Below are 72,089 nucleotides of genomic sequence, written 5' to 3'. Positions count from 1 at the left end.
AGAGTGGCAAGAGACATATTAGTGAGATCTCTTGATTCTGCAATTGCTGTTACTTTTGGTTGCCATTGCCTGCTTAAACATCTCAACACTTTGTTAATAAGATCTTCATTAGGAAATATTTTTCCCAATGATGCAAGATGATTAACGATACGAGTAAATCTCTTCTGCATATCTTCTATGGTCTCATATTGAAGCATTTTGAACAGTTCATATTCATGTGTGAGAATGTTTATTCTAGATCTCTTGACATCAGTTGTGCCTTCATAGGTTACTTGCAATGTATCCCACATTTCTTTTGCATTTTTACAATTTGAGACTCTAAAAAATTCATCCATGCCTAATGCAGAAGTGATTATATTTTTGGCCTTTAAATTGTATTGAACCTTTCTTCTTTCATCATCATTCCATTCTTCTCTTGGTTTTTCTATAGTTGCATTTCCCACTACCTTTGTAGGAATAAAAGGACCAACTTCAATGGCTTCCCATATATTTAAATCTATGGCTTCAATAAGGATCTGCATTCGGGTTTTCCAATAGTAATAACCCTCGCCATTGAACATAAGAGGCCTATTAATAGAATTTCCCTCAAGAAATGGAAAGTTGGATGAGGCCATTTCTATTCTTGAAGTTTTTAAACTTTATACAAGAATCCTGCTCTGATACCACTTGTTAGACAAATGGCCTCAGTTATCTTAAGAAGGGGGGGTTGAATTAAGATAACAAGAACTATTCCCCAATTTAAAATTTCGCTCTCTCTTTTTAGATTAACAATGCACCCTTAACATGAATTACTCAAAAGACAATTCAGAATAAACTTCTTTAAAGGCAAGAGATAAATAGCAATAAATAAAAGAAGTTTAAGGGAAGAGAGAAATGCAAACTTGATTTATCTGAGGAAGCAGTTTGGAATATCTTAATTCAACCCCCCCCTTCTTAAGATATCTGAGGCCACTTGTCTAACAACTGATGCGGTATCAAGAATTTTCCATTCTTCTCTCACTCACATATGTCTTGTTTTTTACCTTGGCATCATGTTCATGGTTGATATTTTGCATTTTGGATTGGATAAAATACAATGATTTGGTGGATTGAATTGGCGGGATACTTATTTTTAAAGGGAAAAGCTGTAACTGTTTGAATATCCAAATAATAGATTGTGAAGGCCATAAATTTTCTTTACTTTGTGTTTGGTTTTAATCAATGACATCCGCAGTTTTAAAGCTTTGTGTTATGTCATAATAAGGATTTTAGAAACAATTGGAAGGTTAAATTCTCACTTTTTTAGCTAGGCAGCATGTCATACTTATAACTTAGGGTGTAGTTCCCTTGGTTCATAAACATGCTTCAATACAAGTGCCAAAAATAATAAAAGAACAAAGTTATGACAAATCAAAGCACACGGAGAACTTTTTTCTCCGAATCTGCAATACACGCCTTCTTGAAAGAAAAGGTAAAACAATTCACGATGTGATTTGGTGTAAAGTTTCAACAATGTTAAAGGACAAAATTGTTATCTGATATATAGCATGTTTGGATACCAGTACTACACAGTATTCTCTAGACCAGAAGTTCATATTAGCGAGTCTAAAATACTAAAAAGCTATTCAGTTTGATTTATTGTACAAAGCTGAGTGCATTGTGCTCGAAGGGTCATGCGATTGACTAGGGGGGGACAATTCATTGGAAAATACATGTTATTGCTCTCTATACAACATAATTGTAATTTCAGTTCTGCACCTCAGCACTTGCCTCAATTCGGGGGCCAGGAACCTTGTATCTTGCATATATGTCTCTCTATATCTTTGAAGCAAAGTGGGGCCCTTTTCTCTAATTTCATATTTTCATTTAGTTGTGCACTACATGGCCTAAGTTACTTTGTATCATGCTAATTACTAAATGAATCTATCTTATAATTGAATTTTACTTGGCTAAGGCTTTCTTCCACTTGTCAATGGATTGTGTTTTCATGTTTTGTAAGATTGCCCAGCAATGATGATCACTAATAATCAATTGAGAGACATATGGACCAAGGGACATTGACAATACAATAAAATTAGAGTAGGGATAGTTGACACTAAATGAGAATTTAGAAAAAAAAAAACATGTCTAGAAATGAGTTGAGTTTGCAGCTTGACTCTAATACAAACTTTTATTTTTGACTGGTATTCGACCCGAACCAAACTTATGAGTAGTTGTTAGCTCAGTTTGATTTAAAATTATAACTATTTTAGATATTTTTATTTATTCATTCATTTACTTTGTACATTAAAATTAATTATTTCAATTTAATAATCAAAACCTTGAACCAGACTCGCTACCCTTTCATTGCAGTCTCGCATCTTTAGTTCTCTGCTCGTCGTCACCTCCGTCGTCCGCTGCACCTCCGTCGCATTCCATTCCTCTCTCTTTCTTCGACCACTCACTATGTCTACGTAAGTAACCCTCACCCTTCTTTATTATTATTTCCACCAATTCGTTATCCCTTGCTACAATTCCTAATGCAGCAAATTGAATTTTGTTCCTTACTAAGGAAAATTACTTTATTCATGTAGATCTCTGCTAGGGTTCACATTTGTTTGGTATCTATCTCTGCAAGTGCCTCTCTCATCCTCATTGCGTTTCACATTCTCTGCCAGGTATCTATCTCTGCAATTTCAACTTTCAACATTATTACTCACTTGTTTCATTCAAATCATTGTTCCTAAGTTAGATTTTTATGTCCCTTTAGACTATACTGTAAGTAAAACAGTCACATATATAGATTTGTTACATATGGAGTTATGCTATTGGACCTCTCGATAGAGTAGAACATGAAATATGTGTGACCATGCATACCAATATGTGATATTTGACATATTTGTGTTTACTCTTTCACTCAAGTATAAAAGAATCAATGATCAGAACTTTACGAGAATAACACTCTTACTCTCGTGTTCAATTGAGAGACATATGGACCAAGGGACATTGACAATACAATAAAATATGATTACAAAGGTTAAAATCGGATAACCCAATATAGAATTATGGAGGCTAGCTTTTGAATTTGGGATTAAAAAAAAGTAAACAATTAGAGGAGGTATATTGATAATTGTTGATAAAAAAATATACACCAAACCTAAAAATGCATAAATTCGTGCGTGCACACACATTGCTATAGTATATTTAAAACAATAAATTAAATCTACAAAAGTATAGAACATTAAATATTAAAACATAATAAATAAAATTAGGGTAGGGATAGTTGACACTAAATGAGAATTCAGAAAAAAAAATGTCTAGAAATGAGTTGAGTTCGCAACTTGACTCTAATACAAACTTTCATGTTCTACTCTATCCTAAGCACATGAAGCTTGCTGCATGCTACCATTTTTGTTAACTTTGTTCAATTCCAGATTCTTAAGCTTTTGTTTAGACACCAGTTTACTAGTTTTACATAGCAGACATTGGTTTCTGAAGAAATTTTTTATCTCATGTAGTCATATTCTAGTTTAGGATAGGAAATTAATTTGTTTATGTAAAATAGGATAAACTTAGGGATATTTGTGTGTAAACTGTGAGTCGGAGAACACAACAGATGCTCGTTTATATAGACTGATAGTAATGATCACACATAATTAGAGGAGTTATGTTTCTCCTAAATGGGATATGTTTCCTACAAATGAGATCCTAATCAAATCTACACATTAAATGGGATATGTTTCCTACAAATCAGATCCTCATCATCTTCTTAGCATAACCCAATATCTCAGCTTTGGCTTCAATTTCTTCTTCTCTTCCCATCCATCAAAGGATGAATCATCATTTTAATCAGTATTGGGTGCAGCAAGTTTTTCAAAATTATCCCCTGCCTTGGATGGTTGAGGCTGAGGGTGAGTTACCACAGCTGGAGCTGTTGTTTTATTTTCTTTTACCTTTTTGGAAATGGATAGCTTCTCCTTAGGCTCATCTATATCCATTTCATCTTTACTCTAATCCTTCTTAAGTCTCCTTCCTCTGCAGCTTCAGCAAAGACATCCGGTGTAAACCACTTACTCATGATCTCCTCCTGGGTGAGGTCTGCCTAATCATTAAGTAGCACCAACAATGGATTTACGCCTTAATCACCCTAATCTTCATGTGAATCATACTTGGATTGAACAATATCATCATCCTCACCACCCTGAACAACCAAAAGGTGATAATATAAGTGTAACAAAATTATTTTGCACCCACTCAGCAAAAGAAAAAGAAAAATAAAACAATAATGGTGTTTCTTCCCTTCGAATGTTTAAATATTGAAATCTTTGCATTTTTCTATTCAAAGGTTTTGTAAGTTTCTTGCTATCTGTTATGTTGATCCTTTGAATTAGTCTAACAGGTGTTTGCATAGGTTTTGTATTTCATTTGTCATGACTTCCATTTTGTCTTCTGTTTTGCTTATTGGCAACTTCAATTCCTGATTCTTCTCCAAAACAAAATTTGTACCTCTTCTTGCAATGACATGAACTCCTTATGAACATAATCTGTTTGTGTCAAAATTGTTTCCGCCTTCTGCTGAATCAAGGGGCCAGTGTTATTGCCCAAAGTATCAGCTAAATCTCCAAGCACGACAATTGATGTCTTAGCAAACAACATCATCCCTCGAAGGACAAGAGGAACCAATAAATTAAAATAAAAAATTCAAAAATTTGAAGATGAAAAATTCCCAAATAGGCAGAATTAGAATTAAAGACAATTACATACAGCCCCAAAGAACACTCAATATATAATTTTATTTGTAATTTTTTATAACTAAAAAAAAGAAGAAAAAAACTACTTCAGCTCTACCTTCTACTAGAGGACACAACGTGTTTTAAATTAGCTTTTATATATACTTATTTTTCAAGCTCAATGCTTGGTAATAATTAGGAAAAAACTATGTTATGACTTTCAAATTATTACCAATTTTAATATGTAAAAGTATGTATTCTTTATAAGAGTAATTTGTTTGATTTTTTTTTTTTGGGGGAGGGGGGGGCAGTGGAATAAAAGGAGTAGAAAGAATAATGTTGAATCACATGTTCGTCGTTACATGGATGATATTGGACTAATTTAAAATGATGTATTATTGTATTGTAATGGATATAATTATAAATATTGATTTTTTCACACTTGTAGTAAAAAATCATTTTAAATATTGAAAATGATTATTATAGTTTTGGTTCCCATCAAATTCAATTTTTTTTTTAAAAAAGGCAAAAAAAAAGCCAATGCAATACCGAAAAAAATTTTAAAAAAGGAAAAAAAAAGCCAATACAATATCGAAAAATAATTAAAAAAAAGATTAAAAAAAAGGCAATACTACGACGGTTATTGTATAACCGTCTTAGTATATTATACTTACTATGCCGATTATTACACAACCGGCATAAAAAGTTAAAAAAAATGGCAATATTGTATAACCGTCTTAGTATATTGCACTTATTACGTCAGTTATTTCACAACCGGCGTAAAAAGCCATTTTCGCATGTCACATACAACGACATACAATGACGATTTTTTACACCCGTCGTAGAAAGTGTCGACATACAAAGACAATTTATCGCCAACTGTCATAAAAAGTCTTATTTACAACGACGGTTCATAAGGCCGTCTGTAAAATATTTGTGCTTTCTACGACGGCGGCTATTACGACAGTTCAAAACCGTCGTTAAAAGCACTATTTAACCGACTTAAAAAGTCGTATTTGCAGTAGTGATAACTTATTAAATTGGGATGACGTTATTTGAAATGTTTCATAACAATTTCTTAGATGACCATATAATGTTTCAACCACTCATTCATGCCCCTTCAATATTGATTTCCTTTGTGGTTGAGGTTTTGGCTTCAAGAAACTAGTATATTCAAACATAATATAAAGCTGCGTAACATTCTCAATCTATTCATCTAAATGGTCTGCTAAGCTTCTAATAATGCCTTCCATGATAATCGTCTTGCAAATTTACAATAATATACAAAAATATAAATATTTCACTTCACATTAAAAATTAACAAGACTAAAAACATTCATAAATCCAACAATCCATAACATAGGTTCGTAGAATGGAAAATAGAAAAAACCCAAGAATCCATAACATAGGGTCATGGAATCAAGCATACAAATGTTTTAATCAAATCATAAGCATATTAATAAATTCAAAGATTTAGGACTAGGTCTTTCTTCTGCATATTGCTAGAAACATATCTCTCTAAGTAGGGTAATCTTTCAATGCCTTGACTGCCTTTGTAAAAGGAGCAACACCAATTCCTTCAAGTTTTTCAAGGATGCTTAAACAAGTCAACAATTTGTTATTATCCTCATTGTTTTGTCCAACTACTTCCCCCACGGTAACATTAGAGGATGACCCTACATCCTAACTTGTGTTGATCTTTTCAAAAATATCAACTTTCCTTTTAGAAGTTTTACTCATAACTGTTAAAGCCTTAAAAAATGTCATTTGAAAGTTTTTTTTTCTTGATTTTCTTTTCTTCGTATCAGGACTAACAAATACCTTCTTTTTTTCTGAGAGCTATGTTCATCTTGATCATCATCATGTTCTTCACCATCATCATCATCACTTATTGAAGGACTCTTTGTAGAAGGATGTTGATTTGCACTAGAAGCAATTGTGTCCCCAAATATGGTAGACAATTTATCATAATGAAGACAACCTTTCTTCTTAAATTGCTTTGTTGTTTTATATTTCTGCAATATCAAAATTTCAATTATTAGTGTATTGGAAAAAAATAACATAATAATATATCATAAAGACATAAAATTGAATTAAAACATGCCTCAGACCACTTCATTCTCATCCGTCATACTAAAATAAAATTAACTTAATGCCAATAATTATACAAGTACTTCGGTACTAATAAACATGTGAATACAAAAAATGAAAGACAAGCCTTTACTATCCTACATACGAAATACTAATCTAGTATGAACCTACCAATCTAGTCCAGCCACGTTAACATCCAATCTAGTATGACAAACCTTGACATTTAAATATTTTTAATCTCAAGAGTTTTGAATTTCCTCTTAAGACCATTGTCATATTATGTTAAAATCAAATGTACAATAATGTTGAAGCATTAATAACGGTATTGCCATTCACAAATTTATAGGATTAATTGATTTCAATGAAAAGAGAAATATTGAAAACTCACTATTTCGTGTAGATTTCCTATATATGTTACCAAAGTAACATACTAATTAGATGAATGTAGCAAGAAATATTCATACCATAAAAAACTCATCGAGTAGAATTAATTGTGAGAAAAGTCAAAAGTAAAATTTATTTTATTTTTTAGATAGTAAAATTAATTCTAGGAATGAATAATAATTTTTTTATAAAAAAATGCCTATATTTACACTTCAAAAATGATTCTACTTTAACATACAAACAAAATCAATTTCTTTAGACTCATTTTTAAAAATTCATTCTCAAATTTTTTTAATATCATTTTCCCATCTTTCCTACCTTTTGTGCTGAAATTCCAACACAACTTAAATCTTTTATTTCATATTTTATAAAACAATAATACTAAAAAATATTTCTTCTCTACATTCTCAATTTTCTTGGCTTAACAAGGTAGTCTCACTAGTCTTCATGTATTTCTATCCATTAACAATATAAGATTACTATAAGGAAAAATATACATAACTTATAAACAGCTAAATCACTTTTGTTCAACATGAGGTTTCCAAAGAAAGTTTGGGTAGATGTCATTACTTTGATGTGTCATTTAATTAATCACACATTCATATGTCCTCTATTATTTTGATGGATAAAATTTCTTGCTAGATTTTGTTTCCCTCTCTTCCACACTTCCCTTACCCCTCACATATTCAATTTTACATTTGCACTTGTTTTGTCGAGGATGTTCACCCTCAAACTTCTAAACTAGATCTACATCCTTTATGTGTACATATATTGGCCAATCTCACTCCCAAAAAATGGTATTGTTGCTTCTCTCTTAATCTCAAGCCATACTTGGTTTGCTGCAATTGCCTTCTTTGAGTCCACTTGCTTCACTATAGTTCCTTCTAAATCTCCAATCAAGACTAATGTTTCTAAACCTGATTCCTCAATAACCATTAATACCATCATTTTTAAATCAAAGACCTAGACAAACTTTTGATACTCTAAAGCCAATCATTGGCCTTTTTCACTCCAACTTGATAACCACATGCCACTCTAGCAGCATTTGTTGTTATCCACAAGTTTATTGAACAAAAGTTACATAAACACTAGTAACAAAAATAAAGTCACCTAAAATCTCATAAACTAGCAAGGATAACACCATAAAAAATGCATCAGCCAATATGCATAACATAACTACCACAAAATTTTCAGCACAAAACATGTACCCATCTATTGAATCAAATGATTCCAATGAAATCCCACTATAGACATTCACACAAAAAAAAATGTAAACGAGAATAACGTTCGAACCTAGGGATATATTGCGAGCGGCAACAACACAACGCAACAGAGGTAGGCATAGATCGACAACGACGATGGCGTGGCGCAACAGAGGTAGGTGCAACAGTGTGGCATGACACACAAATGAAAAGGAGAGCAATAGGAAGGGAGCAACGAGCAATGACGAGCAATATACGAACGAGAGAGACACAGAAACGAAAAGGAGAGGCACGATAGTCATTCATAGATTCATTTTAATGTTGTATGCACTTTCATTTATAAAATAAAATTGTTTATCACATATGTACAAAGATGAATACATATATGATCCTCGTAATATTGCCACAATATTCTTGAGAATCACTTTTTAGTGATTACTTTTAAGATTAATAAGGGAGAAAAAGGGTGGGGGAGATCGGACAAGGATGAGATAAATTATTCTATTTGTATTGTAGACTTTTATTTTATCATGTTACAATTACATTAATGAAGGCATGTAACTTCATACATTATGGACATTGTTTGAATGGCTTCTTATGTTACAAAGATTACAAAGAGTAGTAGAGCACCAAGCTCCATTTTTTTTGTCATAGGTCAAAATTCGTAGGTATCTTCCACTCTACTGGATTATAGACTAATCTCACTCGTGATGTTTGAATGTCGTTGACCTATGTAAGTTTTGCACACAGAGAAAATTAAACACGAATTTTCTCGCTAAATATATCAAACACGACAAAGCAAGCTCCATTTGATAATAAGGAAATAATTAAGTGAAAATAGGGTAGATGAAGATGGAAAAGATGAATACAAATAAGCAAGAAATAAAGTAAAAATTAAAAAAATGATTTAAGAGAAATGGGAAAAAGATAAATAAGTGAATATAAAATGGTGAGAAATAAACTGAAATAACTAGATAATCCAACACCTTTTTCTGTCTCACGTTTTTCATTTTTTCTCTACAAAACACATTCACATTTTTATTTCCTAACTATTCATTCCCTCTCCACCCTATTTCTCCTTCACCAAACAAAGGGATAATGAAATCAAATTTCCAAAATTCACATGAAAGAAATGTCTACTTGAGATTGAACAGTGGTTTGGCTCAAAAGCTAGGTGTACCCTTCATAGAGTACACCATTCTCTCTCCCATACCCTAAAGCTAGAGCAAATCCCTTTTTGGGAATAATATGATGGAAGAAGATATCCCTATAAGCATTTTGTTGGTTGCGTCGGCAAGTGTACCGATTCGCACAAGTAGTATATAAAACAATAAGACCGAGTTTCAAATCCATAGGGAATTTGTTTCACCTAGACTATGCATATTCAGTATGTAAAGACTTTTAAAGCTTGAAATAAAATAAATATTGAGTGTGAATTGAGTTTCTGCACTATTGAACTATTTGAACAAAAACAAAATATTCAAAGCTATAAATTGTGACAACTATCAAGTTAAAAGCGTTGAGGAGTTTTCTACTGAAATTTCTCTTGTTGTATGAAATGTTTTTCTCTATTCAACGTTATCATAGTGTTCTTACACTGAGAAAATACTCAAACCATGATTCCTCACATGAATGAGCCTAATTCTCTTAGCATTTGTTCTTGATTCCTCAACAAACTTGTTCTAAAAGAGTTGCACTAAGCCTACAGTGTAAAATATACTAGATCACTGCACTCCATTCCTAGACATACAAATTTCTAGCTTACTCTATCAAATTCTAAGGTTTTAAATCATTTTCCAATTCTAAAAAGCCTAACTACACATACAAATGGGTGATCAAGTCACAAGCATGTAAAATAAGCATAGATAGAAGCAAAGAACACAAGAAAATAACAACAAATAGATAGTAAGAGCATTACATTAAGAGTTTCTGTAGTTACTCCCAAACAAAGAGGCTCTAGCCTTTCATTACAAGCAAAACTTCAAAATGCAAGAAAGAAACTATTTTTGGTGAAAGAAAATGGAGGAAAATGATGGAGAATGTCTTCTCTAGCCTCTTAAACCTAAATTTATCTGTTTTTCACGAAGCTAAGCTCTCCTTGTTGCTCTTCACCGCTTGTCTCTTGAGTTCCGCCAACTTCAGTGTTTTAAAGGCTCTTGGACTTCTTAGCACACGAAGGCTCGCTCAGCGAGAGAGTAAGTGGAATTTCAATTAGAGAGTGAGTGCGAGCTGAGTGCGAGAAGAGACAACGCCCTCGCTGGGTGGGCTGACTGTGCGCTGGGCATGCAAATCTTTGACTTATCTTCTTCTAGGGTTTCCCATCTGCTAAATGAGCTGGATGCCTTGCTAAGCAGATGAGTCTTGCTGAGCCAATCTGCCTTGCTAAGCGAGTCTTCAACAACTTTTACCTTCTCTTCGTTGGCCTGCATATTGAGTTGGATTCAACATTAGGTCACAAAAATGGAGTTTCTACTCTATAAAATCATACAATAAAGAAAATATGTACAATTTCTACAAAAAGAACCATAAATTGGGGGCACATTGCTATTTCCTTGCAAATTTTCAATACCAAACTAACTCATGAATAACAACTAACACACTTGAACCTCTTTTAGCCCAAAGTGTCGTATAAGGGAGTAAACAACATTTTTCTCTACTAATCCTTCTTATTAATACTTAAGAAGACTACTTTTCATCAATGTCTTAATCCCTACCTCCTTGGTCCATCAACACTTGGGTTAAAGTTAAGTTTTGATTCCTTACCATCTACACCACTAGCAAAGCCCAATCAAATACATAGGCAAGTTAGATGTAAATGTTACAAGGGCAAGATGAGGCACTTTATGACTTAATAACAAGAATCACCTAGGAGGTGAAGTAAACAAATGACATCCTTCTTGGGGTCAAGATACATCTGATTAAGGATAGCTTGCTACCCAGAAACCTTTTCCATACATCTTTGGATAAATGAAAGAAAATAATAATGGTAGATATCATAAAGTGCTCATAGAAATATATCAACATGAAGAACAAAATGAAGATCATTTAGATTAAGAGGCATGTGGATCCTAACAACAAACATGAAGGCCATAAGCTAGAAAAAAACTCAAGTTCGAGTGGAAATTGATCCCCTATAAGACAATATAAGGAATAATCCCCCCTCTGAAAACTACCTCATCTTCAATTTTGGTCGAAGTCTTGAACATCGAGTTTTGTAAATCGATGTCAAGCATATAAATCCCATCAAGCAATGTTTGAAGTGTGAAAATACCGCTTATGGGCAAGCATACCCTATGTAGTAGTAATAATGGACATAAAGTATGTATATCTTACCCTAGAGACTAGTGATAGTAGTCAAATAAATAAGTTTAACATAAGCTAAGGTATCGAATTTGAGTTTGGTTTTGACAAGTAATTGTAAATAGTAGACACGTTTGAACTAGCAAAAATTGATGAGCTTTAATAGATTAAGAGACATATTGTAGCACCCTAAAACTTTTTATGAATAAACATATGTTTTTAGTCTCCTTTATTAATTCATTTTAATAAATGTGTTTATTAATGTAATTACGGAAGCATTGTTATTTAAGAAATGTGATTAATTTCTTTTTCTTTTTAAACATTTAAGGTCGTGACATAATTTAAATCACTCGGTAAACACAAATTGCGCTTTTAAAATATTTTTGAATGTGGAATGGAAATTGAAATATAAACCATACACTTTTAGAATACAAGTAAAGAGAAATGAGATAAGCTTTAGATAGGTGATTACATGAAAGAGTGCATAATATATAATAAGCATTGAGTTTGAAATGCGATAGATATCAAAGTGTGAATACATCCTAAAATACATATAATGGAAATTGATGATTGAATGTTCAAGCAAAATGTCTAAAAACTAGGCCTACCCATACATATACGAAAGAAAGAGAACACACTAGTCTCAAAGCAGTCACCACTAAACCCAAACCCATGGCAAGGAACTACACAAACGTGTTGAGATAAGAGCTCAGCAATTAGAAGAGCCCCCATAATGGGACTCCTGGGAGGAAACATCACACATGACCTCATCAAGATCCTCTACAGGACCCTCATCATTGCTCTCCTTAATGAGCCATCTGTCTCTTCCCTGAGGAAACTCTCTACTAGATGTCGCCACTATTACCACGTCGTCCTCCATGACTTGGTCAAGAGGCTCCTGGTCCCCCTTAGTATGGACCTCCTCCATTGCCTTCGACTGGTCTTCCTCGAGCATCTAGGGATCCTTCTCAATATCCTTGTCCCCCAAGTAGGGTCCGGGAGCAAGAGAAGTAGTCAGAGTGTGCTAGGATTCCTCCCTATCATAAGGTGCTTGAGGCACATACTACGATGGGTTTGGCTTATCATACAGTGGTTAAGGCATGTACTCAAGTACCTCTTCCTTGTCATGCGATGGTTGTGGCACATACTCCGGTGTGTCTGATGAAGAAGACAAAGATGAAGAGATCTCCACAATCTCAACGAGAGTGACATGATGGTAGTGAGGCGGCGTGGCTTGAATCCACCACATGAAGTACTCCACATACTTTGATGCATTGTCAATGCCATCTAGGGACGTAGTAATAAAATCAAGGTACTCGATGAAGTGATCAATGCCTCTGATTGAGGATCCACTTTCCAAGGTAGCAATCTAGCTTAAGGAGAATATCCGGCTCCATTTGATCCTGAACAAAAATGTAAGGAAAGAGTCTTCCTACTTCGTCAACCAGACACAAAGACTTAAAACAAGTCTTACACACAAAACTAGCAACCACGATGTTGTGCTTATCTACCGAATCTCACACACATCCTAACCATTATTTTTCACTATCTTAAGATAAATATATGACATTGGTCAGATGCCACTAGAACTCTCAAATCTCAGTGGTCTTACAACATTTTAGTCGAATGATTGCTAGGGGTACACCCTCTGCCATGGTACTATGCCAAGGCTCTCATCATCCGACTATGTCTCGCATTTTTTTGGATTGCCTAGTCAACACTATGGAAACACGACCACAAGCTTAGTGCCATATGGCCAAGAAATAGCAAGTCAATAGGCGTACCCTAGATACCACACTGTAGGGCCATCCTAGACTTATAGGACTAACTCCTCAACACACTCCTCATCGAAGGTTTATTTTCTTGTCACCATGGGGTTCAACTGCACGGGTACTAAATGTTGACGAAAGGCAAACTAAGTCTGAGATCCAATCATGGCTTGAACAACATGAATATATGAGTGAGAACCCCATCCCCTCACACCTTGTGGTGTGAAAACTACCAATTGACCATCGTCTTGCAAGCTTTGACAAATTCCAGCATGATGTCTCCATGTGACTCTCTTCAACTTGCATCTCAGCGTTGCACCGTGTATTCGTGTTTGCATGTGCGTCTCTTAAGCGCCCTATTATTACTAGAATAAAATCTTAGTCACACTAGTACTCATATTTGTGTCCTTGTGAACTAACACACAATAATGCATGTCTTTCGAGACATACAGTGCCTATAAGAACATGGTTCTAGTCGATACCTTGACTTGTACCCAAGTCCATGTAACTACAAAACAACAACATCTAACTCATGTAATTACATATTACAGTTGAAAACAAAAATATCACACATAATAATCACATGCATTTTAGTGTCTGAGGCCACACCTCTCAATTTCCAATTAAAATAATGCACACGACAATAATAATTTCCCAATTCACATTTCTTGGGTCTTCCAAACATATCACAATTACACATAAGAACAATTAAATCTAGCAATCCAACACTTAATCAAAAATAGGCAATTTAACACAACAATGTAAGAAGCATCAAAACCCTAACCTTTGAACAATAAAAAATGTTTTGAATAGTGAAAAAGTGTTATTTAAAGGATTTTAAGGACGAAAATCAAAACCAACACATTTTACAAGGACTAAAATGAAAATTAAAAATTTGTTGGGACAAAAATATAAATAATACTAAATCACATGAATGAAAAAAATATTCGAACTTTTTTTATTTGTATTTGTAATACCCAAATAATTTTCAAAATTGACGGGATTTTATCCATTTAGTAAATATATTAATTATTAGTTAAAGTAACTTATTAGTATATTTAGTTATTTTAGAATCATCAATTTAAATATTTAATGCAATGAAAAATAAATATAATTGCTTATATGTTAATTTAAAAGTATTTTTAAACACTTGTATAAATGTTGGTGATATATATTCTTGTATGTTGCACGGTTGACTCACTAGTGACTTATATTGGAGGATGTTGTGGTAGAAAGGGAAGAATAATATGAACAGATGTTGTCGGAGGAGATGAAGAAAAATAAGGAGGGATAAAAAATCTTAATTAATCAAATTGGACAAACGGATAATGACTTGCTATTATAAATAAAAACTACTTGTTTGTCGATATCTCAGTTTTGAGATACTTCATCATAGTCAAAACCATAAAAAATTTAACATGAGTTTGTGTTGAATTTGATTAGTTCAATGAGTTGTTGTAAAAAAATGTGAAAAAGGTGTTACTTAATAGCAATACTTATTTTGTCTAAAAAGAAATAAAGTTACTTATAATATTCATATTTTACTTGGTCCCACAACGATACCAAATTTGATCATTGTTCGTATCTCATTCCACGATGTCTTTTATCAACGTGGGTGTACTTTTGACAAATAAAGTAAATTAAATAATTAATCCTTGGATGATATTTTGTTGAAAGTTTTAAGTTTTTTTTTTTCATTTGCACTTATCAGAGTAGAAATTGAATATAAATTTTTGAAGATTTATAATAATTTACATGCATTTTTCAATCAATTAATTTAGATCTCCTTCGTTTAGACCTAGCAAATCCTAATAATTTTACTAAGAATATAAAATTTATATGTACTTACAATATAAAATTTATATTTTCATTTAATTACATATTATCATATATACTAAATTATTAATTTCATAATAATTATTTAAAACATTTAACGTAATATGATTTTTACGCGAAACAACTCTGCTCAAGTCTTGTAAGATGATTAATAAAGACAAATTCTTTTTAAGTACATACTACAATTATATATTCAACACTAAAAATTGAAATAATTCTGAATTGATTAATCTACGCCCAATGGTTCAAGAAAATGAACTCTCGAATTATTACCTCTTATACAAAACGGTTGACGTACTCCCTAGATAGCCTACACCATCATAAAACACAAGTTTAATCAATTGCCAATTTTACTGGTCAAGATCAGCATGAGGGTGCACAGATATCTGAATCTTTTGTTCTGTCTAACACGACCAGCAACAAGAACAAGATATGCTGACCTTGTTTTGTACTTTTGTGAAACCCAGATAGGGTCCTATGCTATACGCAATTGTCGAAGGATGGAGTTCCATGCAAGCAAATAATTGAATGGAATTATTAAATGAAATAAAAACATTTTAAACTAATATTTTATCATATATCTTACACAATGTTAAAAATTTTCATGTGATTTTTAATTAAAAAAGAAAATTACATATAATTTATAACTAAATGCGCAATATGACTTATCAAATTTAATCTAATAATTATAATCAAATATTCATTTCTAATCAATAAGGTTAAAGTATTGATGTATGATTTCATTGTGTTCATATGTGAAAAAAATTATCTATACAGAGAAAGAATTCACGTTCGATTGCCTCCATGTATAGAATTTTCTTGGATAAGCCACAATCACACACCACAGATGGAATTAATTTATAATTCAATATAGATTGAAAGACATATTTAACCCAAGAAAAAAATATATTTCCATTTTAAATTTCTTGATAATATCCACGAAATCTCAACTAATACATTCCTTGTCTATACAGTAATGGACCATTACGGAATTCCGCTCTACATGTGAGTTTTGGTAGTGATAGAGACATTATTTTGTATATAACAGACAGGTTTACCAACTACAACTAAATATAAACAAGTAGCTTTTGCTATAAAGGATTAAAGGTCCATCTTCATTATTATATACATGCATTCTTTTCAAAGAACTCTTCGCCATTGCATCGGTGTAGCTTTGTTTTCTAACTAGCTCTTGTAGACTTTAATTGAATTATTGTACGTAGTTCCTGTAGTTCATTAATAATTAATTAACCCAAAAGGGACCATGAAAAGGTGACAAAATTAAATTATATTTGTTCATGTGGGGTAGAAATAATGTTTTTTAGTAGGCATAGACAACCAAATTAAACGGATAAGCATCCCAAAAATTCTTCTGATTTGATGGTTTCATCCGCTCATGTCTTTGTGTTTGATGGAATTTGCATATCTCCAAAAATGGTACTAATTAAATAGCACATGTGATAAAACATTGACATAACCCCAACATGTTCAAATCATTTTTCTTACCAAAGAATTAAAATTGCAATTATTCTTTTAAAAAGGGACTTATTACCGAATATGTTCTAGTTGAGCGGTATTCTTTTTCACCAATTTCAGTGACCATTATTTCTGCCAAATTAAGAGCTTGAGGAAAGTTCTCATGGAAGTGCTAATTAATTTTGTGTGCACTGGCCTTAAAAGGTAGGGAAAAGAAAGAATAGGGCAGCATTGTTGGTAGTGGAGTGAGGAATCGCATTCTCTTCTAGCCAGGATATCAATACAAAAATTGGTATAATTTAAGAAAAAAAGTAAAAACAATCACTGGGTCAGAGTATTTTACAGGAACATTGGATCATTATTATTCATTTGGGGGACAACTGCTTTATATGTCAACTAGTCGGTAACTCGTGCGCACATGTCGTTCGCCAATTGATTTTCAATGAATGAATTGAAAGAAAGATATAGTAAAAAAAAAGAGTAATATAGAGGATTACTGCATAGGCAAACTGATAAACAAATGGAACTTATCCAAAAACAAAGCAGTGAAAGAAAAAGAAAAACAAAAAGGAAGAAGGAAATACCTTAAGGTGAGTGTGTTGCGGTGGAGAAAGAGAAATGTGAATCCGAAAGAAGAAGAGGTAAATGTGGCGGTGGAGGCTAAGCTATATCCTAAAGGAACGGTGGCGAGAGAAACCATGACTACCTAACCCATCCTCAAACCCTAACCAAAATCGTAAAAAATAGAATGAAGATGAGAAGAGAGCCATATGAAGAACAGAAAATGCAACACGCACAACACAATGCCCACCACAACATTTTTGGAACCCTCCTACAGAGATGAAGAGAGAGGAAAAATCTCACTCTGCCGCTGCCACATGTCAACAACTCTGCCACGCGTCAGCAAATTATGCAAAGGCCAAAATGACCAAAAAACCAACAAATGTGCCACGTGTCAAACTACTAGGTATGGGCACAATAGGGTTTTCCAGGGGCTTTTTTTCCACCATTTTTTGTTGACTTTGCCACGTGTCACTATCTGATTGGCGGATTTCAATTCCCCATTTAATTTCACTTAGCAATCAGAGCTGCGCTCACCATGTGTCTCTTCCTGATTGGCGAATTTCAAATCCCAATTTAATTTCATTTGATAATCAAAACTGTCTTCTCTCTCCTGCATTTTCTTTGTTACTCTGTCTCTGCCTCAATCTTCTCTTTCTCCATCATTTTCTTCCTCAATCTGATCCTCTTTTCCTTTTATTCTTTCTATTTCTTCCTTCATGTAGGTTGCAGTAAAAATGGCGGTGCTGAAGGTGACGACGCTTTGCCCATGCAAGGGTTGCAACAATAGAATTCACATGCCGGTGTTGAAGAATAAAGGTGTCATTTTCATCTATTTATTGATTTGACATTTATTTTTTGTTTGTGTTTTTTTTATTGACATGTGTTGAAATGGTGTGGCGTAGGAGTTAATGACATGGGTATAGATAGAGGGAAGGGCATGGTGATAGTGAAGGGCACGATGGACGTTGCAGCTTTGGCAAAGAAGTTGTCGGAGAAGTTAAGAGGAAGATAGAGGTTCTTCTATTTTTGATTTAATTAAAACAGTGTTTATGTGTATTTTTTGGTATGATTTTTTGTGGTTTGATTTTTGGGACAGGCTAGAGTAACAACGGCGGTGCTGAAGGTGACGACGCTTTGTCCATGCAAGGGTTCCAACAATAGGATTTGCAGTTAAAATAAAAAGAAGAAAAAAAGATGGTCAGAAATTTATGTAATATAAAGCATTACTATATAGGCAAACTGGTAAACAAAGGGATTAGTGCATAGGCAAACTGGTACTTGCATGAATTTCACCCATGTAACTGCATGAAAGTTAATGCTTCCTACAAGGAAAATGGTTTTCTTTGTTATTACCACCTACACACACCAGGAATCTCAAAGAAAAATCTCAATGTTCACTCTCGACATTACGACATAAAAAAAAGCTTTCAACTAGAGAATAATAATAATAATAATAATAACAACAACAACAACAACAACAACAACAATGTAACCGAATGAAAGTTAATGCTTCCTAAAAGGAAAATAGTTTTCTTTGTTATTACCACCTACACACACCAGGAATCTCAAAGAAAAATCTCAATGTTCACTCCCGGCATTAGAACATAAAAAAGGACTTTCAGCTAGAGCATATATAATAATAATAATAATGATAATAATAATAATAATAATAATAATAATAATAATAATAATAATAATAATGATAATAATAATAATAATAATAATAATAATAATAATAATAATAACAACAACAACAACAACAACAACGATAATAATAAACATGGCAGAGAAACGGGGAGAGAGAGGACAGTTCCGATTATTAAGTGAAATTAAGTGGGGAGTTGAAATCCGCTAATTAGGGAGTGACATATCGAAACTTGATATGCAATGTGACTCTTGGGGGTGGCAACCAAACAAAACGGTGCAAAAAAAGAGGAGGGGTAAAATGACCAAAAAACCGAAAAAAGTCCCACGTGTCGCAGCCTTAGATTTTCCTCTCTCTTCATGTTGAGGGTTTCAAAACCCTTTGTAAGCTGCCGTGAAAGGAAAAGAAAAAGAAAAAGAAAGAAGGAAATACCTGAAGGTGAGTGTGTTGCTATATAAACTCATACTCAGTTTGAATTATAGGCTGCAACTTGCCTGCATGAAGTCGGAATCGCTAGTAATCGCCTGCATGAAGGAAGAAATAGAAAGAATAAAAGGAAAAAAAGGAGAAGATTCAGGAAGAGAAAGATGGAGAAAGAGAAGATTGAGGGAGAGAGAGAGTAAAGGAGAAAACGCAGGAAAGATAAGACAGTTCAAAGTATTAAGTGGAATTAAATGGGGAGTTGAAATTCACCAATCAGAAGGTTCCAGAAGCTTGTATGTATGCACAGGTCGTTACATTGCCTAGAAAAAGTATATATGAGACCCTATATTATGTCATTTTTCTTATAGTATGTTCCTTAAAGAAAGGTTAATTTTTTCTTTCTTAAATGTACTTCCATATTAATATCACACATGTATTTATAATTACTTATCCAGTTATCCTCTTATGACACAAATCCAATGTTTTGTGTAAAATACTAAAGAACACAAAGGGAAGGTGATGAGTTGAGGCTCAGGTCCCCTCTCCAACTAAAGTGATGAGGTATTTTACCATAAAAAATCTCACTTGTCGATCACCAGTCCTAATTCTTTTGATTATTTGGAAAAGTGGTAGGGGTCATGGGATTATTATTATTATTATTATTATTATTATTATTATTATTATTATTATTATTATTATTATTATTATTATTATTATTATTATTATTATTATTATTATTATTATTATTATTATTATTATTATTATTATTATTATTATTATTATTATTATTATTATTATGTAGGCTTTGTTCTTCTATAGTTTCTTCGTTTGTTTTCTAATTAGAAGCCGAGAAAATATTTCAAGATTCCACTTTGGTATTGTATGTTTGGTTTCTTTGGGTTCCTTAAAGATGCACTTTGGGACTTTATTCTTCAACACCACCCTGTGAATCCTATTATTGCAACCCTTGCATAGGCAAAGTGTTGTCACCTTCAGCACCGCCGTTGTTACTACAGTCTGCCCCAAAAATCAAACCACAAAAAAGCAGACAAAAAAAGAAAAAGAACCATAATCAAAATCGTAAAAAATAGAATGAAGATGAGAAGAGAACCGTATCAAAAACAGAAAATGCAACACACATAGTACATCCCAATTTTTTAAGCAAACTCACTCCTTTGATATTGTGATTCTCTTGCTCTATTGCGCCCACCGAAGATGCAACACACTAACAACCGCGCCTATATATTTATAAAAACAGAATTACAATATCAAAGTAACGAAAATAGAAGATGGATGAAAGTTGGAGAAAGAAAAGATTAACAAAGAGAGAGAATAATGAGGAAGAGAAAGAGATGAACGAAGGAAGAAAAGATTCAGGATTTGAGCCAGATTATTAAGCGAAATTAAATGAGAAGTTGAAATCCGCCAATTGGAGAATGACACACACTAGGAACCTCAAAGAAAAATCTCAATGTTCACTCCCGACATTACAATATAAAAAAGGGTCTTCGACTATAGCATAATAATAATAATAATAATAATAATAATAATAATAATAATGATGATGATGATGATGATAATAATAATAATAACAACAACAACAACAATAAAATTAAATAGAATCCTAATCCAGCTTCCTACAACAACAACAAACTTTATGATTTAAAATGTAAAATTGTAGTATGATATAATAAAGCATTTCAGGTATGGGCACAACACAACAGTGGTGAAATAACATTTCAGGTATGGTGAAAAGAACAAAATTAAATCTTACGATGTACACCAAATACTAAATTAGATGAGAATAAGATATAATATAAATTATTCTCAAATAACAAAATTACTCACAATATTACCAATTCCAAAAACTATAAATATTATAATTCTATAATTAAAATATAAAAATTATATCTTATTTATGCGATTAATTTTCTTAAAATGATATATAAATTGTATTTTTTATAAATTATAATAATAATTTAAATATTTTCTTTAAAATATTTAAATATTTTTAATATTTTAAATAATAATATAATTTAAATCACGTGTCAAAATTATTTTATACATAAAGTATAATATGTTGATTAAAAAATAATATATATTATATAAACCAATATATTATATAGTACGTGTAATGCATACACTAACATATATATATATATATATATATATATATATATATATATATATATATATATATATATATATATATATATATCATTTTAGAGTTAAAAAACAATACATGATGAGATATTATTAAAACTATGAGAGTTAGCGTAAAATTTTGAAGCCTTTTCACAAAATTCACCCTAGAGTTAGAAATAAATTGAAACTCCACTCTTCATCTATTCAAAATAAGATTGAATTCTGTAATTCCGTTAGAGCAGCTGTTGAATGAATCCACAACACTTATATAGTATGTTGGGATGATGGATCCAGCTAAAGTCCCTAAAGAGTGCCCAAACTTCAGCTTCCTTTGGGGATGACATACCTGATACGTGGAAGGTTATTGCTTTCATGAAATTTGCTTTGCTGTCACGTAAACAAACACCAGCACTGAATGATTTGTTATCCGAGAAAGTAGCAGCACCAAGATTCCATTTGAAGTAATTTTGTTGGGGAGGAGATCACGTTGTGATGTTGCTACTATTGACTCCATCAGCTGATTGTCCAATGTACTTAGTAGATTCATGGTCGCAGGGGGCAAAAATTCAGTGTTTTCCTCGTCGTGGTTGACCATCATCTTAAGGCTATACCTGACAATGTATATAAGAGTGATAAATGAAAGGCACACCAATTGAGCAGGAGTGCAATAATTGCTGCCAAGGTTAACATCATTTTTTTCTAGCATTGAATGCAACCTGGATAACATGATGAATGGTTATCCATAACAATTCTATTAATGGTGCCGATAGTAAGACAAACTATTTTATGGCCAAAAACATATGGCCAAAAACATAGGGATCCGATTTCGGGCCAACTGGTGGAGGAATTCAATAAACAACAACACTTTGATTAGAGTTAATAGAGTTTGGTTGCCACTACTTTGGATTGGACTTTCTATTGCACAAAACAAATAGGAAACATAAATAACAGGTTTAGCTCAGAAATGTAGTTAATCTCATAAATGATCTTGGACTCAACTCTTGAAAGAAATACATCCTTTGACAATAATTGACTTGAAAGAATTGCTAACTAATATAGGATTATTTTATGACTTAACAAAGTAGTAAAACACTTGCATGTCATCATCTTTTTCTCCTAAGCCAACATTTCCAAAACAACCTTTGTCATAGTGTAATTCAGATTCAGATTCAAATTGATTAATACAATCTGTATAGGAGTTCACACAGATTGGAATTAGCTGGTCAAATAAAAGGGTAACAATAATTAAATCCAAATCTAGTAATTGTTCTTATAGGAATTAACATAGAAAGTTTGTATATAAAAAAACACCTATTTGAAAGGTAAGACCTGAAAATGAAGAGGGGCAAAAGATTTATTATAGAAGACATAGTAAGGCTAATACATACCACATTGTATAGAAGACATAATATATGTTCACTAAATAGTGTAGGAGTAGAATGTCAACATATCCAAGGATATCAGAAGTACCTTGGAATATACCTGGAGTATTTGGGTATGCTAGCAACTTAAAAACTGAATGAGAAATCTGCTACTTTTAACTGAGGCAAAAAGTATAAGTTAGTCACATTTGTGTCCCAAATTTGCTATGGTTCCTCTCTTGGCCTGTTGTGTCCCAAATCTCAAACATTTTTCATGCATATCCCGAACCAAGAGAGGGTATTGTAGAGCTAGATAGCTAGAATGTAATTCATGGATCCTTTGTAATTTTCCATGTTGAGTTTCAACAATAATATCTCTTTTTGAATTTGCATCAAAATCGGCTGGTCTGAAGGAGTCACACACATATGTTGTTCCCCAACACAAATTTTAGAATTCACTGTCATATTGACGAGAAGCAAATAAGAAAATGATATCAGCTTTTCTAACACAACAAGTAATTTTATACCTTAGTTTTAGGGTACCACTTTGAGACCCTTCATGAAGAAAGTAATTCAAAAATAAGAAATCATAAACTTTTTTTTTTGGTAATAAGCATATCTCGGTATAAACTTTTTTTGTCAATAAGAAATCCCTATGGATTACATGTTTTCCATGGCAATATATAAGGGTCGGGCCAATGATGCAACATACTGCCTCAATCACAAAAGAAATATTAATTTGTCAGTCACTATGGAATTTTGTAAGCCACAAACAACAACATATGGGTAGAGGAAAAGAAGGAATGTTGTTGTATGATATATACTTACAATAGTTACACACTTATATGCCTTTAAGATGAAATATTTGCATTTTTGCAATTCCTTGTAAACATCACCTTTGGGTGCATACTCTAAAATCAAATAAACTGGTTCCTGCAATAGATAATTCAGAAATCATAAATAGGGAGGTAGCCCAAAATCAGGACACACATGGACTTTCAAGATTAAAAATCAAAACTTCATTTAGGCGTCTCACCAAACACATAACTTACAACCCATTTCACCAACAATGTAACTGCATGACCGTTAATGCTTCCAAAAAGGAGAATAATTTTCTTTGTTATCACCACTTACACACACCAGGAACCTCAAAGAAAAATCTCAATGTTCACTCTCGGCATTACAACATACAAAAAGGCCTTCAGCTAGAGCATACATAATAATAACAACAACAACAACAACAACACCAACAAAAATCAATTTTTATACGTGGTAGCATGAGAAATAATCAGAATCCAAACACAACTATTTTCCATGTTTGCTATGGTGGCATGATCTGCCAAAGACAGTTCACTCATGCCTTCCCCTGCATTGGTAAACAATTATCCAGGTAAATTCTCTAATTTTAAAAGTAACTCAAAGGGTTCAATAACAAATTAGCATGTTAGTTTTACCTACACAAATTAAGAGAGAGAAGAAAGAAGACTTGTGTCATCAAAACATACAAAAGGGCCTTCAGCTAGCACCTACATAATAATAATAATAACAATAATTAAACAAAACAAAAAAATAACACAAAAATCACTGCACAACAAAATTAAAATGGAATATTGAATTAGGAAAAAAAATCACATGCCTTAAAAATCATTGTACAACAAAATTAAAATGAAATATTGAATTAAGCAAAAAAAAAAAAACCTGACTCTCTAAGACCACAGGTTCTACCAACCAGATTGCTCAGACCTGACATTACAATCAATAAATAGCTAGATTGAATTTCTATGATAGCATGCTTTTATAAATTAAAAAGCAAGATCGGTGCCATTAATCATTGCATCAAAATAATCTTCAACACACCAAACGAAAGAAGATATCAGCAATGAGCATCCCATGTATTCCCACAATTAGTTTAAACTTTATCACAATTTAAAATGCAAAATTTAGATAAATTCAAAAGATCCTAGTAGCACAAAACATAATGTTTTCCTATCTTACAGGTTTTGGCTTAAAATTGATATAGTTCATAGTTACAATCTAGCAACCACACCGTCAAAAAGTTAGCACATGATGCCTATTATATAATCGACTGATCATGACAAAACCTTAACGAATAAAATAAGATGTGTTACTGTATCGGAGATTAAAGTATATAATACCTATTATATAATTATGTATACTAAAAAATTTAATTTAACAATTGACTAAAAGATATGCAGACATCCTGGAGATATATATTATGTTGACCAATAATGGATAACAAAATACCTCAATTTCAAAAACTCCATGTGTAGCATCCCTGACTCCATCTTGCTAAGGTATATATCCACCAACATTATATTGAGAAGTCAAATCATTGCGTTTTTTCTTCCCTGACAGCCTCGTGAAGAAGTCCTGGATCTTTTTAAAAGCATCAATAACAACTAGATGTAATGGATTTAAGCTCAGGTTTGACATTCTAGACCAAAATACCTATAAAATGTTTTGCAACAACAATAACAATGTTTGTTGGCTTTATAAAATAATTCTAACATGGTGAGGTCTCTTCTTCTATTATACCTAACTAACTTGTTTACATGTGTATTACAAGTTCCTCTGTCTGCCTCATCCCTTTCTTCCACATAAGCTACAGTTCCAAACAATTATTACATTATTGCAAAGCGATTTGATTAAACTTTTTTTCCTGAATTTAAATAAAACACACCAACATTGACATCAAGTGGAGGCCTTTGGTTCATCCAAGGAGAAGGAGGTTGTTGTAGAAGATTATAAAGACAATTTAAACAGAAGAGTTTGGCCACTGTAGAATAGTTATAGATTCAGATTAAATCAATTGCATAAACCAATAATGGCATTTGAGAAACTTAAACATAGTTATCAATAGCACACTATAGAGCAATCATGGGCCACTACAAAGTGTATGACATGAGAACGTAGTAATGTCCTGGAACATAATACCTACAGTAGCAAAAAATAAAATTAAAAACATTAGCTACCAAGTTTCATTGAAAATGTTTATATCCTTCTTATTGTCATGCTAGGAAAAAAACAACAGAAATGTTTTTGCCCTTGTACCGCTCAATGAACAAATTTGTTGTCTGTTGTGTCCTTAAATGCTTAGGATCAGGCAATAGAGTAGTAATGTCTTGGAACATAATACCTGTTGTAGCAATAAAATAAAATAAAAAACATTAGATACCAAGCTGTAGTGTAAATGAAATAAAAAATGAAAACTCCATAACTTTTTTTAAAAGAAATTACTTAGCCACACTTTAGAGTAGTGATGTCTTGGAACATAATACCTGTTGTAGCAAAAAATAAAATAAAAAATATTAGATGATGCAATCCTATACCCCAAGGGCATTGGATAGAAGACTCCAAGAAGATTGGGCCAGAGATACAAGACAAGACCCTAAGGTTCTCATGAACCTTAAGGTAGATTTTGGGTCCATGGGCTAAGTATGAGCCCCCTTATCTTTGTACATATTAGAATAGGATTTCATTATTTTTGGGCCTTGTATTTAGGGCTCCATAATGTAGGTAGCGTACCCTAGAAATGTAGGATTTTTCAGCCCTTGTATTTTAGGGCTCCTAGACTAGTTTTTGTATTAGGGGTAGTTTTGTAATTTCACATGCATTAAGTGAATATTTGATGTATGTGTTGAGAAATAAATTTAATTGAATTGGGAGAAGCCCAATCCAATTAAATTTTAGAGGGGGAGGTGAGCATTTGCTTACTACACCCCATTGCCACATCATATAGTCACACTTTGTGCATGTCATTCATACTTTACATGCCTCATGACATCTAAGCACACCTAGTGGAGAATATTGGACTTGATCTTGGATTAGTGGGCTAAACCATAGCTAAAATTCACTAATCATAATTAGTGAAATTTTGGCCCCACAAATTCAATTTCAAATTCAAGTGAAATTTGAATAGAAATTCAAATTTCCCTCCAATTTTGTGTGACACTTAGACTATAAATAGAGGTCATGTGTGTGCATTTTTTAAACTTTGATCATTTGAAAATTAAACTTCAGATTTCAGAGTTCTTTTAGAGCACAAAATTTCGTGCTCTTCTCTTCCTCTCCTTTCATTCATCTCCTTCTTCCTCCAAGCTCTTATCCATGGCCTCCTATGGTGGTGAGCTTCTTCTAGACTCATCTTCTCCTTGAAGTGGTGCCTCCTCTCTCTCTTCCTTCTCCATTCCGCTGCCATTCTCTTCCAAGAAACAAAGGAATTCATTGATGAAGAAGATCCTAGGCCTACAAGCTCCAATGAAGCGTACATCATGTGGTATCAGAGCATCTTCATCTAGGTGATGTTCTTTTGCTTCCTCTATCTTTTTGTTCAGTGAATTCTCTTTAATTCCTTGTTCTTCATCTTATTCTCCATGTATATCCTCCATTGTCTTGTGGTTTGGTGCTGCTTAGAGTAGATTAAAAAAAAATAAACCGATTCTATGGTTCAAATTTTGTAGATCTACTCTTGAATCATGTTTTTGTATTGATTTTAGGTTCTATCATTTTTCATTCATAATATTCTTGTGCTGAACCTTTAGATCTAAATTTTCTTCCAAAATATTGATTAGAAAAAAAAAACAAAAATCTAAGTGTAAATCACTTAATCCATGTTGTCTTAGAGTCATGTTTAGTCATAGTAATTGTCACATTATGTTATAAGTTTGTGTTGAATTTTTATTTTGTTTATTGAATTCTAGATACATTTGTTCATGTATTCTTGTCATTCTTAGCCTATCTTTTGAATTTTGAGTCTAATTCATGCATGTTATTTAGTTCTTAACATGTTCTAAATCAATTCCTAGAAGTAGTCTTGTTGTTGAACTTTTTTTTTGTTTTCTAAGTTTCCTACATGATGCCTATGATGAAGTTGAGTTGTGGTTGGATTTGTGAATCAAAATAAGTCTTAAGCTCTCTTGAATTGTGTTATTCAAGATAATTGAGCATAAGCAAACACAAATTGTAACTATCCAAGCCTTAAGCAACATAAACACTACTCTTGATTTCTAGGTTGAAATCGCTAGTGCTGGCAGCTTGAACAATAAACTTGTATAAATTACTGGGAATTGGTCACTACGTGTTTTGAGCTGAAAGTTTTACTGAATTTTCTTGACATTTGGAAAAAAAACTATGAAAAAAGAACCAAGCGATTTGGATTAAAGGAAAAAATAAGAAAAATCACACAAGTTGGCTGAAAAATCAGTGTCCAGGAAAAAAAAGTGAAAGGGAAGTGTGCTTGTTGTTTTGGCTCAAAATTTGTTCTATAATTTGTCCCTATTTTATACCAATCCTAGTTCTGAAATTTCAATTGAAAATTATTGGGAAAACAACTTTCAAAACTAGAGGTTTCTTGAGTCTTTCTTTTTTTAGTTTTTCTACTCTACTCTAGAGCCATTCTAGGTTTCTCTTTGAGTCCTAGCTTGCTTTTGTGTGCTTTTCATTGCTTTAATTGTTGAATAATCCTTGAAAATTTGTCTTGTTAAAACTCTATTGGTTTAGCTTTCATTTCATTTTTTTTTGTCTTTGGTTATTGCTTGTCTCTTTGTTTCCTTGCTTGTGACTTGGCATATATGGAATTGGAAAGGAGGATTGATGCCATACCTTGAAGAATTTGAGTCAAGAAGCAAGGGGCCAACCACCTTAAGAGCTATTGGACTAAGAAGTACTACAAATTGAGTGAAACACCAAAGAGAGAATAGCCACCACAATTGAGGACTTTTTTTTTGTAATTTTGTAATTGGCAATTTGCTTTGCATTCAAATTTTGTAACAAAAAGGCCTTTCATTGGAAGTAAGTTGGGAGCCTCCAATAGGTCACCTTACTTCCATTTGTGTGTAATAATTTTAGGCAATTTTTCCGTAGGATAGTGAGTGTTTCGCTGGCAACCTTAAATGAGGTCATCTAAACACTCTTAGGATCCGCCTAGTTTATATTTCTTGCACTTTAATTTCTTTCTTACTTTCATAGCTTATTTCCTTTACCCTCCATTGTCAAACCACCTAGATAGCTTTCCTTTTACCAATTAGTTTTTACCTTATCTTTCACACCTCTTTTAGTGTTTATTTTGGCTAGTTTCAACCATAGTTTATTTTACCTTTTGTTTTCAAACCCCCAACAAGAAAGAACCATAACTTAGGAACCAATATGAGTCTTCATTCTTCATCTAGTGTTAATGGTGAGAGTTCTACTCCTAAGGACCCCTTGTATAAGATATTATTAGATGAGTTGAGATCCCTTAAGTTATGGAAAGAAAAACAAGAAAGAAAAGAAAAAGGTAAAAAAAGAGTGGAAGAAATAAGAGAGGAAGAAAGAAGAAAAATAATGAAAGAAATGAAAAGAGAAAAATATGCCTTCTATAGTAGTCATGACTCTTGCAAGAGTTTAAGTGAAGAACTTAGCGTCTATTATAGAGGGTGTCATAGTTCACATACTAAACATCACTCCCAAAGAAGAGAAAATGATAAAAGGCCTCAAGAGGTTAACATTAGCCTCCCATATTTCCATGGAAAAGATAATGTTGAGGCCTACTTAGATTGGGAAATAAAGGTTGAACAACTCTTTGTTTGCCTTCATATTAGCGAAGAGAGAAAAGTTCCATTGGCTACTCTTAGCTTTCAAGGGTATGCCCTCTATTGGTGGACTTCCCTTGTTAGGGAACTAAAGATTCATGGGGATCCTCTAGTAGAGTATTGGAATGATCTTAAGAGTGCCCTTAGGAAGAGGCACATTAACTCCTACTATGAAAGGGAGCTTATGGACAAGCTCCAAAGGCTTAGACAAGGGAGTATGAGTGTTGAAGAATATAGACAACAAATGGAACTACTCCTTTTAAGAGCTGGACTTACGGAGGAGGAAAGAACAAGCACAGCTTGGTTCCTTAGTGGGCTTAAGATGGAAGTGAGGGATAAGGTTGAACTCCTTCCATACAGGTACCTAGATGAGCTAGTCCAACTTTGTATAAGAGTAGAGCAACAACTTAAAAGAAAGTCTTCTTCAAAATCTTATGGCTTTCACTCTTATCCAAGGAAGGACCAAGCCTAAGGAATTTTGGGGGCTCCACCTTCAAAACCCAAGGAAGATAAGGGTAAGACCATAGAGAAATCCACCCTTAAGACTAGTTCCCAAGAAAGGACTAGCAACATTAAATGCTTCAAATGTCTTGGAAGAGGTCACATTGCCTCTCAATGCCCCACAAAGAAAACCATGATTATGAGGGGTCAAGGCATTTATAGTAGTCAAGAGGAGACTACTTCTTCCCCTTCCTCTAGTGGAAGTGAAGATGAAGTAAGGGGTGAATAGTCTAGTGAGGAAGTCTAACCCTATGAAGAAGGTGACCTCCTAATGATTAGAAGGCTCCTTGGTGGTCAATCTTGTGATCTATCTCAATCCCAAAGAGAGAACATCTTTCATACAAGATGCAAAATTTTAGATAAAACTTGTTCTCTCATTGTGGATAGTGGATCTTGTTGCAATTGTTGTAGCACAAGATTAGTTTCCAAGTTGAACTTCACTATCATTCCTCACCCAAAACCTTATAAGCTTCAATGGCTCAATGAACAAGGGGAAATGATAGTTAACCAACAAGTGAAGGTACCTTTCTCCATTGGGACATATAAGGATGAAGTTAATTGTGATATAGTTCCCATGGAGGCAGGGCATACTTTTTTAGGAAGGCCATGGCAATTTGATAGGAAGATCATTTACAATGGCCTAACTAATGAGATTACCCTCACCCATCTTGGCACTAAATTTGTGTTGCATCCTCAAACACCTTCACAGGTGGTCAAAGATCAACTAACTATGAAAGATAAAAGGGATGAGGAAAAAAAACTAGAAAACCAAAAGAAAAAGAAGGATAGTAAGGCCTTATCTTCAAAGGCCCAGGGGAAGGGAAAAGAGGAAAAGGATTCCTCCAAGAAGATTGTTAAGAAGGAAAATCATTTTGCAACAAAATGTGATATCAAAGGAGCACTCCTTCTTAAACAATCTTTCTACCTTCTCCTATCAAGGGAAACGTCCCTTAGCACCGCCATACCTCTTGAGCTTGAGGTTATTCCTCAAGTAAAAGAGTTGTTGGATGAGGGTTTGGTTCATAAGAGCTTAAATCCTTGTACTTTGTTGGTGCCCAAAATAAGTATTATAAGGCACCAAATCCCTATGATAGGTGGTATGATGAATGTGTTGAATGGTGCAACCCTTTTTTGTAAAATCACTCATGCACCCAACATCTTCATGATTTGTGTACATAGGGACTCATTAGGTAGGTTTGTTCTTATTTTTTGTTTCAATACAAACTTAGGTGCTCATATGGGACACCTTAGGTTTGTCATAATTTTTTGTAGGAATAATCAACATGAAAATAAAGAAGAAGGTATGCTTTATTCCATTACTTTCCTTAACTTTTTAAATAGTGATCAAGGGCTTCCCATGGACCCTAAAAGAATAAAGGTCATTCCTGAGTGGCCTACTCCACCATGTATAAGGGAAATTTGGGGCTTTAATGACTTAACAAACTTTTACAAAAGGTTTGTCCAATATTTTTCTATACTTGTAGCACCACTCATTGAGTTGGTGAGGAACTATGTTCTCTCATGGGAAAATGGTCAGGAAAGGGGTTTTCAGTCCTTACCCTACTCTAACATGCCCAACATCACTAATACATATGTTTTTATTCTTTTTACAGGTGTTGAGGAATGAATCCCTGAGTTTCAAGAACCTATGGATTTGAGGTCAAATCATTTTCAAGGGGAAGGGACTGATTCAATCCTATATTCCAAGGGCATTGGATAGAATACTCCAAGAAGATTGGGCCAGAGATGCAAGAGAAGACTCTAAGATTCTTATGAGCCTTAGGGTAGATTTTGGACTCATGGGCTAAGTATGAGCCCTCTTATCTTTGTACATATTAGATTAGGATTTCATTATTTTTGGGTCTTGTATTTAGGGCTCTATAATGTAGGTAGCGTACCCTAGAAATGTAGGATTTTTCAGCCCTTGTATTTTAGGGCACCTAGACTAGTTTTTGTATTAGGGGTAGTTTTGTAATTTCACATGCATTAAGTGAATATTTGATGTATGTGTTGAGAAATAAATTTAATTGAATTGAGATAAGCTCAATCCAATTAAATTTTAGAGGGGGAGGTGAGCATTTGCTTGCTACACCCCATTGTCATATCATATAGTCACACTTTGTGCACGTCCTTCATGTTTTACATGCCTCATGACACCTAAGCACACTTAGTGGAGAATCTTGGACTTGATCTTGGATTAGTGGGCTAAACCATAGCTAAAATTCACTAATCATAATTAGTGAAATTTTGGCCCCACAAATTCAATTTCAAATTCAAGTGAAATTTGAATAGAAATTCAAATTTCCCTCTAATTTTGTGTGACACTTAGGCTATAAATAGAGGTCATGTGTGTGCATTTTTTAAACTTTGATCATTTGAAAATTAAACTTCAGATTTCAGAGCTCTTTTAGAGCACAAAATTTTGTGCTCTTCTCTTCCTATCCCTTCATTCATCTCCTTCTTCCTCCAAGATCTTATCCATGGCCTCCTATGGTGGTGAACTTCTTCTAGACTCATCTTCTCCTTGAAGTGGCGTCTCATCTCTCTCTTCCTTCTCCATTCCGTTGTCATTCATCTTCCAAGAAGCAAAGGAATCCATTGATGAAGAATATCCTAGGCCTACAATCTCCAATGGAGCTTACATCATTAGATACCAAGCTGCAGTGTAAATGAAATAAAAAATGAAACCTCTGTAATTTTTTAAAAAGAAATTACTTAGCCACACTTTAGAGTTGTAATGTCTTGGAACATAATACTTGCCATAGCAAAAAAAAAATATTAGCTACCAAGCTGTAGTGAAAATGTTCATATCCTTTTTATTGCTATGCTCGAAAAAAAAAATAACAACAATAACGTTTTTTTTCTTCTTATTGTTTGTTTTTACCTGCAACAACAGAAAGCAATAGAGTAGTAATGTCTTGGAACATAATGTTTGCCATAGCAAAAAATAAAATAAAAAACATTAGATACCAAGCTGCAGTGAAAATGAAATACAAAATGAAACCTCCGAAGAAGACTTTCTGAAGAAAAAGAAAGTCACTTAATAGACAACATAAAACTATCATCAAATTTTATTTGCTCTATCATATGTGTTTTATTAATAGAAAAGAAGATGTATAATGAGGAAACATAATTAAACAAAGCAAATCTTAGGACCTTCATAAATTGAATAAATCTTATCTAACAATCACATAGTGAGAGCATCACTTATATAACAAAATTGTAGTTAAGGGACATCCCATCAAAGATATTCAACTGGTTTGGAAATTTTGGAGATTGCATAATTTAGTTTCTAGTAGCCAAATCACCATGTCAAGAAGAGCTCCAAGGCGATCCCCAAAGCTAAGCTGCACAATTGTTGCTTCACAATCTGATTCTTGATCTATTAGAACTATTGGCATAGGAACACTATCAGGATTGTCACCAGATTACTGCACAATAAGAATTATCCAAACAAACATCACAAAAATATATGTACATAAAAGCAGGGCATATTTAATGAATAATTAACAAAAGCTTAGATTGATGCCAAATAAATTTGTAAATTATAGCAGTCACTATCTTAGACCAACATAACTATTGGCATAGGAACACTATCAGGATTGTCACCAGAATGTTGCATAGTAAGAATTATCCAATCAAACATCACAAAAATATATGAACATAAAAGCATGGCATACATAAAAGTAGGGCATACGTAATGAATAATTAACAAAAGCTTAGGTTGTTGGCAAATACATTTGTCAGTTATAGCAGTCACTATCTTAGACCAACATAAACACCACCACCAACAACAGGGGTGAAAATATCAGCCAAGAACAAGAAAAGAGAGATGTTATTGAAAAAGTAAAGCATGCATAGTTCCATTCTTAAATACCATATAAGGCAGTCAGGATCAATGTCACCACCGAAAAAAATAACTATTAGTTAAGAAGAAAACATGCATAACAACAAACAAAAATAAAACCTTGCAAATAGAGACAAATAGTAACGAAATAAACATGCTTAACAACAAAAGGGAAAAAAACTTGTGTATTGGATGCTTCTTCGTCGATAGCCTAGTAAGCGGGAAAATAAAAAAGGAACCAAAAACAAAGTGGAAAAATCAATAAGAAAAAATAATTATTAGTTAAGAAGAAAACATGCATAACAATAAACAAAATTAAAACCTTGCGAATAGAGACAAATAGTAATGAAACAAACATGCACAACAGCAAAAAGGAAAAAAACTTGTCTGCTGGATGCTTCTTCGTTGATAGCGCCTGCTGGATGCTTCTTCGTCGATAGCTTGGTAAGCGGAAAAATAAAAAAGGAACCAAAAACAAAGTGGAAAAATCAGTAAGAAAAAATAACTATCAGTTAAGAAGAAAACATGCATAACAACAAAAACTCAACAGAAAACCAAAACAAAAACTGGAAGTGAAGATGGAAGAAACGAACCACAAAAATGAAGAAGAAAGAAAGCACGGAGGAAACCTTGTGTAGCAAACAAAAAATGGAAAACCTCAGCAAGTGAAAAACTCAACAGAGAACAAAAGCAAAAATTGGAAATGAAGCTAAAAGAAGAAAGAAAGCAAACGAAGGAAGCAGATTAAAGTTGGTGAGGAGATCACACAAACGGAGGTAGCAGGAGTTGGTAAGGACATGACGAGTGAAGGCTGAAAAAGAAGAGACGTGGAGCAGCCAACAAAGGTGAAAATGTGATGCAGAAATGACTAAAAAATCAACAAAAGTGTCACGTATCACGTGTCACTTTTCCAAGTACTTCTCTTTTATTAGTATATACATATATGTTTGACAATTGACATGATTAATTACGTACTATGCCTATCTTGAGGCAGAAATATATAACCGTTCACGGATTTTTGTTTTCCATTTAACAAAAAATATTAGATAAATAAGTTAGTTAAGAATTATCCAGTCGTATTATTCAAGTTAATTTTTTTTGTTAAACTTAATTGGAAGTGTACGATAAATTTAATTATTAAATTAGTTGATAAATATAAAATAATATAAAAAGATATATTCATATGATTTTATTTATAGAAATTTTATTTTTATTTCATAGTTAAAAATATATTTTCATTGTATTTATAATTTGAATTTTTAGTAATTTTGAGTTTTTCTTATTTATATTTAAATATTAAAAAATAAAATAAATAGTGTAAAATTAAAAATAACTCAAAAAATTAAATAATAAAAGTAATATAATAATTAAAATAAATATGTAGGATCCTTTTAATTATATACCATTATATTATTTTAATGAAATAAACAAAATACAGCTATAAGAAAGAGTAAAGGAGGAATTGTATTATTTTTTTTTTACTGAAAAGGAGGAATTGTATTAAAATTTGAGGATAAAAAAAGTATAAGTTTATACGCCACTTCAAGTAGGATCAGAAAAATATTATAAACTAATTAAATAAGATATAAACTAGCCAAAATAACTAACTAACATAATCCTGAAATTAAAATTTAGAATCAAGAGAGAGAAATATATCAGGAACTTCTAAATTCGATGAAATCTAAAAAGAATATTATATGTATAATGGTCAAATCAGTAATCTTAAATTAAAAAGCTAAATCCATTTAAGTGCTTGTTTAGTTCTGCTCAATTATTCTAAAGGAATAATATATAGTTTTTACCAACTTTTAGAATGAAATTTTAATTCTCTAATTTAAAAAAAAAAGAATCTTTAATAAAAATGATTATTCACTAAAAATAATTCAGACTAAACATTCTTGAAAAGGACGTGGCAGCAGAATAAAAGTAACTTTTCCAAGGTAACCTTGTTGGAAGGAAATGAAAAGGAATGATATTAGAAAATAAACCAAATTTACAGTATCAGGGATTGGAATTCAGATCGAACAATGGCAGGCTCAGCAGCTCAAATTTACGCTAATAACAAAACAGTAAAACGAGGGAGTTGCTCTAGATTGGACTAAGCTCCAATTTTAAAAGCTCAAAATTAACTCTAATAATAAGGTCTCGTTTTTGGTGATTGTGAATTTTTTATGTTAGAATATTTTTATTTTTTATTTTTTATATGGAAGTTAAAAATTCACATGTCTATCATTTAGGATAATTCATCAAAAGTTTTAGGATCTAGAACATGTTTAATTATTAAGGATTAGATAAAATACATGGATCTGTCGTTTGTTCTTGATCTAAGCGTTTTTAACATTTGTTGTAAGATCTTTGCGGCTATCCATCATGATCACGACGATATTATGGTTCTCCCTCAACTAAAACCTCTTTATTCCTCAATATGACCTTCATAACTCTTCACATGGGAAGAAGAGAAACTATGTGTGACGGCTCGGTAGATTGGAGACTATAACCTTCTTATAGCATGTTAACCTAATAGAATTCCCATTATCCCCTAATGAGCTAGCATTGACATCTGTTCACTTAAGTTCATATAATCTTATTTAGTTGTTTAAGAGACTCACTTAATTTGACAACATAAAATAAAACTCACTAATGATAAATAACTAATATAATTATCTTATAATATTAGTCCACATTAATTATTGGAATAGAAAATTCCAACAATCTCTCACTTGGACTACATATTGTAACAATTATATAAGAAATCTTTAGGCGTGCATCCGTACGCTATTTACCTATAGACTTCTACCTTAACAATCTGGTTCATCTCGTGTATCAATAATGGAATCACTATGGCTTTCGTCACTACAACAAATGTGACTAGATCCCAATGACCACCACATCAATACACTCAATGACATAGGTCAATATGGATAAGTAACATGAAAATTACATGCAATGTGATCTTAGTTACGCATGTTTCCAATTGGTCCAATTTAAGTCTTTAGCGAGATCAATCTTAAGTCCTTAAGTACAATTTAAATATTACACTTAAACAAACAAGTTTCATAATAAACTTATAAACTGTAATCTTTATTTATGTAGAAAATCAATTACATGAAATTTGAATCCAAACATAGAACATAAAGACTCCCACTAAACCAAGGCAACAACTGAAACGACACCATACAAGCAACGTATATGCTCACGTTTTAAGTGTCAACCATTAATTAATGAATCAGCTAGCATACTGTCTTTTCCTATATGTTCTACAAATATCTTTATTCTTCTTAATTCTTTCTTTAACAACCATAAACTTTGTGTCAATAACCTTTGACCTAGTTGAACCCTTGTTGTTGTTGGAGTATAACACTACTGAGTTATTATCACAATAAATACTTAATGGTCTCATAATGTTTGTAACAGCAGGCAAGCCAAAGACAAAATTTGGCAATCATATCACATGATTTGATGCCTCAAAACAAGATATTAACTCAACCATCATGTTTGAAAATGTATCCTAATGTGGAGTTTCTTCTATTTGGGCATCCCACAAAATCAAAGTCAGAATACTTTATGATCTCTAAACTTCTAGACTTTCGATATGTAAGCATGTAGTTTCATGTTCTCTTCAAATAACGCATTATGCGCTTCTCTACTTTCTAGTGTCGCATACCATGATTACTCACATATATTCCTAGGACTTCCACTAAGAAAAAGCTATTTAAGATGGAAACAAACTTAAACATACATAACACTCCCCACAGCTAAAGCACGAAGAATCATTTGCATCTATTCTTTTTCAAGATTACTAATGGGGTATTGTTTGAGACTAACTTGCCTCCTTTACCAACATGTGTATCTTTTGGTTTATTATTTTTCATGTTGAACATATCCAAAACTATATTATGATGAAATTTGTAATACTATTGACGGGAAGCCTATTTAAAGTCATAGATGATTTCTTTTAGTTTGCACACCATAAACTTTGAATCACCTTAACAAACTTTTGTAGTTGCACCATATTGTTTCATCAATGTTATCATTTAGAAACATAGTCTTTGTATCCATCTAATGCAAACTCTAAATCAAAATGAATCATCAGTGTCATTATAAGTCTTAAGAGAATCTTACTAAAAACCCGGAGAAAAGACTCTCTATAATCATTGCCTTTATTTTAAGAAGTCTTTGGCAACAATACGAGTTTTATATATCTCAACATTACCTTTCGAATTCCTTTAAATTATAGATATATATTTACAACTTATGGGGTTCGAACCTTCAGGTAATTTGATGATATTTCAAAATTCATTGTCAACCATTGATTTTATCACATAATTAATAACAATAATCCACTTTTCAAGGGTTAGAACAACATATGACTTGACTAAAGTTGATTAGATCTTCCTCAATCAACCTAATGTCATATTCATGTTCTTTAAGAGATGAACCATAATAATTCAAAGTTGCATTTCTCCGTTTTCTAGTGGATGTTCTAAATGACACTTCTTGAGGCAATTGAGTTTGAACTATAGCCTTGAATGATGTCAAGAATAACATCATTATTAATTACTAGATATGTTTCTTGAACAATGGTAAGTACAAAGACTTATCCATTGTCAATAATAGGTTATTCTTTAAGGACAACACTCCTTATGTATCCTTCCCCTCCAAATCCAACTTCCTCAAGGAATTTTGCATTTTCATCTCAAAGAATGATCTTATAGTGGGATTGTAAAACTTACACTCACGAGAGCATTCAATCTAACGAACAAAGTAACTATATCTTTAAGTCTATTTTACCTTAATGTGGCCTATAAGGCCTTTTTTGGCTAGACATTCCCAAATGTGCATGTGCCTAATGATGAGCTTATTCCCGGTCTATAGCTCATTGGGGGGGGGGGGGGGGGGGTTGACAACTACTTTAATGGGTACCTTGTTAAGGATATAAACTACAATCTTTTAATGTCTTTCCCCAAAGTGACTCTAGTAGAGAAAAATCATACTTTTTATCATATCATTAACAGTCTAATTTCGTCATTTTGCAACTTTGTTCATGCTAGGTTTTTCCAATATTGTATATTGTAGAACAATTTCACACTTATTAAAGAAAGAGAAAATAACATGAAGAGTTATAGACTTTGCTCACCTTATCTGTCATATCTATCGTAGTATTCACCATCACAGTCAGATTTGATAGCCTTGATTTTCTTTCCTAATTGAAGTTCAACTTCAACTTTGGAAGACTTGAAAACATCTAGAGACTAGAGTAATTGTCTATAAACATAATAAAATATATTTGTCCATTCCATGAATCCTTAGGAAAGAGACTACAAATATGTGTATGAATTATTTCTAAGATATCCTTGGCTCTTTTGACACCTAAATTCCTTTTGTTTGTTTGTTTTCCCTTAATACACTTAATACAAACTTAAAATTCTGACAAATCTAAGGGTCCAAGAATTTTCTCTAGTACAAGCATCTAAGTTCTCTGTATAGAGATGTGGCCTAAACGCCTATGTCATAAAGTGACGAAATTCTTATTTAATTTATGTTTTGTATCGTGCGAATCTTTCACAACATTTAATTATAGGAACACTCAATATCAATTAAAGACCTATAACTAGCATCATTTGAATCACAAGAAAGATTAATTTTATTATTTCCAAATGAACAAGAATAACTGGATTTGTCCAAAATAGAAATAGAAATAGAATTTTGTGTAATAGACGGAGCAATATATGTTTCAACCAAATCCAAATAATAAGTCTTTAAAATAAACTTAAAAGTCCTTATAACTTCAACTACAATTTTATTTTCATTGCCCCATATAAATTATTATTTCAGCATCACTTGACTAATGACTTTGCAAGTAACCTTGCAAAAACATACTTATGTTAGTAATAACATCAAAATTTACCCACCAAATGTCATTGGGTATGAAAACTAAACTATCTTTAGAACAAACAAAATGAGAAGTTTACCCTTCTTCACACATCAAATAGTGTACTTGGGACACTTTTACTTCATATCTCTCAACTTTTTACAAAAGTAACAAGTAAAATCTTCATCTTGCTCTTGTGTTTCTACTCTAATAGAGAAAAACTTTATGCAATATCCTCAACTCTCTTCCTTTTCTTATTAAAAAAAGACCTTGCTTAATCTAGTATCATGATAAATAAAGCCCCATTATTATTTTTCGTAGTTAAAAAAAATCATCCAATTCCATGCAATTGAGAAAATTCTCAATTAACTCATGTTAAACTGTCAGTTTGGGATTTCAAATAAATATGAGTAGTAACAAAAGAGTTGTAGCAACAAATACTAATGAGAGAACAATAAACATACAATGCACAATTTATCTTTATGGTAAATTTAAAGACCTAAACAAGATACCTAACACACCATTAGTCCCTCACCTTTGGATTGAAAGGACTAACTACAAGTGGTACTCTCAACGTAATGATCAAACACCGGTGATAAGTCTTGTCAAACAATGATTGTCTTTGAACATTCCATTGTTCACATGGAAAACTAATATAGCGATAAATCTTTTCAAATAATGATTCTTTGAACATTTTATAATTCACATGGAAAACCAATCCTTATAATCACCACAAGTTTATCATCGCAGGCATGTAATTATCTCGCCAAATTGTGTCTTCATTTGGATCGAACATAATTTGCAAGAATAATTTCACGCAACATCTACATAAATTCAATTAAATTAACTTATGCAACAAATGTTACTTTGGCAACATGTTGGTTCAATTAGTCCAACAAAAAATATCAGACAATTTAATTGAAATGGGAGGTCTTAAATTTACACATTTTACACATAAGCGTACAAACCCAAAAATTGTATGTGTACATTACTTTTTAATGATTATATATTCGTTAAATAATCATTAGGTGAAAAAAGAAGTATTTCCAAAATAATGTTCAATTTCACAAGGCTTTATATATTATATATAATCGTAAAAGATTAATTTCAAATTACCATTATAAAATTGCATCACAACTATATATAATCAACCCGCCAGATTTGATACAATTTTTTTAAAAAAATATGTTGAATAATATCTCATTATCCAAAATCCAAATGACTTTAGTAGTTGATTAACAAAATAAAATAAAATATAATCATATTAATTTACAAACCACCTTCACCTATGGATATTGTGATGTATACTAATATTGTATCCAAATCAATATTTCGTACATTGACCTTGTATCAGTCATAAGCCATATATTTACTTAGTCAATAACAAAGAATCATTCCTAATTTATAGTGTTTACAAATAACAAGTAGCCCATATAAAATATATATAACATGACATGTAAATATTTAAAATAATAAACCCATCACAAGATACTTTACACAACTTTAATCCTAGTCTTTGGACAATGAAATTAATGTGTAATATGTACTCTCAAGATCAAACATTAACAATTAGTTTTGTCAAATGATAGTTTTTCTTTGGATTGATCATTATTCGCATGAAAATACTTTATAATTATCACATATTTATCATCATCGATATGTTATTATTTAGCCAAATTACGTCTTCATTTGGGCTGAACACAATTCACATAAATAATCACATACTGATATCTATGTAATTTTAATCAAATCAAATTTAACAATGGAAATTATTTTGGCAATATATTGTGTCAATCAATTTAATTAAAAAATTACCAAACATACAAAAAAATGGAGAGAATTCGTAACTACTGAATTTGCACCCAATCATGATAGCAATAAATATAAAAATATCAATCACAGAAAGTAAATATCGTATCCTTAAATTATATTTAATGTTATCAATGATTTATACTTAAATTATGACAAATAAATATTGCATCTATAAATAATGTTATCACGCTATATCAAATTTATTATAACATCACCGATTCATGTATCAAGGAAGCGCACGACAAAAATTCATCCAAATTTTTTTTTGTTGTTTTTTTTGTCATGTACGTAACATCAAGACAATGACATCCAAGGATTTTCAATGACACATAATGTTTTATATAGAAAAACTTGAATCCTAACAATCAAACAATGAAGAACTGCTTTGATACCATTTGTTGGAATATCTTTAATCTTTATTCTTTATGTGAAAGCTACAAATTCACAGGTCTATAGTCTAGGACAATTCACCAAAAATTCTAGGATCTACATGTTTGATTATTAAGGATTAGATAAAATACATGGATCCGTAGTTGATTCTTGATCTAAGCTTTCTTTGACATTTGTTGTAAGATCTTTGTGGCTATCCATCACGATCACGCACAATGATATTATGGTTCTTTTTCATCTGGAACCTCTTTATTCCTCAATAGGACATTCATAACTCTTCAAATGGACAAAAGATAAACCATGTATGATGGCTCGATATATTAGGGATCATAATCTTTTTATAACATGTTAACCTAATAGGGTTTTCATTATCCCTGATGGGCCAACATTGACATCTATTTGTTTAAGTTCATATCATCTTATTTAGTTGTTTAACAAGCTTACTTAATAAGTGGTGTTTGGTTGTGTTAAAGTTGGGAAGAAAAGAGATGAAATTTTTTAAACTTTATGTGGATCTCACACTTTATTATATTATTTTAATTTTAATTTTTTTTTCTCAATTTGTTCTCTTTTATTTCATTTCAAACAACCAAACTCACTCTAATGATATGTTTGGTAGGAAAAAAAAGAAAATAGAGAAAAAGAAAAACACAAATAACAATATGTTTTCTTTTATTTGGATTAAGAGAAAAAAAAAAGGAAAAAAAAACTTGACTTATAGAAACAATTTTTTTTCCTTCCACTTTCCTTCTAGTTCAAATTTTAACATTTTTCTTTCCTCTCCACTTTCTTTTCCTCATTCCAAACATAGGGTAAGTTATTTATTTCAACACACATGATTGGTGGTTTGGTTTGCTATATATAGTTTGGACTCTATGATTATATAGGAATATTTTATTTTCAGTAATGAGGTTCCCAACTTTGAGAATGTGATATTCCTTTTTCCCATAATAATTATTGTTTAACAAAAAAAAAATTGTAATAAAACAATTGTTATTTTATTTTTTTAATATAATATTAATTATTTTTCCACTTATATCTCTTACAATATTGATAATATGAGCTTAAAAAACAAAAAAAAAATAACAAGATTAATTTCATAAAATTATATGTTATTCTTTTTTATTTATTGATTGATTTTTCTTAATTTATCTAAAACAAACTAAAACCAGAATTATAATGGGAAGGAGAGAGCACAATAATTTTGATAGAATATATACTATATAGGTATTGAACATGACTATCTAATAGGATGTAGGGACTAGGGATTCTCTTTTTCAATGTAATGGATAATGAATCCATCAAAATGTTTGAAAGGGACGAGGGAATATAAATGGATGTCTCTAATGGGGTTAATCTTGGAAATTTACAGTGTGTCACTGTATTATGCATGCATGTGTTGTAATTGGGTTTGGATACCTCTTGTATCCCATTTTATATATTATTTCTATTTGGTTGAAAAAAAACATAATATAACAAATTTATGTTTATATTCACCGGAAAAAGGTATAACAGTTTCAAAGAAAATAAACAATGTAGTAAAATGTTGATATATTTTTAGTACATGTAGTTTAGTGTTTTTTTTTTGTTTTTTCATATAATTTTTATCATTTTTAGTACTTGTAAATTATGCTTTTTTTCCTTAAAATGTTTGAAATAACATCTTTTTCATTTTCATGGCTCAAAGTATTATTTACAATTTAAGGACGGAAAACATAAAAACATAATTTAAAAGGATTAAAAATAAAAAAAAAATCATAAAGAAAAAAAACACTAAATTAAAAGAAGTAAAAAGACATTCAAGTTAGTTTTTTCTGAATTTAAATGTTGATAAAGTTAAATTTTAATCAGCGGTGTAAATTTATTCCTCAAATTTTTCATGCGCCAGCTCTTATGAGTCAAGAATTCTTATTCCTGTATGTAATCCACAATTTTACGCTTGACACCAAAACTCACTAATCTATCTAATTTATATCCAAGTCTTCAAACATATTAAAGCATGCCAATTCAATTATATTAATCTCTAAAAAAAATACAAAATTATATATTAGTTAATTATGCAACTAGAACGTCTCTTTAAATCAGTCAAAAAAATGTCTCTTTAAATGAGTTACTCATGACTAATTCGTTTATATAAACCATCTGAAGCTGGACATACAAAATTAGTAGTATAAACAACGTGCTCGTAAAGAATTTGATTAAATTTGATATAAACAAAGAAAACTTCAATTCTACTGTTTTCATTGTTCATACAAAAAGGACAATGGCCAGCTCAGAACCAGCTGGTGGTAAGACCCTGATCAGAATGAGACAGAATTAGGCAAACAAAGGATAAGGATACTGAATGACATCAAGTTATGAGTAAACTACTCTCCCTTGATATCCAAAATTACAAGCATTGATCACTCGTTCACTTTAGTTGTTATTTTAATTTTTCAAAATTTTTATTTTAATAGTTGATTTTGTAAAAAAAACCATTTATTATTTTATTTTTTTTTTCTTTTTTAGAGTATTTTAATTATTTTTTTTTCATTTATTAAAGTAAATATTAGGTCTCAGATCATGAGTGTCTCTTAATTTAATGAGTCAAAGATTAATTTCATTTGCAATGTGTGACTATAATTAGTTCAAGAAAATTTTACACATGATAAGAATCGAATATAGATTCTCACTCAACAAGAGATGATCTCACTCATGTAAACATAACATGATTTTGTACCACTACATCAATCATTTAGATTAAACTAAATTTTATTTAATTAGTCTCGAAGTGAATATTTTATAAAGTCAATGTTAAAGTGATAAATGCTTACAACTTTAAGAATTAAAATGGAAATTCTTTTTTACCACATTAAAATGACAGTTTTTTTAGGTTAAATGTTGGGATTTTTTTTGGTGAAAAATGTTGGGATTTATTGATGCAACAAAGAAGCATTAAAATGGAACTTTACTTCTATATAAATTATGAAATCGCTGAAACTGCACTCTATTTTTATTATTTAAACAATGATTCTTCATTTTTTGTCATGTACTTTGTAATTTTCACATCATAAAGTTGTCACTTGTGTCATGACACATTAATGGGCTCCAGGACCCGAAAAGAAAATGAAAATAATGAGTTTCTTAGAAAGATAAAACATAGATGCTTTAAATATTTTTTTCCAATCAAAATTAGAGTTTTATTTTAGTAATTTGTATTATAAAAATTTGTTAAAAAATAATATAGGTGCCTTTGGACTAGGTAACCTCACCCTAAATTTTTATCTGTCAATAAAAATTATAGTAATATAAGTCTCTAAGATAAAACTTTAATTCTAACTAGCATTGACCTCCGTGTAATGCACGGTTTTTAAGGAAAAAAACAATAAAAAATAACAATTAAGTGAATGAAAAATAAATTGAAAAACTGTCTTTTCATAGCCGAACAGTTTTAGTATAGCTATTGATTATAGAATAATATAAATAAAATAACTATATTTATTTTAAGAATTAATGGATAGTATGAAAATTATTTTCACGAATTTATTGCTATTGCCTGGATTTCATCAAGGAACAAAGATTCACTTTTTATTTATCCTTCAAGTCCCCCGTTGCACCAAGGAATAAGAATAGGCCGGGCCATAAAAGGTCTGAGTCTAGCCTACGATGAATCTTTGAGACCTGAGTCTGATCTATAGTCTATCAAAGACTTTTATTTTGATTTGGCCTGACCTTTTTAAAAGTCTGGTCTGGCCTGATAGCCTTTTTAACAACCTTCTTTACAATCAATATTTAATATTTTATGGAATAAGAACGTAATAGAAAAGTTAAAGAAAAAGGAAAGTAAATCAAAATAATGAGGAATATAAAAGGACACATGACTCACACCTAAATTGTAATTAAAGTCCTTGATTATAGGAATATAAATTATGGAGCATTAATGAGTAATGTGTAATCAAAGTCTAATAGTTAAAAAAAAATTAATTGTATCCAAAAAATAATATTATATATTGGTACCCAAAAAATAATATAAGTATATATATATATAGGTCGGCCTATCAGGCTTATAAGATTTTTTAATAAGTTTAAGTCTGATCTATTTAATTTAATAGGCTTTTAAAAAAGTCTGATTCTAACCTTTTAATTAAATAAGTCAGTTCAGGTTAGGCTTTATATAAATCAGGTCATAAACTCCTGTACACCGACCTGACCTATTCCCACCCTAATTGCAGCAACAAAAATTGCTAGATGGTTTTAATAGCTAAGGTAGTCCCCTATTAGGATTAAATTATATATACCCCAATTTTTTTGTATTGCACTCGTAACAAGACTTATAAATTTTATGTGATTGGAAAACTATGAATAAGATGTGCAAACCTAGTAGAAAAATTGACTTTGGCTAGAGAGAGAACAAAAGTCAAAGCTCTATACGTTGGCACATAAACACAAAACACAAAGTATTACTGTTACATTTCCGCACAAAGCACTAATACCCAAAGCTTTTTATGGGCTACGACCCGTAGTGATAAAAGTGTTTTACATGTGTATTGCTGTTAGATTTCGGTTATTTCCATATATTGAATAGAATTATTATTAGTGACCTTGTGTCAATTAAATTTGAGTTGTGTTTATTTATTTTGATGTTTTGTTATTAATCAAAACATTTTCAAGATTGATAGTAGTATTTGATAATGAAGCTGTAGTGAAGTTGCGTAATTACATTATAAAATGAAGTTGCGTAACCATGTGTTTCAGTCTCACTTTGCACTTACGAGACCTCATATCATATACCTTTTCATACATGATTTGTGCAGTTAATACCATTGCTTTATGTAGTTAATCCAATTGCTATATGTGGAAACCGGATATCGAAGGAAAAAACGAGTGACAAGATGTAAACTGTGTTCAACTTTTGGTTGAACCGGTGTTGAAGAAGACGTGACACTCCAGTTGAGTTGGCAACATTTTATTAGGGATACGGAAAAAGAAACAATATATAATCATAAATGAATCATCAAATTATTTAACACAAAGTAGAAAAATAATTATATTCGACCAAAAAATTGTTCATCCAAGTAAAATTGGATTAGTCAGCCCATACTTTACACCAATACATAATGATTAAAAAAGGGGTTTCTTATGTGAGTCCAATTCATTTAATTTGAAATAGGAACTAATCCAAAGATTAGCTGACTCGGATCAAAAAGGAACTTATGTGAGTCCAATTCATTTAATTTGAAATAGTAAAAAAAGGTGTAATTTATTGAACCAACGAATTTGATTCCAAACATCTTTGAATCAAATTATTATTTTTAGGTAATTTGCTATATATTTCTACCAAAACAACATGTCAACGTAGTCTAATACGAAGAAGAACCCCATTTATAATTCAATAGCTCTAATAAAAATAAAAAAATAGACTAAATAATTTATTTGATCATTTATCTTCTTTTTTTTTTTAATTTGATTTTTTTATCTTTTAGAAAATTTATCTTGATTTTTTATCTTTTTAAATTGATTCATAATTTTCATTTCGTCATTCTAAAGTTAAATAAGTTTTTTTTTCTTCTTCATATTCCTCCTTCTCTTTCCTATTCTTTCTCTTTAATCCTTCCTTTGCTCCCTCTTTCTTATGTGGTGCGTCCCGTGACTATCATTCCCTTGCAACACCCAAGAAGTTCACCTTACTAGTGGTGATGGTGGCCCACTAGTGGTTTGAAGGTTGCAAATTTGGGCTATTATGGGTGGTCGGCATTTGAGTGGCTATGGTGGTCATTGGGTGTGTGCCGACATTTTGGTTGATGGTGGTGGTGTCTGGCTTGGTTGTACGAGTTAGAAGGCTATAGTGGTTAGGTGCCGTATGGATGTGGGCATTGGCGGTTCCATAAATTTTTTTAGTGGAGGCAATAAATAATTTTTAATATTTTTTATAAAAGTAAAATATCACAAGATACTATAAAATATATAATTTCATGATAAAAGAAATCTACATTAGTTAAGCTTCTACAAATTACTATTGTTCTCTACCTATTTTCATACTTTAAAAATGTTGTATGATTTTTTCATTGTGAATACTATCAAGTAATTTGAGTTCTTCGTTATCTTTACTTCAACAAAATTTTTTGGATTTCCTCTAAATCCTTGAGCAACCCACTAATATCAATAGAGTATTTTTATTTGTGTAATTATAGGAAAAGGAACTGTATTTTCTTATATAAGCATTGTAAATAATTTAAAATTCTATGTTTTGATATTTGTTTAATCAATCTTTCTTTATCTCTTATTTTTATTATCTTTATCCAATCTAATATGTTATTATATTAATATCTTTTCAAAAAAATATAACAATCTAATATATTAAAACACTTTAATTTGTCTTTTTCTTTACTAAAAGATATATTTAGATAATCTTTATTTAAATAACTATTGAATTGTTTTTGGGTTATTACATGAAACAGTGTGCTCTATGCACGGTGTGGTGTGTGTTTTTTTGTTGTTTTGTGTTATGGTAACAATAATGAGAATTGGGTTAAATGGTTTGGACTTGAGCATGCAATATATAATTTTTTATGGGGCAAATGTTTTTTTTATATACATTAACAAATAAAAAATGTTCCCTCCAGACATAACGTGCATTTGCCAATGGTTGTGGGTGGTGGTAAAGGGTGACGGTGGTGCAATGAGAGAACAAGAAGAAAAGGAAGAAGAAGTATACACTTTGGGACAATTTTTAGCCATTAGTATTTTTTTACCTCATTAATGATGTGAACAATAGATAGATAGAACAACCATTTTGAACCAACTTAGAAAGATAAAGGAACAAATGGACTTTCTAAAGATAAAGGAGCAAACATAACAAAAAAAAGAAGATAAATAACCAAATAAATTATTTGGCATAAAAAAAAAAAAAGCGAGAATATAAGTGCTACTTGATTTCTATATGTAGTTGACTTTTTTTACACTAAATAATTAATCAAAGAACAAGGATGGATACTTCTAAAACATCCTATTAAAACTCTTAATTATGACATTGTATCATCTATCATATTTTTATATATATATATATATATATATATTTTCTCTCTCTTTCTTTCTCTAGATATCATATAACATGTGTCCATTAACCAAGTGATTGAGTACAAATGATTAATGCATTAAAGTTAAGGTTAAATTATTTAGGTACTACCCGAGTTTGATCCTTGGAGGAAACAATTCTTGATTAACTTTATGTATCTCCTGACGGAATTCTGAATTGGTCATGGTCCTTTTCCCCTAATAAACTAGAGGTTAAGATCAAAAAATATATCTATATCCATTTATTTATCTATTCTATTAATAGACACCCAAAGATTGATCTTGTCCTTTTTTTTTGTCTTTAGAGTTTAACCTATCTTAAAACCAAATTGTCACTCAATAATAATTGTGTTCCCTTTCCCTCAAAATTACTACTTCTCATAAACTAAATCTTGGAAAGTATTAAAATTTAACAATTTTTGAAACTAGTTTCCAAGAGTGATATGATGCTTTATGGAAACTACTTACTTAAAGTGTAACAATGCTTTCTAAAATTTACTTTTTGGAAGAAAAATAAGAGTTGTATAGGTCTCTCATACGAGACACAAAACATGATTTCCTAAATGCCATTGTCTTAGAGTCCACCATCTACATTTTCATAAAACACTTATCCTTAATGCCAATCCTCCCCTATGCACCTTTTTGTTGTTGCATGTGTTGCTTTGTCATAAATCACTTTTGCATCATTAACTTTGTTGCCAAGATCTAGATTTGCTTTTTTCTACTTTAGCACAATCAATTCCCCCCTCATAGGGTTGGCAAAATGGCTCGTTAGGCCAAATTGGACTAAGAAAATGTTGGACCAAATAGAACTGGACCTATATGAGTTGAACTTAAGAGATATAGGTGGTTTGGACATGTAGAGAGAAGACCGGTAGACTCTGTAGTGAGGAGAGTAGACCAGATGGAGAGAAGACAAACAATTCGAGGTAGAGGAAGACCCAAAAAGACTATAAGAGAGGTTATAAAAAAGGATCTCGAACTTAATGATTTGGATAGAAGTATGGTACTTGATAGAACATTATGGCGGAAGTTGATCCATGTAGCCGACCCCACCTAGTGGGATAAGGCGTTGTTGTTGTTGTTGTTGTATTTTTTTCTTTTCAATTTGTTTAAACTTAGACAAAATGGTAAAACAAGCCAATATGGACTAACCCAATCAGTCACCGAGCTTGGTTGAGATACGACAACAACAACAACTAAACTTGGATTCCTTACGGTTTGAGATACAACACCTTTGTATCCACCATTTCACTCATGGTCTAGCTCAAGGATCTAAATTTCACCACCAACAATAATTCATCCCATATGCACTAAAAGGCTCACTAGTTCTCTTAGGAGGTGGTTCTCAATGTTGGAATTTTAACAAAACATATACAATACCAATTGAGCACCAAACACATTACATTAGATTATTGAGAGAAATGTTTAAGAAATACCTAGATCCATAGAGCTTGATCAAACAAACATAGTGGAACAAGAACGACCACAAATAGTTGTTTTATGACCTTCCTTAACCAAATCACCTTATTCCTTATGAGACCATCGTTTTCTTTTTAGATGGGGAGAGGAGAATTGTTTCCGAGTTAGTGTGTTGGGGACCATAACCATGCTTCAGGTTTTAACCTATTAGGATTTTCACTAGCTCCTAATGGGCCAATCGATTTTTGCTCATTAAACCCATATCAATTTTCTATTCGCAGTCTAATAGGATCACTTATATTAATCCCACCTAAATATAAATAACTAATATAAATGTTATAATATAATATGTAGCCCATATTAATTAATTAGGAATTATATAATTCCTAACACTCAACACCCTGAAACACCATTCAATGTCAAAATAGGGGGTGATACTAAAAAAGATACGCTACTAGGTGAGACCCTTGGGTCACTTTAGCGAGACGAAGTTCTGATGTGAAACTCATCCTCCAAAATATTCATTTTCAATAAAAAAAAAAAAAGCTTTCCAACGTGGCAATATACATATAACTAACTCCTTTTTGCACATAGGAACGGTTCCATCACCAAAATCTCATCACACACACCATCTTCTCATCAATAATATATTCACCTCATCAAAGAACATAATCGTCTAAACAACAACATGATAATTTAGCAACAATAAAATCATAGACCAACTCACGCATAAAAAATATGCATCATTTTACAATTTATAACAATTTTCCACTTATTGTTTATGGTTATCATATCACCTCTTAAACTTTGTGTTACTATCTCTTTATTTTCTATTATGTGTCTATGACCTTTGTGGTTTTATAAACATGATGACTAAAGCTACACTATTTCAATTAAGTTGATTCTTGTATTATTTGCAAGCTAAGAAGGATTATCTACAACTTTTATGTTTACCCCAAAACTTGGTTTAGAAGTATACTATGTTCAAAGTTACGATCTATATGAAAATTTTACTTATTATTAACAACTTGACCTTTGTTCACTAATTTAGGCATCACTAGAGTTTCCTACGTTGTTTTTGAGTGAGACCAAAGTCATTAGTTAGCTAAAGTTTAGGACTACAACTTTCATGAAGACACCACTTTTCTTAATTCTCACTCGAAGGTTGACTTTTTGTCCATTTAATTGATTATGTCTCAATATAATCGATTAAATCTAGCAAAATTGTACAATGGGGCTATTGTTAATTCAAATAATCAATTATCAAACCAAATAATCAATTATTTGTGAACCCAAATTAAAACATAACCCCTGAAGCTTAAAATAATTAATTAACAGGACACATAATTTATAATCTGTGCGAACTAAACCAAAATCTTACCCCCGAAGCTCATTTTAATCGATTATAGAACAATATAATTGACAAAAATGATTCAAAGAAGCTGAGAATACTAATTTTCTCACAATAGCTCTATTTTTCTCATATCTGATACCATTCCATACTATGCGAACCTTATTATAACAAATTCAATCGTACACAAGACATTTCCAATCATTAAATCTTGTTTATATTCATTCATATAATCAAACCAATACAATATCAAAATCACATATCTAAACATCAAAATACCAACACAATACATAATAACCATTCCAATACGTCACAAAACAAGAAAAAAGGTCAGCTTCCCTTACCTATTGAAATCCAAAAGATAACTTTGTGAAAGGGGAAAATAATGAGCTTTGGGTCCAAAGAGGGAGTTTTCCTTAACTCCAACAACAACCACACTACAAGGGCATCACCCAAACCCCAAAACCAACCCAAAGTCATAAACAAACCCCAAATCAAGCTTTTCCAGAAACTTCCATAGATGCTCAAGAGAAAAAAAAAAAGGGCTTCAAGAGAGGAAAAATAGGTGATTACCTCACCAAGGAGTAACCCGTGACACCAAAAAGAGGAGGAAAAAGTTCTCTTTGAGCACAAACACCAAGCTCTAAGTCTCTAAGGTTTTTGGATTTCTTGAGAAGGAAGATGAAAGGAGAAAGAAAGCTTTTTGTGAGGAGAAATTTGAAATGTTAGGGTTTAGGGAAGAGTTTATGATCCCTTAGACTTTCCCTTTTAACATTGGGCTTTCTCTAGGCCTACCCACCCTCTAACATACACCAAGGACTCTAAGTTAAGGCCAAAACACACCAAAACTCACTAAACACACAAACATAAGAAAAATATCATCACATAAATAATTTATTTATTTCAAACACTTAAATTAAATTTAATTACCATTACAATTTATTAAAACTACTTAATGAGACATTATGAGAACACAGTGTTACACTAAGCCTTAAGAAAGGAAACTCCTATGGCATCAACAAACATAGGAGAACTCAGAAAAGTAGGACAAACTTCCCATGTGACAAACTCATCTATCAAAAAAAGAGTCAAAGCATTAACACACATGTTCCCCTGTATATAAAATATTATTATATAAAGTAGAGAAAGAGAGAGAAAGAAACAATAAAAAATTAAAAAATATTTAATTTAGGCTAAAATACACTTTTTTATGTTTTTCATTATATTCAATTTGATTTCTTAACTTTGAAAAGTTCAATTGTCATTTATATTTTTAAAGAAGGTCAAAATAGTCCTTAAAAAACAATGATCTATTCAACTTTGGGACACGATTTTGAACTCTTTTTGGACTAATTTGAGATGTGAAACTTGTCGCATTAAATTTACTCACACAAATTGATGTTTGAACTAAAAAGGGTCACAAATATGATAAAAATTGTGTAAAAAATGAGTCTCATGAACAATCAATTGGATCCACTTTTCATGAGATTTGATGTTCGAACAAAAAAAGGTCACAAACATGATGAAAATCGCGTGAAAAATAGGTCTTATGAGCAATCAATTGGATACACTTTTCATGAGATTTGATGTTCAAACCAAAAAGGATGGCAACATGGTTTTTATTTTTAATTGGGAAATGTTAGTTGTTAGTTTTTGTTAGCGAAAGGATTCAAACTCACAACTTCTCATTTCACTATCAAACCAATCTTATATCACTGAGTGACAAACATGTTGAATGATGTGAGAAAAATGAGTCTCGTAAACAATCAATTGGAGTCACTTTTCATGAGATTTTCATCATGTTTATGACTTTTTTTTTTGGTTTGAACATCAATGTCATATAGTTTTCATGCATATGAATTTATTGATAAAAAATTCACGTATCAAATTAGTTAAAAAATATTCAAAATCGTGTCTCAAAATGAAAAAAAGATCATTGTTTCATAAAAACACTTTTGACTCATTTTAAAAATAAAAATAACTGAATTGAATTTTTTAAAATATAAAAGACTAAACTAAATATAATTGAAAACATAAAATACTTTGGGATATCCATTTGGGGACTTCAAACATACCTTTGGAACCTAAACTTAATTTTGAATCATGTTTGAATCCTCCTAAAATAATTTATGTAATCTAGTTTGAGACAGACGTGAGGTTTGGATAAAAAAACAACAAATAAATTACTTTTAATGTAAAAGTACTTTTGATTTTAATATTTATAATAACAACATGAAACAAAAGTCTTTTGATAAATATTAGGTTCAACTAGTTTTTTGTTTTCTAATTTATTATTTAGCTTCAATTTAATCTTCTCATGTTTAAAACTCATTCAATTTGGTCCTCCCATTTAAATTAAATTGACAGCATTAGAGAATGTACACTTTGTGACAGTACTAAACCACTTAGTAATGATTCAAAATTACCACAAATTATAATTTTTTAACACCATTGATCCAATTTGAATGAAAGAACCAAATTAAATTGACTTTTAAAAAAATTAAGACTAAATTGAACCCTAAAAAACTTAGAAGATCAAATTAAATCTGAAAAATAAATTAAAGGACTAAAAAATTAATTTAATCTTAATATTACTCAAATAAATTTTATTTTATCAACAATTTTTTGAACAAAAAATATCAGAACATTTTAATAAACTCATTTTTATCAAAATTAACTTTATTATATACTTTTAATTTAAATTTATATTTACAAACATTAATCTAAGTATGACCATAAAATATTAAAAATGTATTTTAGCTTAAATTTATAATACTTCAATACCCAAAACCTATTCAAGAGGGAATCAAAAGGTTCATAATTATGTCGATTTTCATTATATGTAAAATTTACTCAGATTAACGACAATTAAATTACATACGAGTGAGAGAAGAATGATCTCTTACCTTAAAAAAAACTCCAAAAGAGAGAGAAACGTTATTATTAGGAACTAAAGCAAAAACCCTAACGCTAGTGCAACCAAAGCACAAATCCTATATAAGCCACCGCTTAACCTTGACCCTGTATGCGACTAACCCTAGTTCATTGCACTGCAACTTAGCCACTTGAACCCCCTTCGTAAGCCTCTTCACATCTTCACTTCTTCTTCCGCACTGTGAGTAGCAACTTTCTGCTCCTGAAGGCTTCATCTGTGGTCTTCGTTTCGTTTTTTTGATGTGGTTTTTGCTTACCCACTTGAATAAAGTTTTGATCTTTCGTTTTATTTTTCTTTTGGGTGTTTTTCAGAATACGAAACCAGAGGGAATTCACAAAAGAGGTTACCATGTCGGACGATGAGAGAGAGGAGAAGGAGTTGGATCTCACTTCTCCGGAAGTTGTCACCAAGTACAAGAGCGCCGCGGAGATTGTTAACAGTGTGTTACACTCTCATTTTTTGTTAAATTCTTAATGGGTTTTTGGTTTTTGGTACATTGGGTTCATTACTTTGATGGGTTATTGTTAATGGGTTATTTGCGTTTTTATTTTTCTTATGTTGATGAGTTATGTTTTGTTTTGTTTTAATTAAACAGGGGCTTTGCAGTTAGTTATTTCAGAATGTAAACCGAAGGCAAAGATTGTTGACCTTTGCGAGAAAGGGGATTCGTATATTAGAGAGTAAGTTTTGTGCTTAAGTTTTCCCCATTTGTATGTGTATGATTTTTCTTTTATTATTTGTGGTTTTAGCTTATGGGTGTGCTGTGTTGTTTTAATGAAGGCAAACTGGTAGCATGTACAAGAATGTGAAGAGGAAGATAGAGAGAGGTGTTGCCTTCCCTACATGTGTGTCTGTGAACAACACTGTCTGTCACTTCTCTCCTCTTGCCAGTGATGAAACAGTGTTGGAAGATGGTGATATAGTGAAAATGTAAGTCTTTTTTGGAGCATTTTTTTTGTGATAGATAGTGAAAAAATGGTAGATAATTTTGGTTGTTATTGGTGACTGGATGGTAATAGTGTGTTCGGTTGGTTACAGTGACATGGCTTGCCATATAGATGGGTTCATTGCTGCTGTGGCACACACTCATGTTCTTCAGGAGGGGCCAGTTACAGGACGGGCAGCCGATGCTCTTGCAGCAGCAAACACCGCTGCCGAAGTGGCCTTGCGGCTTGTAAGGCCTGGAAGGAAGGTAATTATATGTAAGAATTTTCCTCCTATGCCTGCTTTTGTATAGTTTGAGATGATGAGATGATTTTAATTCTTTGACTTGATTCTATTATTACATGGCTCTTATGTATTGTCTGTGATTGTTGTTAATGTGGTTGGATTACTTGCTGTGGTGGATTAGTTACGGCTCTAGGGAACAAAATGATTGGTTTGATTGCCTTGGTGTTTTCATGTTCTTGATGCATACCTGTAGCATTGATATGGGTAATGACTCCCATATTTACATGTTGTTTCTCGGTTCAGTGTTGCGGCTGTCCCAGCTGCTATCCCAGAGCAGTGGAGCTGGCGCGACATTGATTTTGTGCTGTAATCCCCAAAATAATACTATATTAATTACCCTTGTGATTTGTAATCTCTAGTGATGGTATTATGTAGATTTTAATTCACTATCAGCTTCGAAGCAAGAAAAACATGTCCACAATAATTCGCTTATTCTCTCCCCTAGGTCTCTCTTTTCTAGTGTTCCACCTTGTTTTCCGTTTACCCATTCTCATTTTCTTCTGCAACCCATGCTGTCTGTCTCCTTTTTTATTTTTTTTTATGCCCTGATCCCTGCCATTTTCTGCTCTGTATACTCTTTGTATTCTAGCATTTTTCTTACGTCCTCTGCCTTGTGAATTTTGATCTCTATATTATGAAAACTGTTATGAGCTAGAGATAAACTCCAATAGTCCAATGAAGCTTTATAGTCATAGTTACACTGATAGAGATCTTTTTTCCCCTTCCTGTTGCTGAAATATGTTTCACATCTTATTATGTTTTCTGTTTTTTATTTTTTGTTTGAATTTGGATTGGATATTTCACAACAAAGTGTTGTCTTGCTTTTTTAGTTTCCTGTAAGCTATATGCTGTTTGTAATTTTTCTTTGTTTCTTGTCATTTGTTTTTGTTTAGGAATCATGCTTTGTGAATGTTTTCAGTAAGAATCAGAATGTTGTTTGTCCAATTTTTTTACCCTATATGATGATCACTTTTCAAAAGCTATGGGCAATTGTCCAAGTGAAGCTTATGTCATAGTTACTCTGATAGGGATTTATTTTACAAAATACAATCTAAAGTTTAATTTAACTAAATTGTTGGTGCTTTTACAATAATTGCAAGAAATTGTCTTTTTGCTGTCACAAGCTCTCAGCTGTCCTATACTTGCCATTATATGAATCAAACCAATGTTATGATAGTTTTCCATTATTAACTCGTGTATTTAGTTAATATATAGAACTAAATTCAAATCAATACCTGCCTACTCTTGTGTGTATTCCAAAGTCTTAGAAATGGCAACTTTGTCAAGGCTATTGATACTATATTGATTTTCCTCCTTTCCCTGTTGCCTAAACTCGATAGGCTGAAAAAAAGTTAAATGCTGTACTGATTTTTAGTCAGTACCCTTGTACATTGGAGCCAACATGGAACAAAATTTAAAAGTCAAAACAATGCTTGCCTATATGTGTATTTGGTGAAGTCGTAGAAATGGCAACTTTGCCGAGGTTTTCGATACTATGTTGATTTTCCTCCTTTCCCTGTTGCCTAAACTAAAATTGGCTGATAAAATAGTTAAATGCTGTGCTGATTTTATAGTTAGTACCCTTGTATATTTCAGCCAACATGGAACAAAATTCAGAAGTCAAAACAATGCTTGCCTATGTGTGTGTTTGGTGAAGAAGAAATGGCAACTTTGCCGAGGTTTTCAATACTATGTTGATTTCCCTCCTTTCCCTGTTTGCCAAAATTACAATTGGCTGGAAAAGTTAAATGCTGTACTGATTTTATAGTCAGTACCCTTGTATATTACAGCCAACATGGAACAAAATTCAGAAGTCAAAACAAAGCTTGCTTATATGTGTATTTGGTGAAGTCTTAGAAATGGCAACTTTGCCGAGGTTTTCAATACTATATTGATTTCCCTCCTTTCCCTGTTGCCAAAATTACAATTGGCTGAAAAAGTTAAATGCTGTACTGATTTTATAGTCAGTTTCTTTGTATATTGCAGCCAACATAGAACAAAATTCAAAAGTCAATACAATGCTTGCCTATATGTGTATTTGATGAAGTCTTAGAAATGGCAACTTTGCCGAGGTTTTCGATACTATATTGATTTCCCTCCTTTCCCTGTTGCCTAAACTACCATTGGCTGAAAAAAATTTAAATGCTGTACTGGTTTTATAGTCAGTACCCTTGTATATTGCAGCCAACATGGAACAAAATTCAAAAGTCAAAACAATGCTTGCCTATATGTGTATTTGGTGAAGTCTTAGAAATGGCAACTTTGCCGAGGTTTTCGATACTAAATTGATTTTCCTCCTTTCCCTGTTGCGTAAACTACAATTGGCTGATAAAATAGTTAAATGGTGTGCTGATTTTATAGTCAGTACCCTTGTCTATTGCTTGCCAACATGTATCAAAATTCAAATCAATTCCTATGTGTATTTGGAAAAGTTGTAGAAATAGAAACTTTTCCTCAGTAGTCACTGAAGGCTTATTGGCGTGTAATATTTTATTGTGTTGTGATCCTATGTTTAACTAAAATTCTGTGGCAACATTTTTAGATGAAATTAGTATTTTGTATGTTGAAAGGCTAGATTTGTAATTTATTGCTACAGTTATGTAACTACACAAGTGGCAGTGCATATTCTTATGCTTTTTTCTTCTTTTCCTGACAGAACAAGGATGTAACTGAAGCAATTCAGAAGATTGCCGCAGCGTATGATTGTAAAATTGTTGAGGGTGTTCTTAGCCACCAAATGAAACAGTTTGTGATTGATGGGAATAAGGTTGTGCTAAGTGTATCCAATCCAGATACAAGGGTTGATGATGCAGAGTTTGAGGAGAATGAAGTTTATGCAATTGATATCGTAGCAAGTACTGGAGATGGCAAGGTAATATAGTTTTATTAATATATTTACCGATATGATGCATCTTCCTATCCTTTGCTTAGTAAACTACCAATCTCTTGCAGCCTAAGCTTTTGGATGAAAAGCAGACAACTATTTATAAGAGAGCTGTTGACAAGAGCTATCACTTGAAGATGAAAGCATCTAGGTTCATTTTCAGTGAAATAAGCCAAAAGTTTCCCATCATGCCCTTCTCTGCAAGGTTAGCTTGATATGATAATCTAAATGTTTCAACACTTTGTTTAACCTGAAGGTTTTGAATTTGGGTTCTCTTTGTTGCACATTAAATCTTAGCTGTTTCATAATAGGGCTTTGGAAGAGAAAAGAGCTCGTTTGGGTTTAGTGGAATGTGTGAATCATGAGCTCCTGCAACCTTATCCTGTTCTGCATGAAAAGCCTGGTAATATATTTGCTTTGTGACTTTATTTAGATCCCCATTGTCATAGTTTTGACACTGTTCATGTCTCACATTCTTGGTTATTTTTTAGGTGATTATGTTGCACATATCAAATTCACTGTCTTGCTAATGCCCAATGGATCAGATCGTGTTACGTCTCACTCACTCCAGGAGTTGCAGCCCACCAAAACAATAGATGATCCCGAAATCAAGGCGTGGCTAGCATTGGGCACAAAGACAAAGAAGAAAGGCGGTGGAAAGAAGAAGAAAGGTAGTCTGGAATCATGAATATATTGCATGTGTTATATCATATATTGCATCATTTACATGTTAACCTTGGTTATGTGGAACTGCATGTCAAATGGGGGGCCTCAAGAAATGCTTTTGGTTGTTTGCAGGTAAGAAGGGGGCAGAAGCTGAACCAATGGATGCAACAAATGATGCTACACCCCAAGAACAAGATTGAGAGACAAAAACCCTTTGATTTTGCTTTTGATCCCTTTCAATTTTGGTACATTTTTCACCAAGTTGTATCTGCTTGATTGTGAATTTAGTACAGCTTTCGGACATCCAATGTTAATAGGAATTTGATTTCCTTGGCTATTGTACTTGACCTGAATGCTGTACTCCTGATTAAGCATAAATATGCTTAATTGTTGGAGGGGTTTTAATTTATAAACAAAAGATATCAAATTTAAAACCCAATTACATGGTTGGAAATGTATGTTGTGAGGTTTTGAAATGGTTAACCTTGTTGGTTTGGGAACACAATTGTTTGGTATGCACGTAGCTGCTAGATTGTTGTGGGAAGAATGAGTTTTTACGTGAGATGAGCAAAAATCTTTAATAAAATTATCATCTTGAAGATGAACTATTTTGGGAAACTAGTATTTTAACCTGTATTTTAATTTTTTGATTTAAAATTTATAATTTAAATTGTACTATAGATTATTACTTTGATAATTTGTTATGTTGTTTTTCAATGCAAATTAAATAGTTTATGTATTTTTTGATTGGTAGGAACTCAAGACACTTCCAGTGGTTTATATATTCTATTTACATTCTCATTCTCATCTAATTATAAATTTTTGCTATATAGATAAAACTTTCTATAAAAATTCTCAGATATTTTTAATGTGTTTGGAATGGTGTTGAAACCCACCCATTACTTGATTTTCAAGTCCAATTCTTATTTGATGCAAAAACTAATACACGTTGCTTCCCAAAAATTCACATATTTGATCCAAAATTTTATGTGTTGCAGTAAAAAAAAAAAACAAAATATTGTTAGTGTTATTCTTCAATAAAAAATAAGTTACCTATTTTACAAAAAAAAATGATTTTTTTACAATGAAGATAAAGCTTAGATACAATTCTTGGGTTCTGTTAGTGCTATTTTTCAAACAAAAAATAATTATACCATTAACAAGTGTCTATAGAGTTTGAACTCAATGCTTATCAAAATAAATAAAGTTCTAATTGTGAATTTGTCATCATCACTCAATTTTAATTTTGAAAAAAAAAAAAGAAGAGGAAAAGCAGAAGATAAACTACACAGCAGATAATAGGGTTGCTAATGCACTCAACATTTAACATGAAAAGACAAAAATACCCCTATGTGTTTTTAAAAATATTTTTGTGCACCCAGCTCATTCAGGTTGATCCGCATAGGTTTTAGTTGATCCGCAGTTGATATAAATGATCCGCAAGCTTCTTATGGATCAAGTTGGTCCGCAAGTTAATTTTTTAGACTTACGGATCAAGTTGATCCGTAAGAAGCTTACGGATCAAGTTGATCCGCAAGTTGATTTTTAAAACTTACGGATTAAGTTGATCTGTAAGTCTTTTACTGATCAACTTGATCCGTAAGTCTTTTACGGATCAACTTGATCCGCAAGCTTCTTACGAATCAAGTTGATCCATAAAGAGAGAAAGAAGCCAGGTGTAATTTTGCCATTTTTAAAGAAGGCTGGGTGCACCTAACAACACTCCACATAATAATGCAGCAACCAGCAATACAACAGTGCACTCTCACTCACTATAAGTCATGCACTCACTGCACTCCTCGCTGCCTCATTGCGTATCAACCAGCAGCATCAATGGCCACCACGGAGCCACCACAATGACGACGATGACCATGCGCCAGCGGAGGACGAGGACACGGGAGCGCAGGTCGCTCCGATCGTGAAGCTCGAAGAGGTCGCCGTCTCCACCGGTGAAGAGGAAGAGGATCCCATCCTTGATCTGTACGTAAACACACGCACACTGACTCTCACTGTTCTTGAATTGTTTGTTGTATTTTGAATTTGAATTGAGCTTGTTGTTGTTGTTGTTGTTATAGGAAAGCGAAGCTGTATCGGTTCGATAAGGAAGGGAATGAGTGGAAGGAGCGTGGTGGTGGAAACGTTAAGCTGCTGAAACATAAGGTCAGCGAGAAGGTGAGGCTCGTCATGCGCCAATCCAAGACGCTCTCAAGATCTGCGCCAATCATCTTGGTATTATGCATTGCTTTCTATCTTTTCAGTTTTTGACACCGATCACATGTATCTTCAACCGAAAATAACTACGCTAAACGAAATGGACACTACAGCCAACGAAACTTTAAATTAAATATTTAAAGCAACATACAAACATACTCCTACTTAAACTCAAAGACTACTTATTAAGTTGAAACAATATTAGGTTAATTGATTTAGATGTTTAGTGAAATAGTGATTGCATTTATTTTCTTTTAATCTGTGGAAATAAAAAACACTCGCCTATTTTGTTTAATTAACTGAATTTGATCTTTCCAGACATAATCTTGTTTTTTATTATTTATTTAAAGCGCATATATATATATATATATATATATATATATATATATATATATATATATTTACTTTTGGGCCTTTTGATCGGATGTTCTATGCTTTGTTAAATGTGAACCATTTGTTTTTAAGAGATACCGTTTTTTATTTTTATTTTTGTCGCGAACTAACAACTTTAGTTGGGTCTCTTAAATAAAGCATTTGGTTGTCCCTTAAATAAGAGAGATCGTAATAAAATAAGAGCCGTAATAATAGAGAGTGGCCACTGGCAAGCAAGGCAGCAACACTTACCTTTGATTCTTCTGTAATATTCCTTTTCCTTTTTATTTTATTGAATTATCAATTTATTTTAATGTTTAGAATTTTGGTCATGTTACCATCAAGTGCTTGGAACACAATTGTTTTAACTTAATTAATAGTTTTGAATTTGAGTTTTTGATATGTAACTATCTTAAAGGAGAAAGTTTTAACGTGTGTAGTGATCCTATTCAACTCAACCATCATTGTTGTGGTCTCTATTAAAAAACGATAGTATTGGTCATGTTAGTATATAAAATATGAAGAATATGAAGCTGGTCCAAAATGTATTTTTATCCATTAAATTAGTCCCTTGTGATTCGGGAGCTAATTTGAATGGTCTGCACATTTCTTGGATTTATGTGGTGATCTTTATTTTTAATATTTAGGAACTAATATTAGTGATTAGTGATGCAATATATTTCAGGGATTAATATGGTTATTTATTTGTTTTGGATTTTTGATATTGAGTTTGTTATTTGTGAATTGATTAAAAGAAATGGTCGCTATTATTATTGTTATTCCTTTTCTGATTGATGTAGTGTGAATTTCAGTTCATCACAGTTTGACGGTACAGGAGCATTCTGGGAATGAGAAATCGTGTGTGTGGCATGCTTCTGATTTTGCAGATGGAGAATTGAAGGATGAGCTGTTCTGTATTAGGTTTCCCTCTGTTGAGAGTGAGTCTCTATGCCTTGTTCTGTTGGAACTACCCTGTTGAATTTTGGTTTAGTTCACTTCTTCCATTTTTTGGGTAATCGATATGCAAATTTTGATTTGTGATTGGCCTTCTGTTTTTGAAATGGATTGAATGCCATTTTATGATGTGTATGTTTTTTGTGTAGAGAATATCCATTGGTTATTAAAATGTCTGATTTCTGGTGGTGGTAGATAATTGCATTTGTTTTTTGACACTACAATCATGTGTTTATCTTAATCACTCTGCTTGAACATGTTGAACCAAAGGCTTCATTGTGTAAAGGCTTGAGGACTGGAGTTTTTTTGTTTTGCAATGGTATGTTTCGATCTCTTATCCATAAAAAAGTCACAGGTAAATTAAGTCTTAAACCACGTCAGTCCGGAGAGGCGATGTAACAAGCATTACAATAATTCAAATATGATGATTTAACTCTTGAATTTACTTATGATAGTTTAATTTCAAGAGGTGAATTAGGTTAACTTTCAGCCCTGACATATACAGTTGATGATTGCAAGGACGATTTACTTATGATAGTTTAATTTCAAGAGGTGAATTAGGTTAACTTTCAGCCCTGACATATACAGTTGATGATTGCAAGGAGGATTTACTTGTGATATTGTAAAGTGAAATAAGGATGAAAGAAATGCTGTCCACATTATTTGACCACTTTTACATTACATGTGGCTGAATGATGCGTTTACTTGTTTATTTATAATTAAGACAGAGACATCCAAAACAAAAAGTTCGATTGACTTGCAGTTATTTGAGTGGGAAACTAATCTAATTTTTTTACTTGCTAGAATGACATTATGAATTGTATTGCTATTGCATTATTTTACATTGCAACTTCTCCTTTTGGACTCCAGACTGCAAGGCCTTCATGAAAACTATGCAAGAAGTGGCTGAATCACAAGGAGAGGAGGAGGAAAACAAAGATGCTTCAGCTGCTGCCGGTCTCCTCAAGAAACTAACTGTTGGCGAGGATAAATTGGAGGACAAAGAGCCGCCGGAAAAGGCCACGGATACCAATGTGAAAGGTGAGCAGGATGTATAGAAGAGAAGCCAAGCCTGAGGATCATAAGATGAATCAGCTCCACCAGCATAGAATATGATGTGGCTGGTGAATGATTTATTCTCTCATAGGTTGCTGGCATGTTTATAAAAGATTGGTAACCTAGATTGGAACCTCAGGATATAGAATGGCTGGCATGAAGTGATATGAAGATGTGATGGTCTGTGTATCTGTTGAGTCCTGTTTTTGTACTGGTTTTTGCAAGTATGCTTGGATGGTTTTGTGATTGTGGGTTTTCATTTTTCTCATGTTTCCTTCAATTGAGTTGTTTTTGTTCTTTCAAAAAAAGGTTTTTTGTTTTTTAGGGCATTTATACATTTAGGATGGGTCTCAGGGTAAACTTTTCTATAACTACTAGGAGAAAAAAAAAGGAAATGAGTATTTTCATAAGTTAAAGTGAGTTTTTCATTAATTAATTATCAATTAATTCTCATCTTTTAAGAAGTTATCTAAATTAGCTAATGATTAGTTAATTGAGATCTCATTTTAACTTTTGGAGAAACTCATTTTCTTTTTCTCTTCTTATTTTTTTCTTAGATGTATTTTTAGAAAAATGTAACCAAATAATGTGATGGGGATTTGTTGTGTCTTTTCATATTATTTTTAAAATGATCACATGTCTTGTTCACTAACGAGAGAAAACTATAAGTGTAAAAAGTGATATGCTTGATAGTCTAGCTTGAGGAAGATTCAAAATAGGTTTTTATGGTACCGTTGGTGAGGCCTCTGCACTTGTTGGAGTGATGGACATAGAAAGATTATATCCTACTTCAGATTCACTACATGATGTTCAGTATGGCAATCATATTGCGTTGATCCAGAAACTTGTTCACGGAAATTTGGATTACACTTATCATGTTCTAATATTTTTTAAAATCATTTCTTTCATTTCACTTATAATTTTGTTAAGAACAATTTTACATAGTTGATCAAACCAAGTGAAATTAAATCCAGCAATAATGGTTTGTTCAAGTGGTTGGGGATTTGATTCCTTAAATATTTGGTCAAGAGTTTACAAATCTTGGTGATCAATCGATCCACATATTCTTTTGCAATCATATGTTCAACCAAAAAAATTGAAATTAAATTCTAACAATATTTTTCTATCTTTAATTAAATGCAACTTAAACAATCACTATTGTAAAAGTAAATATACTACTAATATTGATATGTCAATGTAGTTCAAATTTTCTCAGATAAATTTGTATAACAAAACCATTTCCATTCTTTCATTTTTCACATCAAATTTAGCAATACTGAATGAGTACAAAATATAAAACAAACAAACTACATAGTTCAAACATTGAAACCCCAAGAGTTACTACTCCACGTATGATCTTGAACAAATTACGACAATGTTACCGACCAGAAACTGTTGCCACCAGCACATATCTTATTTGTTAATCCTGGAATACATAACACAAGAACAGAGAATGAGATTGAAACTATATATGGAGAAAATATAATTATAATCATTGGCAGTCATATACTCATGGATTTTAGTTACGCAAAATAAATGTAATTGAATATCACAAAAAGAAAGATAGTTTAAGGACAACGTGACTAATGTTGTAACTTTTATATTCATAAAAGCTCTCTGAAATATATATGCATTAAACATTTGATAAAGTGGATGAGAAAAAAAGAGTTTATGGAGAAGTTAACAAATTAGCAATATCAATGATATAATAATGGGATTTTTTATGTTGTTGATATGTCTCATAGTATACATTTGCTATAACTATATATATTACAAATAGATAAATATTTATTTTACAAGAACATTTAACAAGTATATCATAAACTACTCATTTAATCCAATCAATTAATAGCTATAATTTATGAAGAGACAAAATTATATTACTTTATCATAGTACTGGCTAAAATGTAGCATAATATATTTTCAAGCTTCCGATACGTACATATGTCTTGCAAATTTATTTTTTTGGCATCAAGACTTAGAACCGAATCAACTATCAAACTCGGAAAAGAAAACATTTAGAAAGAATATTGTGTCAAGATTTTCACTTACTTGCAAACTTGATATTAATCACTAATGCCTCCACCTTAAAACTTCATATGTTTGTCCTCTCCGAGTTACACATTCAAGATACACCCGAGGGAAGATTTGACAAAGAATTTTGTGCACAAGTTGCCAATACCATAGCCTCCATTGCTTCCAAATTAAGAGTGGACCAAAAATAACTCCGTGGCCAAAAATCAATCCCATTTCAACACTAATAAAATTCCAATCAATAGTACACGCTAACCTTCCACATTCTTGTTGTGGCAGCACCTCTTGCTCTTTATGATCTGGATTTTTAGTCAATGGAGGACCGTATAGTCCATCATTGCCTTCAAAAGAAGAAGCTGAAAATGATTGAAGTTGGGTACTTGTTGGGATCTTCCCCACCAAATGATTGAAGGAGAGGTTTAAATATGAAAGGAATGACAAACTTGCAAGTTGCACGGGAATTTCTCCACTCAGAGAGTTTTGTGAAAGGTCCAAGGACTCTAGTTGTCTCATGTTACCTATGGATGATGGGATTTTACCAGAAAAAGCATTGTTTGACAAATTAAGGACATAGAGTTCTTTCCAATCCATTAACTCCTGTGGTATAGGTCCATCAAAATGGTTAGAAGAGAAATCAATGGATGTGAAAATTGTCAAAATTTTAACCAACTCCATTTGTTGACCTTTATTGGTAACTGTGATACTATCTCTATAATATAAACCATCTCCGGATGAAATTTGTTTCTCTATGAACTTTGACCCAGCTTCCTCTTTGTTACCCGTTATATTTCTTTTCCAGGTTGTGAAATATTTTCTTGGCAGCTTGCCACTAAAATTGTTAAAAGCAATGTCCACTATTTGAAGCATCTCCCAAGTCTTATTGGCTTTCAAACATTTTAGGGAACCTTGAAATTTGTTGTTCCTCAAAACCAAGACACGAAGCGTGGATATTTCTTTTAAGAAGCATGGAAAGCCACCTGTGATTTGATTTGATCCAAGGTCCAATACCTCTAACTTTGAGCAATAAGCAAGAGACTTTGGAATTGACCCATCTAATTGATTTCCACGAAGATTTAAATTCCACAAACCACAAGAAACGGGAACTGTATTAGGAATAGGGCCTGAGAGATTGTTGTTCTTCAGATTTAATGCCTCAAGAGTGCCATTCATCATCATCATTAAGCATGAGGGAATTGTTCCAGAAATGTTATTAATGGAAAGATCAAGCACTTGTAGATATGAAGCATTGCAGAGGGAATAGGGGATGTTGCCATGCAAAGTATTGTTTGAAAGAGAGACATAATATGTGAAAGGCATGCGATTGCCAATGTCCTGCGGAATAGAGCTAAATTTGTTGCTTGAGAAATCCAAAATGTCAGCAGATTTAGGTAAAACAGGCATTGGACCTTGAATTTTATTGTGATGAAGGTCAATAACCACCATTGCGCCAGTGAGATTCTTAAAAGGTCCTTCCAAACCAGTCAAAAAATTGTGAGAAATATTTAGCTCCACAAGATTATCTAGTTTCCAAATCCAGTTGGGAACTATTCCTTGAATCTGATTATCTGAAAGGTCTAATAAGACTAATGAAGAACAGTTCTTTAAGAAACCAGGAATTGTTTTCAAGTTGCAAGATGCCATCTCAAGGACTTCCATATAGGGAAAAGAAAACATGTCAGCATTTGTCACACTCACTGAATGTATTTTTGGCAGCACTGACCATTCAAACTTGTTTGAGGAAAGGGAGAGATCCGTTAGTGATGAATTGAGTTGAAAGATAAACGCTGGAAAAGACCCTGATAGATTATTGTTACTTATATCGAGGATCTCTAATGTAGAGGATGTCACATTTATGAATCCATCTAATTCACTAAACTTGTTGTGTGAAAGTTTAATCTGTTGCAATGATGGGAGTGCAAAAAGGGATGAAGGAATGCTCCCAGTAAAAGAATTATAACTCAAGTCAATTTCAAAAAGATTGTGCATACCTTCAAAATGAGATGATGGAATTAGACCACTTAAATCATTATTAGAAAGGCCTAAATGAGAAAGTTTTTTGGGCACACTAAATAATGTCATTGGACCTGTGAAGGAGTTCAATGACAAATCCAGGTAACTGAGTTTTGTTAGGTTTGATAATGAATTGGGAATTGTTCCGTTAAATCCACAAATAGAAAGATCCAATTCAGATAAGTTCCTCATGTTACCAATAGAGAATGGAATTGGTCCAGAGAAGTTTGTGTGACTTACACTTAAGCTGTAGAGAGATCCGCTGGATGGAAATTCAGGCAAGAAACCATGGAGATTGTTGTTCCAAGATATGTCAAGATATGTCAAGATATGATAATGTTCTAATGTTGAAGATCTTTTGTGGAAATGTTCCAGTCAACTCACATTCATATAGGCGTAGGATTTTCAGATTTTTGAAATGGGAAAATGTTTCTGGCACTGGGGATGATAAATTGTTGTTATCAAGAACAATGACTGACTGATAGATTCTCAAGTCTTGCCAAGGAAGGATCCAGGGGACCTGAGAGATTGCACCTTAACATGCTCAATTCTTGCAGGTCATGCATTGACATCAATGCACTACACCATTCATGTCCTCGAGCGGTTATAGATACACCATCCAGATACAATCTCCTAATATTGGTGAGATTATGGACAAGCTTTTGTAGACTTGGGATTACAAGTAATGGCTTGTTGATCAAAGACAGAGAGGAGAGATCAAGAGTAACCAATTAGAAAAAAACCTAAATCTCACATTGACTAAAGATAATGTCAAGATAAAGCATATAAGGTGAGAACAACTGTCACCTTATGAGCTAACTTTTAGGATTGAGTTAGGCCCAGATTTCTTCTTGGTATCAGAGCCTATCCTAGATCCATTCAAAAGGACCACGCATCAAACCCAAAAGAGTGCTGGGCGTGAGCCAAAGAGTGATCCAAGTCCCACATTGACTAGAGATAATGTCAAGATAGAGTATATAAGGTGAGGGTTGCCCTCACCTTACGAACTAGCCAGATTTCTTCTTAGCCAACCTTGTCATATGAGAAAGAACACTTGTATCGTCAAATCCAACGGAGATTCGTTCTCCACTGAGGTCAAGAGAAGTAACATGTCCTTCTTTGTCACAGGTCACTCCCACCCACCTGCAACAATCATCACTTGCATTCCACGAGTTCAGCTTGATGCCACTTTCTGAGAACGTGAAGTTGTTCTTGAGTTGGAGCAGCAATGATTTCTGATCATCAAGACAAAGGCCAGAAACCACAAAGACGTGGTTACAATGGCACAACCAACACAGGGACATCACCAGAAGTGATGAGACAAGCTCAATTTTCATTGTAGCTATGATGAGTGTTGTGACAACTGCGATTAAAAGTACAAAGAAAACTGAAATGGAAATTGCAGTTCTTAGAAAGATATGCTGAAAAACACTCAATTTATAAGAAGAAGTCCTACTGCAGTGTTGGCTTGCACCACTCAGCATCAGCAGGAACGTAGAAGTTTCACTTCTTAATTTCATATTGGGTTTTCTTAGTTATTTGGTGTAATTATATTTTAATCACTATCATTTTTTATATTCTTGTAAACAAATTTGTGTGCTTAACTACATTTCAATTTATGCAGAGAAAAAACAATGCTACGTTCGATCTGAAGACAGATACTTTTGCCAATGAATTAAATATTTTTTCCTTAGACGTTGTTTTCCGTCTAGACTTTAGCCTTTTGCACCCTTTGGAGCCTTTGTCTTTAATTTGCTAGCATTGTTCTTTTTTTTTTTTTAAGTGCGTTTTTCTTTTTCGAATTACATTCATAATCATGTATTAGATCCATGGAATATAGTTTTTATTAAAAGATAGAAGTTAGCAATACATAACAGTGCGCAATTATAATACAAATGTTGTTAGACTTTGCACTGGCTCAGGAAACTGTATGCATATGTTTTCCATGAAACCATTTCAGATGTTGTTCATAATTACAAAATTTATTATTTTTCAAGACCATTTCACACCACCAAAACTACTCACTCAATTACGTTATTTGAGCAGCAGGGTACTCATAATTTGAGTATTTACATATTATAATCATACCTAATAAATAATTAAATTATAAATGAGTATTATAATTATAATTATAATTAATTTTTAAAATATGAGTATAATTTGATATAACTAGTTATTACTTTTAAAATATGAATATATATCTAGTTATGAATAAACTATTTATATATATATATATATATATATATATATATATATATATATATAACAAGTTATATCTAAAATCAATTATATAGTTAATTATGGATAAGCTAAGTTAAGTTATTTAAAATACTTATTTCTACAAAAATTAGTTATAATTTTATAATTGTAACTAATTTCTAAATAAAAATAAGCTATTTAAAATATTTATAACTATAAAATTGATCATAATTTCATACTTACTTTTATAAAACTAGTTATAGTTATTATTTTAAAACAGTTTTTTAGTATCCTATACTGAGTAGTTGCTATGAATAGACTGCTAGAGAGGATAACATGGAATTGGTAGGGGTGACTAATGGAAAAGTTATGGTGGAAATTAAACTAAGTTAAGGAGCAATAAGCATTATTTTATATTTTTTCTAATATATGAATGGAATGCTTTTCTTTTATCGGGCGGACTTCTAATTTCTAAAGAGAGGACAACGTGGAATTGGTAGTGATGACTAATGGAAAAGTTATGTTGGAAACTAAAGTAAGGTAAGAATGGAGATTTTTATTGCTGTGCCATCTCTTTGAGTAATTATACTCCCAAATATCTTTTTTCTAAATTATCTATTCAAATATCTCCTTTTTTAAGGTGTGAATTCGGTTGGGGGACTTGAATTAAAAAAAGTTTAAGAATTTAGTTTGTCAAAAACCCAATTTTTAATGGGGTTTTTAAACATTAAAAAAACTAGTTAGAAAAATATTTTTTTCTTATTTTTTTACTATTTTTTTGTCTTATATATTTGAAAACATTCATTTTAGTTTTTTAATTGTGAAATTTGACTTAGTAAAATAAATTTAAAATCTTAGTTTAAATGTTGTTCGTGGGGTAATTTTTGCGCTTCTTTTTTTAATGTTGATGCTGTTTTATGATTCAAAAAATAGTTAAATTTGACAATTTTAATATAAATGAATTTAATGGTATAAGTTTCATATCTTGATCCGGTTTAAAAAAACTTAAAAAAGTTCCTTAAAACACAAAAGAACATGTTTTGTACTTTAATAAGTTCCTGATCATATTTTGTTGCATATTTTTTCATATCAATATGAGGTTATTTTGTAAGAACAATGCACATTTGTATTATTTTCATGTTGATGAATGTAATGGTATAACTTTGTTGACTTGAGTTGGTTCATAAAGGCTTTAAAATTGTGTCCGAAAACTGTAAAAATTAATGTTTAGATTTAGTAAACTCCTTTTATAATATAATTAGTTAATTATGAGTTAATATATTATATTAAATAATCAACCTTAATGTAAACTGAAATTACTATTATTAATAAAAAGACATTGTGATTGTACTTAAATTATAATCCATAAAATAAAAGAGAGGAGAAAACTTACAATACAACAATAAAAACATAAAATACAACAACACAGGAGAATTTATTGTGGTTGGCTTTAAGCTTCTCCTTGTATGTTAGGACACTTATTTTTGGAATGGCCAACGGTTCGACATATACTACATCTTTTTCGGAGACCCCCCGTATCCATCTCGGTGTGTATGCGACTTATTTTTGGACGACCACAAGGATTTCTTCGGTTGTCTGGATGATGACAACATTCATCTTTGGGATTTTCTGGCCACAATGATTCATTGGGAAGTATCCCAATGAATGGTTGTACACATTGAAAACATTTTGTAACTTGTATATGGGAGACACGTATAACATGTGATCTATGCGAACATGTACACAAATAGCAATGACATGATGACAAGGCATGTGAAATGCCGGAAACTTTCTACCGTCACACTTTTGTGTTTCT

At 32.1% G+C, this 72,089-nt stretch overlaps 1 protein-coding gene and 2 pseudogenes across 2 annotated transcripts; 2 read left to right on the top strand and 1 right to left on the bottom strand.

The window, feature by feature from the left end:
• The first annotated feature begins 54,664 nt into the window (after positions 1–54,664).
• LOC100784176 (ERBB-3 binding protein 1-like) lies at positions 54,665–59,942 on the top strand. 2 transcript variants are annotated; one of them, NM_001370573.2, is made up of 10 exons: positions 54,665–54,800; positions 54,969–55,096; positions 55,253–55,337; positions 55,438–55,587; positions 55,696–55,849; positions 58,544–58,759; positions 58,840–58,976; positions 59,083–59,174; positions 59,263–59,442; positions 59,570–59,942. In NM_001370573.2, exons 2-10 carry the CDS (start codon positions 55,006–55,008, stop codon positions 59,635–59,637), a joined length of 1,173 nt encoding a protein of 390 aa, NP_001357502.2. In that variant the 5' UTR covers positions 54,665–54,800; positions 54,969–55,005; the 3' UTR covers positions 59,638–59,942. The 2 variants fall into 2 exon arrangements, with proteins under 2 accessions (NP_001357502.2, NP_001242070.3); NM_001255141.3 differs by having other exon boundaries at positions 54,665–54,837.
• Positions 59,943–60,021: 79 nt separating this feature from the next.
• On the top strand, positions 60,022–64,276 carry LOC100815183 (ran-binding protein 1 homolog b-like; annotated as a pseudogene).
• Positions 64,277–66,103: 1,827 nt separating this feature from the next.
• Positions 66,104–68,805, bottom strand: LOC100814661 (receptor-like protein 33; annotated as a pseudogene).
• Positions 68,806–72,089: the final 3,284 nt, after the last annotated feature.

Source organism: Glycine max, chromosome 3 (genome assembly GCF_000004515.6).
Source record: "Glycine max cultivar Williams 82 chromosome 3, Glycine_max_v4.0, whole genome shotgun sequence".
Taxonomy (NCBI): domain Eukaryota; kingdom Viridiplantae; phylum Streptophyta; class Magnoliopsida; order Fabales; family Fabaceae; genus Glycine; species Glycine max.
This window is presented reverse-complemented; position numbering and strand designations above follow the sequence as displayed.

Coding starts and splice junctions, on each gene's coding strand:
- LOC100784176 (NM_001370573.2), top strand. CDS start 55,006: ATGTCGGACGATGAGAGAGAGGAGAAGGAGTTGGATCTCACTTCTCCG. Junction 55,097..55,252: donor CGCCGCGGAGATTGTTAACA/GTGTGTTACACT, acceptor TTAATTAAACAG/GGGCTTTGCAGTTAGTTATT. Junction 55,338..55,437: donor GGGGATTCGTATATTAGAGA/GTAAGTTTTGTG, acceptor GTTTTAATGAAG/GCAAACTGGTAGCATGTACA.